Genomic DNA, 72,089 nt, shown 5'->3' with positions numbered 1-72,089 from the left:
TCTTTGACCTTACCCCCAACCCTGTGCTCTCTGAAACATGTGCTGTGTACACTCAGGGTTAAATGGATTGAGGGCAGTGCAAGATGTGCTTTGTTAAAAACAGATGCTTGAAGGCAGCATGCTCGTTAAGAGTCATCACCACTCCCTAATCTCAAGTACCCAGGGACACAAACACTGCGGAAGGCCGCAGGGTCCTATGCCTAGGAAAACCAGAGACCTTTGTTCACTTGTTTATCTGCTGACCTTCCCTCCACTATTGTCCTATGACCCTGCCAAATCCCCCTCTGTGAGAAATACCCAAGTATGATCAATTTAAAAAGAAAAAAAAAAAGAAAAAAAAAAAAAACAATATTTAAACAACAACAAAAAAAGAAAACTGTGGAGGTGCTTGATGTGACTATTACTTTGATTGTAATGAAGCTATAAGTGTTTGAATTTGCCCAAACTCATGAATCATATACATTAAATATGTGGAGTTCTTTGTATATCAATTATACCTTAAAGAAACTGTTTTAATAAAATAAAATATTGAAATTATGAAAATATGTAGTTATTATGAGATAATTTGTTTGAGAACCAAGACTACGTACAGTTTCATTACTTATCAGACCAAAAACAGGCTGCTTTATAGCAACATAACTTTATGATTCATTCCCATTTTTTTCCAGAAAGATAAAACTGGGATCCACTTCTCAACTTCATTGGTTGCTTAAGAAATTAATGAAAATGAATATAGTGTTCAACTAGCTTTCTACTCAGGACAACATATTGTTCATTTGAGTAAATAGTCCCTTCCAAACATAAAAGATGACTCAACTGGGCAAACACGTATGTATAAATTCTTTCTTCGAGACTCTCATCTTGCATCTTGCTGTATCCATCGGTTCTAAACTCTTACATCAAAGACATTAGCCAATCCTTATCATATCTCTGCATTGAAAAGGCTGCCTAAGACCACTACAGCATGAACCCCACAAGACTATAGATATCCATTCCTGACCTCCCGCCTTCTGAGACAGTACTAAGACTCTCGAGGTGGTGCTTTTCCTTCAGTAAGTGATTAATTCATCTTTGATTCATCAGTAAGTTACTCTGGTAGTCTTTGTGGAGCATTGGCAGTGGACATAGGTCAATCAGTTGTGATTTTGCTATACAAATTAAAGAAACTCTGCTTGAGACCTGGATTTCTCTACTGAGGTAGATTCAACATTTTTTTTTTTTTTTTTTTTTTGAGACAGAGTCTTGCTCTGTCGCCCAGGCTGGAGTGCAGTGGCGTGATCTTGGCTCACTGCAAGCTCCCCCTTCCAGGTTCATGCCATTCTCCTGCCTCATCCTTCTGAGTAGCTGGGACTACAGGCGCCCGCCACTACGCCAGGCTAATGTTTTGTATTTTTAGTACAGACGGGGTTTCACCATGTTAGCCAGGATGGTTTCGATCTCCTGACCTCATGATCTTCTCCCCTTGGCCTCAGGAAGTGCTGGGATTACAGGCGTGAGCCACTGCACCCGGCTGATAGATTGGACTTTATCTGTTCTTTTTGCCTATCTTCTAATGGGTGGTATTGTTTTGTATACTGAGTTGATGGATGGAGATAATTTCAGTCTTTACAGTTGCTAAGTGCTTACAATATTAGATATTTTCTAATGGATCTTAAAATTTTCACAGAAAGGAATGGAAAAGTTTAAAGCTGAGATGGAAATTGTAAATGGAAAAAGGTTAAGAACACTTCTGCCATTTGTTGGGCATGTTGTTCCATGAATGAAAGTAATGTGGTCCCTTCCTCACCCCAAGAAAAACTGTGGTTTGGAAATTTCCCCTTTAACCCTTTATGCTTCTAGGCAAAGTACTGTTGGTTTCATTAAGTGGTCCTTTTGAAGATAACTTTTTAAAAATAGATTATTTTCCTTGCTATCTTGAAGCATTTTTTGTAGTTTTATATAGGAGAAGGAGGTAGTTTCTCACTCTGGTTCACCATGAATTTGGCAGGATGACTGTAACAGATATTGATATGGCTTGGCTCTGCCTTCCCACCCGAATCTCATCTCTAATTGTAATCACCAAATGTCAGGGGAGGGACCAGGTGGGAGGTGATTGGATAATGGGGGCTGTTTCCTGCATGCTGTTCTCATTACAGGGAGTGAGTTCTCACAAGAGCTGATGGTTTTAAAGTGTGGCACTTCCTTGTTTTTGCACATACTCCCTCATGCCACCTTGTGAAGAAGGTGACTGCCTCCCCTTCACTTTCCACCATGATTGTAAGTTTCCTGAGGCCTCCTAGCCACGCTTCCTGCTTCCTGTTATGCCTGCAGAGGTGTGAATCAATTGAACCTTTCCTTTATAATCATCCAGTCTCAGGTAGTATTCTTTATAGTGATGTGAGAAGCAGCTATGTATACTGGTATCATTTCATCATATAATGTGATAACATTATAATTTTTAAATATAGACCAATTGAGTAGTTATGCAATTCAGTAAAAATTCCCAAGTTAAAGCGCGCTTATTTTCTTTCAACAGCTACTTTGTCCTTTTAAATGTGTTGTGTCAATGAAGGCAACAGTTTTCAAAAGTATTTAGTTATTTTTCTTACTTTCATCTCTTTTTTTAGGTTGGCTAATGTAGAATTTATGTGATGTCAGATATTGCAAAGCACATTTGCTATTCAATTTTTGAGAAGGATGTGATGTAATATGTAAAATCAAAGCTTCTGAAACCAAACCGATTTACATTTGAATTATAATTCTACCATTCTCTTGCTGAGAAACTATGGGATAGTTCCCTAAACTCTCTAAATGTAAATTTTCCCCTCTAAAAAATGGGAAGAATAGTATCAAACTCATAGGACTGTTTGGTGGATTCAAATTAAATATAAGATTGCTATTCTACATTTACCCAGTGGCTGGCACAGGGCAAGTAACCAATAAATGTCAATTATCATTATTATTATCTCTTCTCTACCCATATAAAAGGTTTTCTATGTCTATAAATGTTGTTGGCTGTTTCAAGACAAATATTAAACTACAAATGAGGATAAACTATCAGACTTTTCCACATTTCTAGATAAAATAGATGAGTATAGAAAGCCAGAATTGAGATATATGTCCCTTTCATGACCCTGACATGTATGAGAAAATGTGATAAAGATAGCAAAGCATTCCTGGGAAGAGTGTGACTGGGGTCACATTTTATAGTGAGGGGAGTTGGAAGTCCCAGAGCTTGGAATAGAGCCTTCACTCAGGAACAGAGATAGTGTTTATCCACCTAAAGTGAGGAAGCCTGATCTCAACTGAAGGAAAAATGCCAAATATAAGAATTGGCCTAAATATTTTTCCAAGTGGTTTATGGTTGCAAAGTCCCTAATTAGAAACTGTTCTTCTCTGGAGAAGAAAAATCTGATATGCTGCTACTTTGTCTTCAATGAGAGATATAAATCTGAAAGTTTTGGAATTTCACCAGGGTGGAAGGAATGCAAGCCAAATCTTAGTGAAGTCTGAGTTTTCAGGAAATCGAGTAAGAGATGTCTGGCTTTCCTGCTTAAAGTATTCTTTTAGGCCCAGACAATATTCAGATCTGGATGATTTATATCAACAGTGAAGATGTCCCGCAGATTGAAACACCTTCTACAATGGTTTAATGAAATTTGAATTTTTTAAGGATGCTCCCTGAAAGAAAGTCTGTGAGATTAAAAGATGATTCCTGATTTTGTGTTATTATGCTGTGAGAATAAAATCCAAGCTATATTCTTGTTATGAAGTTGGCTAAATTTGACTTACTTTCCTCATATCCTTAATCTCTTTCTAGAGAGACAGAGGATAAGCGGGTACTTTGGAATTTGCTTGACAGGTTTTTAAAATGAAAGTTATTTTGGAGAAAAGAAATCTCCAATTATTGTTCAGGAGAGAGTATATCTAAGTTTTTGGCTCTTAGAAAAATGTTTAATCCCTTTATGTATAATATATTCCAATCCCAGGCCAGGGCATTCCTATCTACCCTATTGCAAAAGCAGTGTGAAAGATCAGCACTTGAACTCTGAAAACTCAGTAAAAATACAAGTGGAAGAATTAAAGAATTATACAAAGTACATAACACACTTTAATTAAAGAGTCAGGGGACTAGACCTCAGTTTGCTACTTTATGCTTGTTAATTTTAATGTAATCAGAGAATATTTGTGTTTACGTCATTTTGACCAAATGACCAAAATGTACACAGGTGCTTACACACACAGACCAACACACATGAAAAAGAAATAAAGATGATATAAAAAGGAAGGAAAAAAGAGAGAAAAAAGAAAAAGAAAGACATAATGAGAAAGAATAAGAAATAAAGAAGGAAGTAGATCATGCCTGTATTCCCAGCACTTTGGGAGGCCGAGGCAGGTGGATCACGAGGTCAGGAGATTGAGATAATCATGGCTAACATGGTGAAACCTTGTCGCTATTAAAAATACAAAAAGTTACCAGGTATGGTGGCATGCACCTGTAGTCCCAGATACTCAGGAGGCTGAGGCAGGAGAATCACTTGTACCTGGGAAGTGGAGATTGCAGTAAGCTGAGATCATGCCACTGCACTCCAGCCTGGGTGACAGAGCAAGACTCCATCTCAAAAAAAAAGAAGGAAGAAAGAAAGGAAAGAAAGAAGTGTGGGAGAAAGAATGAGAGGGAGAAAAGGAAAGAGATTAAAAAAAGAAGGAAGAAAAGAAAAAAGAATTTGAACTGCAGTTATATAATACCAAATATTCTGATATTATGTAATTAAAAATAGAATCCAATTTGTTGACATATTAGAGATAAAGAGATGAGAATGTCTATGATCATGATCACTTCTCAATCACAAGTTATAAAAAATCCTAATTATCATTTGCTCATTCGTTTGAAGGATAAAAGTGGTCAGTTCATTCCAGGAAAACAGACATTACTAAAAATTTTGCTCTTCATTTTTGAGGAGCTACCTATAGAGGTGGGGATATGGGGTGGAAACCAATGACTGAATGAGAGTGGGCCTAGGAAGAACTTTCCTTTTCGTGTTAGAGTTGCAGTAAAGGTGTTAACTCAGTGAAGAAAGCAACTTCGTTGGCTTTAAGTCTTAGTATTCTGCTAGAAAAAGATGAAAAAGTGAACTTCTATTTTGGTTAAAAAATGCACATAGGCTGGGGGCGGTGGCTCATGCCTGTAATCCCAGCTCTTTGGGAGGCCGAAGCAGGTAGATCACAAGGTCAGTAGTTTGAGACCAGCCTGGCCAACATGGTGAAACCCTGTCTCTACTAAAAATACAAAAATTAGCTGGGCATGTTGGTGCACACCTGTAGTCCCAGCTACTTGGGAGGCTGAAGCAGGAGGATCACTTGAAACCAGAAGGCAGAGGTTGCAGATCTCACCACTGCACTGCAGCCTGGGCAAAAGAGCAAAACTCCATCTCAAAAAATAAAAATAAAAATAAAAATAAAGAAATAGAAAAAAATGCACATAATGGACTAGATTAGATTATCTTTGAGAATGTATAACAAGATTCTCATTTCAAATGCAAATAAAATCCAGAACTGGAAGTTTTACCAGTAGCAAGCCTTGATAGATCAATCAATTGTCAAGTGCTTTGTCACAAAATTAGAAATAAATGTCAAGATGGAAGAAAGTCAGACTTGCTTAATTGACCCATAAAAGGTGTCTATTAAAATTCTTTCTATTTATGGAGATAATTTGATTATTTTTCCTATGCATACAGAATCTTGGAAAGCAAATTTTCTGAAGATTTTGAAGATAAGAATAATAAAAAACAAAAAATTGAATGGAGGAAGAATATGATAGAGATAATAGAGATATTTAGATCAGCTCTAACTCGTGGATTAATGATCTAGAACAAGAGCTAGAAAGAGGACTAACACATGTAAAAATATTAAATAGCTAAAAAGTTAAGGGTCTCAAAATTAGGCAAAAAACAGAGAAGCCATGATAAAGTTAAGAAATAAGCATATAAATAATTACAATAGTAAGAATAATTAACAAAAAATTAAAATACATGGATACAAAAACACAAAACATCTTAATTTCTTCATTGATTTTTTTTTCCTTCAAAAGAAGAAAGGAAAAACAAAGTTTATGGTGCAGCAGTAGTTTTCAAATTATTTTATTTAATTTTATTTCTGCACTAGGAAATAAGTCACTATTTTCATTTACTTTAGTGGAAATGAAAGCATAAAATGATGATCTGGGCTGTCTGTGGTCACTCAGTCACACAGCACCCTGAATTAAATGAGCATGGCCTGGAAATTGTGCTAACATCAGATGTACATTCTGAAAAACATTTGGTTATTTCCCCTCTTGTTTATAAAATAAATCAAATTGGAAATGTTTAAATGGGAAGAATTAGATGGGCTGATAATGCTAATGCAGGGAATAATGACGAGTGTCTTAGTCCTTTCAACCTGCTATAGCAAAATGCCACAGGCTGGGAAATTTTTAATAAACAGAAATTTATTGCTTACAGTTCTGGAGGCCTGGAGGTCTAAAATCAAGGCATTGGCAGGTCCAGTTTTTGGTGGGGGTACTGTTCCTCATGGATGGCGCATTTTAGCTGCATGCTTACCTTGCATAAAGGGCAAACAAGCCCCCTCAGGCCTCTTTCATAAAGCACTACTCCCATTATCGAGAGCTCTACTTTCATGACAGAATCACCTCCCAAAGGCACTGTCTCTTAATACCAACTCATTGAGGATTAGATTTCAGCATATAAATTTTGAAGTAACAGAAACATTCATACCATAGTAATGAGAAATGTAATAGAATTTTTATTCTGCTCTTACAGGATCCTTGAAGTGTTGCTTCACCAGCCAGAAACCTCTGGGTCTGGTGGCACCTTTGTCCAAGTTTTGCACAGGCCCGCTGGGCACGTTCTGCCCACTAGGGCTGCAGGCTGCACTCAGCTCCTACTACTAGCCTGGATCCCATGCCTGCCAAGAGTGAGCCAGGGGTGTAGCAGCTAGGGGTGTGTGCATGAATGTGGGCTCTAGCCACCGCACATAGGCAGGCATACTGGCTGCCACAGGGTGAGTAGCTCCAGGTGCCAGCATGGGCACTGGATCCCTGCAAGGCTGTGGCTGGACCAGGTGTACCATAAGCAGGTTCCATGGCTGACACTAAGGAATGTGGTATGGTGCCCAGAAGCTTGGTGATGCCAGGAACCACAGAGCCCTAAAGAGGATGTCACAGCCCTGGCTCAGGGAGTTCCTAGGTCTGGGCTCCCCAAAAAGCTGCAGCTCTTCTCCCCTTCTCTCTTCTCTCCTTGTTGCCTGCAATGTGGGATGCAAAAGTGTTTAAGGCCTGTTTGTGTTACAGCTCTTTTAGTGTTGCCATTTGGTGGGTTCTGAGTGCTTGTCCTGCATCCAGGAAGAATGAGGCAAACAGACAAGTGGAGGGTAAGCAAAATGAAGCGGAGGTTTACTGAGCAACAGAACAGCTCAGACGAGACCCACAGTGGGAAGCTCCTCTCTGTAGCCAGGGGGTCTCGATGAGTGTTCAGCTCTCACCAGAGAGGGCAGTTTCCCTTGGCTAGGCAGGTCATTCTGATGAGTGTTCAGCTCTCAGCAGAGAGGGTAGCTCCTTTCTGCTAGGTAGGTCATCTAGACGAGTGTCCAGCTCTCAGCAGAGAGGGGAGCTCCTCTCTGCAGCTTGCAATCTCATTGTCTCCTCAGCTCTCTGCAGAGAGGAGACCTTGGGGTGGGCAGCTCCTCTCTGCAGCTGGTCATCCCAATGTCTCTTTGAGTCTGCCTGAGTCTTGGGCTTTAATGGGTCTCAGAGGGGAAGAAGTGTGTACCAATTGGTCCATGGGCAGCCATAGACAAGCCTGGAAAAAACACCACAAATTCCCACTCCTGTTTGTGGGACTGGCAGCTTCAGACCTTCCTAGCTTGAAGGTGGGGCCTCACCCCCTTTCACCCAGGAGCCTGTCTGCCTCCTGCCACCATTCATGGCACCCAGGCTGTTTGTGCCAAGAGGTGCCTGTAATCCAGCACTGAGCTGCCCTCAGCACCCCCTCAGCCTCCCTCCCGTGCTTGTTGGGACCCAAAGTCAGGAGGGGGTCAAGGCGGGAGGGGCATGGTCTGTAAATGCTTCTCTGAGCATATGAAAAATTGGCAGGGCTGCAACAATGCTCAGGCTTGGCCCTGACTTTGCTCTGAGATCACAGCAGGCTGAGACAGCAGGGAGAAGCCAAGCCGAAGGAGCGGACAACCTCAAGCCTGCCGGGGCAAGAGGTGGCCTTCCCAGGCCCCCTGAGAGTTCAGAAATGTCTGGGTTCACAGTCGCAACTTAGGCAGCTGCAGCCATGCCTGGGAGCTCCTGTCTGTTCCCAGCTCTTCCTGGCTCTGTGGAGCAAAGCACTGCCCCAGGCCCAGCTCCATCTCAGGGTCCCTTCTTGCCCACTCCTCCATGCCCAAACACACTGCTCCCCTGCAGGCAGGCAACTCAGCCTGGCCTTATCACAGCAGTTCCCAGGGTGTCAGGCAAGGTGGAAGTGGTACGGTGACCCCAGCCTACCCTGCAAAAACAAATCCGACACTCCTGGGGCCAGCTTCGTGAGTCCCGGCTGCACCTTTGGCTAGGTGCTTGTGGGTCCCCAGGATGTGGCAAGGGGTGAGGCTGAGACTGTGGTGGAAGATCCGGGCCTGGGAGTGGGTCCTGCCCAGCTATGCAAGGGTAGGGGTGTCACAGTCCACTGCCTGAGAAAAGTTGGGCACAGGGGATCGACCACTGCCACTGCTGCTCCCACAGCCACTCCTGCCACCACAGCTAGTGACCCCCTGCTGCAGCCGGCTGATGGCAGTGGCTGCTCCGGGTGGCCTACTCCTGCCGTCGCTACTGATGACAAAACTGAAGCCTTGAAAATGTATATGATCCATTCAAGACTTCATTAGATATCAGCACTGCAGCCACAAAAAGAAATTATTTTTCCTAAATTTATTTGTTTTAAAACAGTAATAGAAATTTTGTAAAATTATCAAAAGCAGTTATATTGCTTAAGTTACAAAAATAATATCTATTATATTTATTGTATGTCGATTGTAGTCCCACTATGGGAGCTAGGGTGCAGTGAGACATGTAGACAGAATTTACTAAAGGGCCCTTCACTTAAAGGCAATCATTACTTAAACGAAATGACAAAAACACTACACAACAACCTTTGGCATAAAATAGATGTTTAGATTATTTATTGTAAACTACATGTGCTCTTAGAAAATGGAAAATTTAATGGTTAAAGTAATCTGGACTTTGGATTTGAATTAATAGCTGAAGAGGTAGATAGAGGATCAAGGTGTGGTATAGTTATGTTTTGGTTATGTAACCCTGAGAATTCTACCCTATTACCATATACACTTTTGAAATAACACTGAAATGACAATTCTTCATTTAATCTTTTCTAAAGCAGGAAGAATCTATTCTGAGCCCTGTGTCTGCCTAATACTCTAGTATCAGAGGAGTTGCCTCCTGTCTTGGGAAGGGCAAGGCCCTAGTGTCAGATAAGCTGAATTCAGGTTATTTTCTTCTCATGAACTTTGCAGTCAGCACGGTAACTCAGTTTTGTTATATTCCCATTTGTAAAACTGTAAAATTGCCTTGCTAGTAAAATACATGATTATAATACATGCCACATAGTAGAGCTCAAAAATGGACAATTTTAATGCCACATGACCAACAGAATTATCATGTGCAGTGTACTCTGAAATTTAGGAAAGTTATTGAATATATGTAATAGACCTAGATTTTATAGTAAACGTAACATTTAGTCTTAAGTCTAGTACTTCTTTCCATGTCCTAATTTCACAACTTTACCATACCCCAAAGCTCATATGGCAAGCTGAAGCACACCATGTCCTCCGTGAAGAGAAGGAACTTAGAAATCTGCAATAAAATTCAAAGTTGGTGGTGGTTAGACTTCGATGGGAAGTTTTAAACAATGCGGATTTTCTCTGGAGCAAATTATTCAAGTGGGAACTCTGCTAGAATTTATCAGCAATCTTCAGATATTTGACTCATGAATGAAAGACAGTGGGAGAAAATGATTGAGATGTGATCACAAGAAGAAATGGCCTTGGGCTTCCCTTGTCCTGCTCTTTTACCTTTGAGGTGTGGCTTGCTGATTATTTCTGCCCAAGCTGTTCTGTCATAAGGAGCCTAGTGCTCAAAGAAATTGAAGTAGGATCATAAGTACAAACCTAAGCTTTTGCTGGAAACACAACAAAAGGATGTAACCTCTTTAGAAATGTAGAGATCTATGAGTCTGGCTCATTCTAGACATTTTTATCTTGTAGAAAGTAGTGATGGTGGGCAAAGTCTCAGTTTACACCAAATAGGCCTAAGAAGACAGGTGAATATTTTACATGTTAAGAAGATTCCCACACTTGACTGTTCATGTAGTCCAGATGGTGACTACACAGCCCAAGAGACCAGTTAAAAAGCAAGGGGATCACCAACTATAACTCCGTATTCATAATTTTGTATCTCTGTTTACCAAACTATTTTAAAAACTGTAATATCAACATTAAAATCAATAAAATAACCACTTTAAAAAAGTTTAACTATGTATAATTACTAACTTGTTTAAATATTTCAAAAGGTTGTTGCTTTTTGCACCCCTTCTCATACAGAGGTAATGTGGGGTCCATGGCATTCTGAAATACATACATAGATGTATCCTTGCAATCTGTACTGATGTAATGCACACACACACACACACACACACACACATGCGCGCGCGCGCACACACACACACACACACACTCTCTCTCTCTCTCATGGCATCAGCAAGTTATCATTATCAGGCCATTTAGGCCAATATCTGAAATGGAAATAATGTTACATCATTTCCTGATTCTGAATCTCTTCAGAGGTACTATTAGACCTTCCAGTAAATGTGCATGCCAGACCAAAATAGAGACATGCAAAGCCAGTTCATGACTTATTTCCAGTAAGCAGAAATCTTACCTTTTAATTTCTCCAAATCACCGAGGGCAGTGCTCAGTGATACTGTACTGAAGATTTAGAGGAGTTGTCCAACAAGCAGCTACCCACACATGTTTTGAATTTCACAGATAAATAATTCAAAGTTTATCTGCGTACTTTCAAAGTTAACTTACAACCTCTGCCATATTCATGTTTTCATAACACTGCGGGAGTTTCCCAGGGAAGAACATATTTCTTCTCTGTTCCTATCATGAGGCTAGCATAAGTCAAATGAAAAACAAAACATTCAGAACTAAATTTGCGTAACTCGAACATTTATGTCATTCTTTAAGATATACAGTAGGATTATGTGGATTTAACATTATTGAGAATAAACATATATATTAAAATAATATTTAAGATCTTTTCTTCAACTGACTACTCTGCCTTCTTAAAATATGATCCATTTGGTCATGCTTCACACCGTAGAGAGAAAGATACCTCACAGGTCACGTTGTAGGATGTTAACAATTATTTAAATATTATTTTTGATGATACAAAAAAAAAAAGAGCCAAAGAGCCAAGTTTTCAAACTGTTCTCTGAATGTTAAGAATCCTGATTCCAATACCACCCTACTAACGGCTCACTCGTTGATTCTGCCCAAGATAAACGATCATTTTTTTATTCACCAACAAACAAAATATTTACACTATGAAAAACTTCCCTACTTCTGGCATTACTGTTTGTATCAGCTTATATGTGCTTAACTCTCAAACAGCTACATTTAGTTGACCTGCTAACCTAATATAGAGCTTGGCTTTGGAGAGAAATATCTAGAGGGCAGTTAGCTTAAGTTTTCACTTTTTACTACTGTTTGTGCTTTCTGTGGATGCTGTGTAGTATAGCAGGAAGAACACTGTTTTTGACATTAGTGAGAGCTAAGTTTGAATTCTTATACTGTTTAGCACTGACAAACAATTTTTGACTCAGTCTCTTCATCCATAAGATGGGGACAATAGCATCTATCTCCTTATTGAGACTATGAAATGTGATTAAATATGTGGGAGAACATACAGGCAACAGAGTGCTCAGAGACTCAATAATTGATACCTATCATTCTTGTTAAAAACTTTCTCACTGCCTGAAAAGTATATATGCTAACAAAATACATTAAACATTTTATTATTTAGCATTCAATCCTTTAATCTGCGGATTACTGAGTATGAATCGTACTCTTCTCTTATGAAGAACCGAGGTTTGTGTGAGCCAGTAGAATGGAGAACTTGATCTTGTGTGTCTCACTATTTCATCTCATCTATTTTATAGTTCTTCACTTTTGTCTTTCTACAAATGGCTGACAAAGCACAAATTGAGTCTGTTGACAATATCATTGATGTGATGTTTCCCCAGCTATGATAACCTATAACCAGAGAAATTATATCATCCTGAAAATTTCATTTCATTTAATTGGCAGGTGGAACACTTAAGTCATTTGCCACCAACCTTTTTAGAATTTGATAGACATTCGAGGGCACTGAGGTTATCTAACAGAAAAAAGAAACGTCATTCATTTGAATTTTTTTAAACTTAGTCACAGAAAGCCTTGGTTAACAATTATTCTTTTAATATTGTTGACATTTATTATCAACAGCAAATCATTTCTTGAAATTAAATTGGTTTGAATAGAAAAAATAATTTACAAGTTTTACTTTGTAGATATGATTTCTGGCATAACTCTCTAAATCTATTTATAATGTTTTCTCTCTAAAAGCACTTATATTTTTAGTTTTCCCATTCTTTTTTATTATCGTAGAAGATATTGTGGCAATTTCTCAAAGACCTAAAGACAGAAATACTATTCAACATAGTAATCCCATTACTGGGTTATATACCCAAAGGAATATAAGTCATTGTGTTATAAAGACATGTGTATGTATATGTTCATTGCAGCACTATTCACGATAACAAAGACATGGATTCAACCCAAATGCCCATCAATGATGGACTGGATAAAGAAAAGGTGGTACATACATACCATGGAATACTATGCAGCCATAAAAAAGAACAAGATCATGTTCTTTTCAGAGACATAGATGGACCTGCAGACCATTATTCTTAGCAAACTAATGCAGGAACAGAAAACCAAATACTGCATGTTTTCCCTTACAAGTGGGGGCTAAATGATGAGAGAACATGGACACATAGAAGAGAATGGCACACACTAGGGCCTTTTGGACAGTGGAGGGTGCGAGGAGAAAAAGATCAGGAAAAATAACTAATGGATTCTAGGCTTAATATCCAGGCAATGAAATAATCTGCATGGCAAATCCCCATGACACACATTTACCTATACAACAAACCTGCACATCCTGCTCATGTACGCATGAACTTAAAATAAATGTTAAAAAATAAAAAAAGATTATATTGCATAAAAACCATTATCTGAAATAGATAAATAAATCAACAATATTTGAGCTGGTCCTAGGGATTTAAAACCATGAGTCTGGATGAAGAAAGCAAAAACTGTTCTAAATACCCAGGCCTCTGTGCCAGTTTAGCAGCTTAAAAGGAAATCCAGAAATATTTGTAAAGAGCATGTAGCTGGAAGGACATGCTGATCTTGTTTTTTTTTTTGCAAACAAGCCAAGCCCACAGAAAAGTGCTAACATGTTCATATTTCTCAGTTTGGAAGATAAACTATTATGATAACTTTTTCTCACATATTTAGATTTATAAAAAGTTAACTTTTTCTTTAGTAACTGAATCTGGACAGTAAATTAAAAACAAATAAAAAAGAAAAATATAAAATTAAACTCTATACATTTTAAATAGTTTAGATTTTTTTTAAGTTGACTAATTGTAGTCACCCATTCATGTCTTTGCTTTTTATTATATTTATCTATCTCTGTTTTATACATATAATGCATAGATGAATACATGTTAACATGCAGTGTGTGTATATATACACTACATACATTATGTATGTTTGGGTGTGTATATATATGAATATATATATTATGGTTTGTCTATGTCCCCACCCAAATCTCATTTAGAATTGTAATCCCCATGATCTCCATGTGTCCAGGGAGAGACCTAGTGGGAGGTAATTGGATCATGGGAGCAGTTTCCCACATGCTATTGTCATGATAGTGAGTTCTCACAAGATCTGATGCTTTCATAAGGCAGTTTTCCCCGGTCTTGCTAGCTCTCTCTTTCCTCCCACCATGTGAAGAAGGTCTTTGCTTTCCCTTTACCTTCCACCGTGATTGTAAGTTTCCTGAGGCCTCCCCAGAGCCATGTGGAACTGTGAGTCAATTAAACCTCTTTTTTTTTTTTAATAAATTACCCAGTCTCAGACAGTTCTTTATAGCAGTGTGTAAACAGACTAATACAGTAAATTGGTACCAAGGTATAAAGAGACCCAAAAGTGTGAAAGTGACTTTGAAACTGGGTAACGGGCAGAAGTTGGAACAGTTTGAAGGACTCAGAAGACAGAAAAATGTGGGAAAGTTTGGAACTTCCTAGAGACTTGTTGAATGGTTTTGACCAAAATGCTGATGGTGATATAGACAATGAAATCTGGGCTGAAGTGGTGGGAACTGGAGCAAAGATCACTATTGCTATGCTTTAGCAACATGACTGGTGTCATTTTGCCCCAGCCCTAGAGATCTGTGGAAGCTTAAACTTGATGGAGATTATCTGAAATTGGAACTTAGTTTAAAAGGAAGTAGAGCATAAAAGTTTGTAAAATTTGCAGCCTGACAATGAGATAGAAAAGAAAAACTCATTTTCTGGGGATAAATCTAAGCCTGCTGCAGAGGTTTGCATAAGTAAAGAGAAGCCAAATGTTAATCACCATGACAATGGGGAAAATGGCTTTAGGGCATGCCAGAAGTCTTCATGGCAGCCCCTCCCATCACTGTTCCAGAAACCTAGGAGGAAAAAAAATGATTTCATGGACTGGGCCCAGGGTCTTGCTGCTTTGTGCAGTCTCAGGACTTGGTGCCCTGGGTCTCAGCCATGGCTAAAAAGGGCCAAGGTACAGCTCAGGCCATTGATTCAGAGGGTGCAAGCCCCAAGCATTGGCAGCTTCCACATGGTATTGGGCCTGTGAGTGCACAAAAGTCAAGGACTGAGGTTTGGGAGCCTCCACCTAGATTTTAGAAGACATATGGAAACACCTGGATGTCCAGGCAGAAGTCTGCTGCAGGGGCGATACCCTCATGGAGAACCTCTGCTAGGCAGCGCAAAGGGGAAAAGTGGGTTTGGAGCCACCATACAGAGTCCACAATGGAGCACTGCCTAGTGGAGCTGTGGGAAGAGGGCCACCATCCTCCAGACCCCAGAATGGCAGATCCACCGACAGCTTGCACTATGAGCCTGGGAAAGCCACACTCAACAGGTGCAGATCTTCCTAAGGCCATGGGAGCCCAGCCTTTGCATCAGCATGCCCTGGATGTGAGACATAGATTCAAAGGAGATTATATTGGAGCTTTAAGATTTAATGACTGGCCCTCTAGACTTTGGACATGCATGGGGCCTATAGCCCCTTTGTTTTGGCCAATTTCTCCCATTTGGAATGAGAGCATTTATCTAATGCTTGTCCTCACATTGTATCTTGGAAGTAACTGACTTGATTTTGATTTTACAGGCTCCTAGGTGGAAGGGAGTTGCCTTGTCTCGATGAGACTTTTTACCTGGACTTTTAATTTAATGCTGGAGTGAGTTAAGGCTTTAGGGGATTGTTGGGAAGGCATGATTGTGTTTTGAAATGTGAGCACATGAGATATGGGACGGGCCAAGGGTGGAATGATATGCTCTGGCTCTGTGTCCCCACTCGAATCTCATCTTGAATTGTAATCTCCATAATCCCCACGTGTTGAGGGAGGGACCTGGTAGGAGGTTATTGGAACATGGGGGTGGTTTTCTCCATCCTGTTCTCATAATAGTGTGTGAATTCTCATAAGAACTGATGGTTTTATAAGGCCGTTTTCCCTGCTGTTGGTAGCTCTCTCTTTCCTGCTGTCATTTGAAGAAGGTCTTTGCTTCCCCTTCACCTTCCACCATGATTATAAGTTTCCTGAGGCCTCCCCAGCCATGCAGAACAGTGAGTCAATTAAACCCCTTTTCTTTATAAATTGCCCAGTCTCTGGCAGTTCCTTATAGCAGTGTGAAAATGGACTAATGCAATATACATATACTCATATGTATATAAATGTCTGTGTATATATACATACATACATATATGTGTGTGTGTATATATATATACACACATGCATGCACATATAGTATTTGGCCAGCCTACCTCTGTATTAAATTGGCAGAAACTAAGGCTTAAAATAATATATTAAATTCTTCAGTATGCAGAAGCTTCCAATTTCTATCTGAGATATGAAGTCACTAGTAGTCAGGACACTAGATTTCTTTTCTCTGCCAAGAACTTTCAAAAAAATAGTTCTCCCTACACTCATCATAAAAGATTAACATACCTATCATATTAGAAATCTTACTTATAAGTTCTATCATTTTATCTAGATAGTTTAACATGTCTTTGCCAGTTCTAGCTAATTCTATATTTACCTTTGGAGGAGCTAAACTTGGGAAAGAATAAAGATCAGTTTTTGCTTATGTGTGTGAGCACACACACACACATTATCTCAAAAGAAAAGCAAAAACTTTCAATTTTTATACAAAAGGAAATTTTATGAAATTAATTCTGATTCTACCATTGCTTTTTCAAAACTTCTAACCCAACAAAGACCAAAAATCAACCTTTCATTCTTCTCAATATAGTTGGAATAAACTAAATTTAAAATAGATTGGTACATGCTGACTTTCTTCTGACAGTTGAAGAGGCTGAGTTTAAAGTGCACCTGAGTCTACATTGAGAGACTCCTTGAAAATCTTTCCTTCAAAGGCTTCCATGGACTCTTCAGAATGAATTTTGACTATATCTCCTCCTATTTTACTGCACAAACCATGCACTACCTAGCCCTCGCTGAGACATTGTTGACTTGAGTCCAAATTCATGTACTCTAGTCTTTCCAATTTTAACTCTTACTGCTATACACTTCCTTTCACTTATTGAGTCAATTCTTTCTGGGTATCTCATTCAGTTCCCAGGGAAGCATTTATTGGTTACTGTAGCGTGCTATGATCCTTTCATTTTTCTGAACTTTAATAGTACTTGCTGTTAAAGCCATTCTTATCATTTTAATGACAGTCTTCCCACATTGTTTGAAATGTGAAATACTTTGATCTGCTGAGTAACTCTTTCCTCCTAATGTAGCTCTTGATGCATAGTCGACCCCTACTAAGTATTTGTTGAAGGAATAAGGCCTTCGTGACTAAGCTTGCATATTCAATCACCACTGATTCCCCCAGGCAGTCAGTTGCTTATATTTCTCCTTATATAACATTTTAACAGTCAGACACTTATCAAATATTTTTAAAATTTTTTTATATACTAGACACAGGTAAAGCATCGAGGAACAAAAAGTAACACGATAAACCTGCTCTTGCACAATTTAAATTATTTATAGTACAAAAATATAGATAACTTTTTAAAAGCAAGTTCAAAAAGTAAGTTAGTTTTACTCAATGATAATTCTATGAAGATAATAAAATGGGTTATGAGATAGAGTTTTACTGCAAATCATTAGGGGATTACCTTAGCTGAGTTTTTATGAAGGTCTTTCTGAGCAGGTAATATATGAGTGGAATCAGGGATGATAAGTAAGAGCCAGCCATGTGTAAACCTATGAAAAGATAGTGTAGGGAAAGCAAAAAACAGGTGGATTTTCCCTGAGGCAAGAAAATGTTTAACAGATTTGACGCACAGATTGTGAGCAACTGTGGCTAGGCCATAGACCTGGCATAAAGAGGGAGAAAAAAGAGACATCGTGATAGACTCTGTGACATCTTTTGTCCAAGATAAGAATCAAGACCTTATACTGATGACAATGAAAAGCCAATGGAATGTGTTAAGCAAGGGAGTTGCATGGTGTGTTTTATTTTCTGCAGTATCACTACACTCTTATTTGTAGAGTGAGCTGTAGTGGAAGCAAGATTGAGCCCAAGAAATCAATTTAGTGGCTGTCATAGTAATCCTAGCAGAATAATAATGGTGACTCAGAATGAGGTGGTCTTAAGGGGAAGTTGAGTAGTGGTCATATTTATGACACGATTCAGAGCTAAAGTCAGCAGAGTGTGCTGATGGATTGGAATTGAAGGTAGAAAGAGAGAAATCAATATGGGCTCTTTTCACACCTAGTGCCTAATGGTGGCATTAACTGAGATGAAGGAGATTGGGAAGGTACAGAGTTAGGGGGTGAATGAAGGAACTTTTTACATTGCTTTGAAACCACATGACATTGGAATCATTCCACACAATAGGATAAGCTCCTAATGGGCAAGGATTATGCTTAATTCCACCTGGATAAAGGTAGAATGCCACGTGTTTTGAAGACTAAGCTTTGAACTTGTCTTTCAAGTTCTGACACAGATATCAGGTCTTTTGTTATGAAATGTGGATAATATTGGCTACAAAAAAAATTGTCCTTAGAAATTTAGACAACAAGTGTTTGGGAAGCAACAAAGACAGTGCCTGTCCTTTGCAGGTACTTAAAAAATGACTTTTATCTTTCTTTGTTATTTCAGTAACTAGCCTAATATCTTTTATATAACAGGAACTTTTCCATGATATAATTACAGAAATATAGATGCTGACACAAACATTTAATTATAGATAAAGAGTACAGTAGGATGGCATTCACTTTTTTTCTCCTTGTAAGTTTAACACTCAGTACTTTTCTGTGCAAGCGTTGTGCCCAGCACTGGAAAGATGCCACAATGTGTTGGTTTGGAAAAATTAGATGCCTAGAGTAACCCTTATATGTGGTCCAGGAGCCTATTTTCTCAGCCTCACAAATGCCTAATTCTCTTATACCTGTGGATTCACTTTCATTATTCTCCCACTAATAAGTCCCCAGATCAGGAGCAAGAAAAGGAGGATATGATGAAAACTGTGCCCAGATGAACTTGCTGGTGTGCTTTCTGTTTGGAGAGTCCATGCAAGGAAGTAGGATGATGGGATCATTCACCTGATGATTTCAGGAACAACATATATCTTTCTGATCATCTTCCCAAATGCTGTATAGGAACAGAACAAATATCAGTTACACTAGAGCTAAAGGTGATTGGGATTGATTATGAGGACTTAGGAGTCACTAAGCTGAACTGAGAGAGTTGAGTGTTAGCAACAGGGTTGCAGAGATTACTTGAAGCATAAAGGCCAGTGGCCACAACAAAACCAACACCAGCAGCAGCAGTGAAACCACGTCACACCGCATCTTGGATAGAATTGTATCTCAGAAAAGATATTTTCAAATCCTAACTAGGAGTACCTGTGAATGTTACCTTATTTGGAAATAAGGTCTTTGCTGATGTAATCAAGTTAAGAAGAGGTCAGTCCGGGCGCAGTGGCTCACGCCTGTAATCCCCGCACTTTGGGAGGCCGAGGCGGGCAGATCATGAGGTCAAGAGATCGAGACCATCCTGGCCAACATGGTGAAACCCCCGTCTCTACTGAAAATACAAAAATTAGCTGGGCATGGTGGTGCGTGCCTGTAGTCCCAGCTACTCAGGAGGCTGAGGCAGGAGAATCCCTTGCACCTGGAAGGGAGAGGTTGCGGTGAACCGAGATAGCGCCACTGCACCCCAGCCTGGCGGCAGAGTAAGATTCCATCTCAAAAAAAAAAAAAAAAAAAAAAAAGAAGTCATACTGTTCTAGGGTGGCCCAAGTTCAATGACTGATGTCCTTATTAGAAGAGGAAAATTTGGAGATAGAGATAAGAGATATAAAGAAAAGGAAGCCTAGTGAAGACAGAGGCCAAGATTGGAGTGATTAATCTACAATCCAAGACACACCAAGGATTATGGTAACCATCAGAAACTAGGAAGAGACAAGGAAGGATTCAACCCTAGAGATTTCAAAGCATGTGTGGCCTGGCCAAGACCTTGATTTTAGACCCTTAGCCTCCAGAACTGTAAGATAATACTTTTCTGTGTGCTAAGCTACTCAGTCTGTAGTACTTTAACAGCCCTAGGAAACTAATACATATAGGGCTGAAGAAGTGTCACACAGGATAAATCAGGCATTGTCAACATACTTACAATCTATTCATGAACGCATTTAAACAACAGGTGGATAAATGGGTGGATAGACAGATGCATGATATAGATAATACATATAAAATACATTTTAAGGCATTATGGCACCAGTCTATGTTATATATTGTTTTATTGTTCAGGTTAAGTGTACAAGAATGTTACTATGAGAAATTCCTGGGACAAAATAGAGAGGCAGAAACACTGAGAAAGCCATCAGATCACAATGCAGGTCTGACCCCAAGTAAAGAAGAAAAAAAGGGAAGAAAAGAAAGTACCTTAGATAGAACCTTTTTAAATTGTTTTGCAATCTAAAAAAAGTCGAGAAATGTCAATGGGAGTCCTCAAGCCAAAGTCACCTGGAATAATTTGCCATCTTTCAGGAATGCTTCTGTGTTAGTATCTTTCCACATTCAGCATTGGCTGGGAGTAGTCCACGGGAAGGATGACCTCAGCGCAAATGCAGTGATAAATTTCAGACCATAGCACTGAGGACTGTCAGTCAATTACTTTATGGTACTTGGAAAACTGAGGGCTGTGTCCTCATGGTTACTTTAGGTGGAATAATAATATACTGGGAGAAAAAAGCTCTAACATTAACTTTGTAGACCTGTCAGCAATTTTGTTCCCACCATTTGCATGGAATGATTTTTTAGATGTTGTTACCATCCTTAACTTGTCCAAACAGAAGGGGTTGGGATAGTGAAAAGGGGGTCAGGGAGAAAGTGGAAGGTTCAGGTTGTTAGCCAGAGTCTCTTTATGACTTTTTCTTATTTATATCTTTCTTATATAAGATGTATAAAGTACTTTTCATGGAGGGAATTAAGATATTATTGTTGGAAGAAAAAAACATTTTTTAATCTATTTTTTTCAGTGTTGTAGCAGCATTGACACTATTTCAGTGTAACACTCTCTCTCTTGTCCTGTCTAATTCTGGGGAACTCCAATGTGAGTGTTGAAAATGGATTTTCCAGGCCCAATAATGCCATTCTTTCCGCTTTTATTTCTCACAAATTTTGCGTTTCTCTCAGTAGGCATTTACATTATTCTAACATCAGCGTTAATATTGTTTTCTGTGACATCCCTTAGGTGGTCTTATTTCAGGTCAGCAAACATTTCCCAGGGACCTGATATGCACTGGACACTGACCTAGCATGTAATGATTTCCCAGAGAAAATATGTAGCCTCTGGTCTTAAGAAGTTTGCAGATAAGTGGTAGACATTGAAAAGAGCAATTTCAGTGTACTGTGATAGCTCCAGGTTAAAAGTAGTTCCAGGTGTGTTTGAACACAAAGATGAATAGTCAAATAAGCCTGGGCTGGGGAGTGGAGGGCTGGTTACCATGCTAAACTCCCTGATGGCAAAGAGGTTTGCATATCATCTAATTTCCTCAGTCATGGACTTAACCTGATGTGCTGCTTCAGTTTACCCCTCCTCCTTTCTGCCTCCAGCAAGTGGTTTAGGTGTCTGAATTATCATTGATGATTCAGTGCTACAAACTGTTAAAATAAAAAATCATACTTGTTGCTTCATATATGTCTGAAGTAGGCCAGAACATCTAAAAGTTAAGAAATATCCATATGCAAGCAATGTATAAAGTGATTCAAGTCGTAAAACTACTTAATTGTGGAGAAAGCACACAATTAAACCATGGATTAAGCTCCAAAGCTTACTCTTTATATAAATTGTTTGGAATGCACAATACAATTTTACCCATAGAAAGCAAAGCTATATATTACCAGGCTAGTCCATGAAAGTCTAATTAGCTTATAATGTAGCTGGTATATTATATATTTCTCAGGAAAATCATTAAAAATCATATTATTCACCAAAAATTGGAAAGATTGAATATCCAATAATGGTGGCTTAATAAAATAAATTTTGTTTTAGCTAATTAGCTGTATAATAGAATGCTGTAAAGCCACTGATGATTACCCTGCAGAAGAATATTTGAAAACCTTATGAGTTTTCTGATTTAAAATATTAGGCAATACAAAGATATAAAAAGCACAATACAAAAGTTTTTTCTCATTATCCCACCTTCAAGAATCATCCAGTATTAATAGTTTAGCATGCATTCCAGACTTTTAAAATAAAATATTAATATAAATGAAAAAATTGTTAATGACATAGAATTAATAGACACGTAGGTATATTTATTTGTATTTTTTAAACCCATGACATTAATATCAAAAATATTTAGTCCTAGTTTGAAAATGGGTAATTTATATTTTATTTTACATTTTTTCTTTTCTGAATTTATTTTATATGTTTATTTGTGACTTTCTAAAGTTTCAGAATTTTCAAACTCTTTTCCTTCAAGAGTTGGCTTCAGTGTTACTCTCCAGAGTAACTTCACCTGAACAATATTTATGAAAATAACTATTCCTCTCTTTCCATCATTTTTGCCATGGAGATATCCCTCTTAATATGCTTTATCTCATAGCACATATCAACACTTAGCATATTATATACCTGTTTATTTAATGTTGTCTCTCTTGTACTGGAATGTGCATTCTATGCAAGCAGGATTGTATCTATTTTGATTATTGCCTTATTTCCAGCAACCTAGACAAGTGCTTGGAATGTAGAAGGCACATAATAAATATTTCTGAAAGAATTATCGGTTGCAAATGAATGACTATATAATTAGAAAAATGCTATGTTTTCAAACTGTGTGTATATAATAAGCATGCTATTTTAACTCTAGCTATTCAAACAGCAACAAAAAAAATCACAAATGGGATAAAAATATAGTCTTATTGATATTAAACACGGGTCATTAAGGAAAAGAGTATTTAATTAGGAAAACAGAACAATATAGAAAGCTCCCTTTAGATTCTGATGTGGTCTTTTAAAATACTTAAATATTTTCTGGATGGTGGGTACCAACTCTGTTTACTGACTTTTTCAAAGGTATGCCCCCCACTAGGTCATCAGTCTGTTATTAGCACAATTCATATGCATTGTGTTATAGTTATAATTTTATATATTTGGCTCAAAAAATAGAAGGTAAGGTAAGAGTAATTGAAGAGGAGGCAAAAGGAGCAGGGTGTGCTGAGAGACTTTTGAGAAGTTCTTGGACGATATTTGAACGATCTGATGTAACCAAATGAATCATTCAGGATAAACTACACTAAGCTGTGATGATAATACTAATATATTATTGGATTAAATCAACAAAACTTTATTTTTCACTCAAGCTGTGTGCGTCAAAGATTGGAAAGGGCTCTCCTCCACGTTGTCTTTGTCCATTAAAGAGGACCTAAGCCCAAGACTCCCTTCTTTCTCTGGCATAGAAAAAAAAAAGGCCTTTGCCAATGAAAAAGTATGCACTCATTCTTTAAAGTTCTTTTTAGTACGTGACACCTGTCACTTCTATTTATATTCTATTTGCCAATGCCAGGCACATGATCAAGAGTAAATTTCATGAGGTGGGAAAGGCCAATCTACCCTATCCCCAAAACGAGAGCAGTAATCAAATATTTGTGGACAGCCCTAATGACTGCACAGCAGAAGAATGAGAAAGATTTTGTATGTGAGAAATTGCATGCTTTAAAGGAAAAGAAAGAGCTCATTTAGTATCATCACTATTCCTCCATCTGGGTTGGAACTAATAAAACACTTGAATATGCTTCCTCAAATCAAGCAATGATGGAGCTTCCTTATTTACAATACAGCATGAGCTATGGGTCTGAGGAAGAATAGTCAATACATTTGTCATGGTGACATTTAACTTTATATTTGCATATTTTATTTTTACGTGTTTCAGATACATCCTATTCTCAGCTACATACAACAGTATGATGAATAAGTAAATATAATTATAGCTTTAATAGTAATACTATCGGTATCTCTAGCCACAAATTAGAAGCATAATGAGAGCAATATGTCCTATTGATTTCAAGCACTTTACATCTTTAATAACAAGAAATGACAGGGTATCAAAACTTATAATGTGCTATACTTACTGGTAAGTAACTTGAGCTTAAAAGGATTCTGTAGATGAATTTGCTTTCAAACTTCAGTTATTACTATCTTCAAGTAATTTGCCTATTATTAGCTAAATCCAACAATCATTAGTCTAGAAACCGAGGTATAACAGACACTTCTCTGATTTCTGTGATTCTTAGTTGCCAACATTAGCCACTTTATTTCCATCTTTCCCTCTATTATAATGTGCTAATACATTAGTTTGCTCCCTCTGGATGTAAATACAATGCAGCTTTTAACTCTGTTTACGGGATACAGGAACACACATCCTGCCAAAAGATTTCACATTGAGCTACAAATTACTAATCACCAAGTCACTTTTTCCATTTCATTCTTCTCCTTGTGTGGATAGAATTAGTGTGAAGATCCCATTAGCAATGGTGCCATTACAGGCAGAATATTTTTTTAAATAAGAAATCAAACCAAACAATTTCTATAGTGTCCAGGAATAAATGTATATTTAAAAAATCTGTATAGGTTATTTTTATCATGGAAAGTAAATAACATTTAGAAACTTAGTGGGGTTTTTGTGTGGGTGTTTTTCTTCACTTCCATAGCTAAAGAAATATATTAGACATAAAAATACAGAATGGAATCAAAAGTAGATAGTGAATTTATGAGGAGTACAGAAAGAATTTCAAAGAAATGTTCTATTTGCCTCTTTGGTAAATTTAAAGATCACTTCTCCTTTCTATTTTAGGACAAAGAAATTATTTTTAGTTGCATGCCCATTATTATTTTAACTATTTTAAATGTTTAATTGTTTAATTATTTTTGGCTTTTGAGAAAATAAAAAGCATCAAGCAACATAGATTTGCAATGCTTATTTCTCTTTATTTGAAATACGTTTGAAGCAGTGCATTAAGCTTTGTTGACCTGAGGTTTTAAAAGGCTGCAGTACATATTCTTTGTCCAAAAAAAAACAAAACAAAAAAAAAACTTTCCTTAAGAGGTCAACTTGTTTAGCTAGGCATATCTAATTTATCTGTAGAGTGTACAAGTTGGTACAGAGCATGTAACATATCCCCAGTACTTCCCTAGGCACAGCACAAACTGAAATCTCTGCCCTCGTGAAGCTGACATGCAGGCTTGGCAGACAATGTGCGAAATAAACAGTATGAGAGTCAGCTGATAGGAAAAGAAGATGTGCGATCCGTGGCAAGTACAGGGTATTCAGTGGCAATTTTAAAGTAAGGACATCATGGTACAGGGCAATGGAATCATGAGCTGAAAGTGAGGAGGATCTGAGCCATGGGCAAACCAGGGAACAGGCCAGGCAGGACAGAGGAATGGCTAATACGAGACACTGAAGCCCCAGCATAAAGTGTGGGTTCTATTTTCATCGAGAGGGCCTAGTGTGGTTGGGGCAGAGGTGAGAGAAAGACTAGTAAGAGATGAGTGGGATTCTTCCATGTGGACCTGTTTCTTCTAGCATCCCAATAAGCTCTTTTGAAAACTGTGCAGAAAACAAACAAACATGAAATGAATGCCGCATCTTATACCATGAATCCTAATTCCAGAGGTGAACAGTGTGGCACCGTTTACCAGAACTTCGAGGCAGAGCCTTAGTTGCACACACGACTTCCAGGTAATACCTAGGAGTGTTTAAGTATATACAGGTGTCGAGAAGAAGAGAGAATGAGAAGGATAATGATACTTATGGTACACCACGTTTATTCCTTTTATCCATAAAGTAAACTTTTTAAAAGTCATTTTACAAATGAGAACAAAGAAAATTGGAGATTCAGGAACTTTCCTATTTGTGTGCTGGGAACTCTTGAGCTGGGACAGTCACCCTTGTCTTTCTGCCTCTCCACTTTGCCTGATACTTTCCAGCGTATGGTAAAGGCCGTTACCTGTCAGTTTCACATAAGAGACAGTCTGGTATAATGGATGAATTAATTCAAAAGTGAGGAAGGTAAGAAAATACTCTGTCTAGGGTCATCGGCAGTATCAGAATGATGGAATAAATAAAAAATAAAACAGAAAGGAATAGTTAGCAACAAAGAATATATGAAGCTTGAGCTGCTTATTGGAAGAATGGGCAGAGACAAAAAGATAATTATTGCTATAATGCAGTGGCTGAAAATGAGTTGTTATGGGTTTTGAGGAGCACTAGGAAGGGGCAAATAATGTTAGCATTTGTTTGCAAGAGAAATAAAGGTGGTGTGATAGAGATCACAGACGAATGAATTGAAGTTTTCTAGCAAAGAAGAAACTGAGGTCTGGCCTTGAACCTTTGTTACTAACTCAGCCTCACAATGTAAGCACTTAACCTGAACAGGATTGTATGCATTGGCTTCAAATTAATGAAATAATTGTGGTCATTAAGGTATGCAACAGTTAATGTCTTTATAGACTTAAGGTGGTATAAAATGTACACAAAGTGCTAAACAATAGTAGATTTAATTACTTTCCAGATAGACAATTTTAAAAATCTAAAGCAATGTTGGGTTTTTATGGTGCAGTTGCCTTTCCATTCAAGGTTTTGTTTTGTTTTCATTATCCTTGGAGTTTATGAGAATCCCATTAATGGAAAAGAGCTGTTAAAAGCTAGGATGATTTTTTTTTCCAATGCAGTGAAGATCAATTAGCACCTTCTAATTTTGTACAAACAAGGAACAAACAACAGATAGAGCATCACAATTTTATGTTTATTGTATCTGGATTAGCTTTCTAACCAAAACTCTTGTTTTCCATCCAAGTCTCCATTGATGTGCCCAGGGCGATTTTGTCTTCAAGAAAATGGAATCATCCTGTGGTGATCAGCCATGATTATTGGACAAATGTACTTAAAAGGTTTTTTGGGGTTAACTTTTCCAGGTGAGAAGGAAGGGAAAAAGAAAGATTCTAGGGGAATGCATTCTGATGTATTGCTAATTGTCTTCCAATTTATTGGGAGAAAGGAAAATATCAAGGCAATTTAAGAACTATTATTACTATTATTGTTTTACAAAAAGGAAAATGGATAACTCAGTGGAACCTAGGGAACTAGGAACTGGAATTTAATGTACATTTTCAGTAGATGGCTTACTCGAAGACTGTAATCATCTTCAATTTACTAACTTTTCCATGATGCCTTTGATGGATACTATATTGTCTGAGAATGGTCCTCTATGATCCCTCTTTATCGCGACTGATGGACTAAATAAAAATTATATAATTACTGGTCATGGAAATAGAACAATATTATTTTCTTCCTGCCAGGTGAAAAGAAAGTTAATGCACTATTAAACATATCTGTTCAAAGTTATGCTCCTATGAAGAAAATAATTATTTTATCAGCGTATATATTACTTTCATGCAGTATTTTCAGTATCTGCATGGATATTCTGCTACTATAAATTAATTAGGAATGGTGATCCCTTCTTAATGTAAATGCTAATGGCCAACATGATGCTATCTCTCCTAGTTACTTCTTCAAGGAATGAACAGTAAGAACTATAAATATTATTTTTTAAAAAACAAGATAGAAGTATTTTCATATGATGGTGTGATTCCTTTGTCAAGCGTGCCTCCATTTTGTTACATATTTTATATAATTTGTTAGATCACATTTCTGCAATGACGCCAACAAGACTATCATAGTAAGGAAGATATTTGGTACCATGTTTCCAAATTTATTCAGCTATAGTTTATCATTTATTTATATACATGTATTATCTTCAAGTATTTTCTACTACTTCCCTTAAGCTCAGTCACAGGACAAAATATCTGGGAGGAAAATATGTTTCACTCTAAATTGAAGTTAATTGCATTTCTCATACTTTATACCTGCAAAAACCCACAAAGCAACTGGACTCTTACCCTACTGATTATCATAACTATGGGGATTATCAGTGGTTATAAATGACTGAAAAGGTTTGCCAAATTTTACTTAAGCTGAAATTCAAGACACATATTAAATCCTACCCATAAGGACTCATAGCCTCGAGAATGATTTTAATGTGGCCAGCTAAAGCCTTATTTATTTTTTCCTTAAAGGTGATTAGCTGTTAATAAGCCAAGAAATCTCTGCAAACATGTACTACCTCACTCTGTGGATTGGTGCTTTACATTTATTTTGGTTTGTGTGAGTTTGTCCTTGCATTTATAATTTAAAAATTAATATGAATGAAAAGAAACAACAAATGAGAACTATGCTTTGGTAATTAAAAGCATCATCAAAAACAGCCAGGCACTGTAGCTCATGCCTGCAATCCCAGCACTTTGGGAGGCTGAGCCAGGTGGATCACTTGAGGCCAGGAGTCTGAGACCAGCCTGGCCAACATGGTGAAATCCTGTCTCTACTAAAAATACAAAAATTAGCCAGACGTGGTCGTGTGCACCTGTAATTTCAGCTACTCGGGAGGCTGAGGCATTAGAATACTTTATAATTCCAGAACCCGGAAGGTGGAGGTTGCAGTGAGCCAAGATCGTGCCACTGCATTTCAGCCTGGGTGACTGAGTGAGACTCTGTCTCTCAAAAAAATGTTAAAAAAAAAAGGCCATATTAATTCAAAAATAAGACATTTTTACAGCCAGGCGCAGTGGCTCACACTTGTAATCCCAGCACTTTGGGAGGCCGAGGCAGGTGGATCTCGAGGTCAGGAGATTGAGACCATCCTGGTTAATATGGTGAAACCCCATCTCCACTAAAAATACAAAAAATTAGTCAGGCATGGTGGCGGGTGCCTGTAATCCCAGCTTCCTGTGAGTTTGAGGCAGAAGAATCGCTTGAACCTGGGATTGTGCCATTGCACTCCAGCCTGGGTGACAGAGCGAGACTCTGTGTCAAATAAATAAATAAATAAATAAATACGTTTTCCAACTCTTTTCTAGGTTGAAAGATTTGCCTAAATCTTTAAATGTTGCCCTTTTTGGTGATTGGAGAGTTAAGATAGACAGCTAAATGACTTTAGTCCCATTAGGTTATAAAATCACCTCCATTACTCAGAAACTCATTTCTTGCTGCAAGAGACTTATGTTGTTTAATAATAGTAATTACAATAATTATCGTAGCACTTACATTTGCAATTATACAGTGGTGACCATCCCAGTAAATCCTGGAACTCTAGAAAAGGAAATACAACGCATAGTTGGGAATCAGTTTGCCACTGAAATGCAGACGTCAGTACAGTGCAAAAGATGGTAGCTCTCTTTGCTTTCAGGCCTTCCCAGCAATTATTAGTTAGAAGAACGAACTTAATTGAAAGTCAAAATATGAAATATAATTTGTGAGAATTAAATGGAAACTGAAAAAGCCTCAAATGTCTAGTTTTTAAGAAAAAAAATAGATAATATCCAAGAAAACCTATATATTTTTAGCCTTTTACCCAAAGGAAATACTCTTCTATTGTTCATGTTCTGCAGAAAATGTTTTTGATATATACATACAAAGACAATTCATTGACTGGCCATTGTTTGTAGGCATAGGGTAAAGGTACCCGATAGCAATAAATTAAGCACACCCTTAGGATGATCCCGTATGGTAGGTGCTTTTGAATGTATGTTCCAAGCTAGATAATCCAGGAGTAGCCAAGCCAGAGATTTGTTCCTTGTCTATGAGGAACATTTGAGCCCCTAGCCAGTCCTGGGAAACATGGGCTGTAGAGGGAATAGAGAGGCTCTGAGTTTGAGGTTGCATGAAAGTTGCCAGGTGGAGGTCATTAAAGGAAGCTGCTAAGTGAAAATGCTATAGAAACTGCATGTTGTTTGCAAGTGGTTGTGGTTCTCCTGTCCAGCCCACTACCTCTGGAGTCTCTCTCCTGTGTGTAAGCCCCTAATAAAAGCACGTCTTGTTTGCTGACTCTGGGTCTCCTCTTCAGCCTCTTGAATCTGATGTTTCCCCTTTTGAAGTTAACAGGGTTTGGCACAAGATTCAGCTATAGCATCTTTAATCGCAAGATATTAAATCAAATGGGTATGTACATCCCCATAAGCTTTTGGAGTATTTCCTAGGAATCAGGGCAATATTATTTAGAATAAAGAAAGAAAATCCTTTAATTTTATTCTTATAGCCCCTTTTGCTCCAGTAATTTCTAAGACCACGTCATGTTTTCAAGGTTTACTTTGGCTACATTGTGAATATAGGTGGATTGTACATCGAGAGCTTTGCAATTTCAATGAGCCTATAAATGAAATAAAAATAGCTTTATTGTATCACTCAATTCTTCTGTACATGATCTTGTCTGGAATTAGTAGTTTGGAATTTTCTGAAATTATAAATATATAATATTCTAAAATTATATATATCTATATATATATATGGATATATACACACGCTCCAAAACTTCTGACAAAGTTCCTCATTGTTACAAGTTCTCCTTAACAATAGCTTCAAATTATACTTCAAGATAAAAATAATTTAGATGTCTTGGTTTTCTTCTCCCTCCTGTCTGCATTTCCATACCCAAATCTTTCTTATAATGCTACCTCCTCCACACAGAATGAAATGATAATCTTTCCTTTCTGAATCCCATAACACAGGAGCTAGCTATTTCTTTCTTAGAGCATTTAACCAGTGTATGCTCTGTGAAAGCAGAGTTGTTTTTGATTGGCACCATGAGCATTCATCATCCTTGTTACATAGTAGGTGCTCAATAAAATTACTTTGACTTGCACTCAGGTCTTCCTTGTACAAAAACTATTGCACAATCAGGCGTATGTCTTATCTTTAAAACCCGCAATGCCAAATGCTTAGTAAATATTCAGCAAATAATAATGATTATTGTTACCTATACTAAAGATCTATAAACTCATAGAGAATAAAGTTCTATCTTATTCATCATCTTATCTTCTACAGTGCTTTGTGCATACTATAGACAATATTTATTTAGTAAATGAATTCAGCCTGAGAGTTCTGTTCACAGTGCGCTTCTTAAATCCAAGTCTAGAGGTTTATATCCGGTATAGAATACTTGTATTCTATACAATTTATATTTAATTAGGAGTCATATTTCCAGAAGCACTTTGGAAACAAGTGGCAACTATTCCAACAGGCCTATCCAAACACAATAAATTTGAAATACATTTGAAGAGAAAGGAAATAACTCCTTCTCCCCCCCAAAAGAAAAGCTTGTCTATACTGAAGGACTTAATGTTCCTACCAGATAACCAAAAAATGTGCTGAATTCAAGGAAAGAAATTTATGTGTGGCCATCTGAACTTCAAGAAATAATTGCTCTGCTAAGATTTATCTTCGTTACTACTGAGTTAATGGAAGGCTACATTTTCGTGTGCAAAGAATCTTTTTTAAAAATAAAAGCAATTAAAACCTCTTAGGCACACCACCCTTATTTGACAAGAAAGTTGTCCTCGCATATAACCTGTCATAGCCAAGTCTGCAAAGTGCACTCCTGATAAGTTTTTAAATATAATCTTGAAGATTGACAATATTGGCCATATTCTCCCCGTTATGTGTTGTTGAAAGAACAAATGACTTCCCAGGAAGAAAAAAAATTTGAAAAAATTGCTAAAAATATATAGTAGTCATTTTTCACTATAACAGAAGACAACTCAGAAACATGGAGTACAAAAAAAAAAAAAAAGTCAATTTATAGAGATGCTTGCCCATTTACTTCTCTTAAGAATGTCTTCCAGGAACAGAAAGCATGTCCTTGGTGGGTCGAATGAGTTTCATTTAGGTTTTAGATTAGCTGCTGCCCTAAAATCTATCTTGAAGGGCTTGTGTTAAATGACAAGGTTGTGAAATGAAATACAAATTAGGCTTAACTAGGATAGATTGCATTAAAAAAATGTACTCGACTCAACAAGGAAGTTCAACCAAAGTTCAGTGAGTTCATGCTGGTGTGAAGTGGGGTGAGCGGCTGGGCACAGCATCATGTCTGCTGTGGGCGGGACCTCACTAAGACATCTTCTTGCTTCCAAACACAGGTGATGTAACGAGAACATACACAAACATGGGTTTTCCAGCGGTGACCGACAGCTTGTCGGATGCCGTTAATTAGAGCCACAGAGGATAAATCTCACACTCAGTTTTATGACCAGCATGCCCTCTATTGGTTTGCACTAAATACATGTTGACCAATATTTCAAACACAGCGTATATCTGCATCATGAATAGATGTTTCTGATTTAAAAGTCATCATTCATATGCTTGTGAGCAAAAAGATGAATCGAATGGCATCAAAATAGATATTATCTTTTTCAACTATAATACACATTTGAACAATTCATTTACATAATTTAAAAATAAGTTTGAATTCATATCACATATCCTAAGAAAATTATTTTATTTATTTACATTAAGATATTTACAAATTTGAAACACTTTTTAAGTTCCAGATCTATCTGAGAACACAACTGTTTTCTCATGATATAGTCTAGGATCTAAAACAATTTGCTTTGATAAAACATGGTTAACATATATGCTAACTGTTCGAATACTTTGTCTTTTTAATTTAATTCTCTCAAAATGCTATGATGGAGATACCACTATTACCTGTATCTCTGTTCGACAGATGAGAAGGCTGAGGCACAAAAAGAGTTAGTAATTTGCTAGAGAGGCCAGGCTTGTATGGAAGGGAATCAGGATTTAAACACAGGCAATTTGGCTGCAGAGATGAGATCTTAAACCACCATATTGTGACATCCTGCCATCTTATGCTCAACGAAAGAAGAAGGAATTACAAGGGACACACAGTCAGAACACTAGGATGGTCCAAGTTGAGAGATCAAAAGTGGGGATGTACAAAACCGGTTTAAATAACGTTACTGGTTAAAACTGCTAATGGGTACAGGGATTTATTTGGGGATTAATGAAAATGTTCAAAAATTGATTGTGGTGATGGTTGCACAACTCTGTGAATACATTAAAAACCACTGAATATGTGTGTGAGTGTGTGTGTGTGTGTGCATTTAATACATGTAATTTGACTATTTTGATTAATCTCTCAAATTGTTACTGAAAGGCTGTTATCAGACCAGGAAAGACTAATGGATACTGTATAACTTTGTTTAATTGTATTTAAAGATAGTCTAAAATCGCAGTATAGCATTGCGTGAACTGACATGTTCTTCTATACCATAGTTCCCCCACCCCCCTCGTTTGGTAACTTGATTGTCACATGCACTTCATTGTGACTTGGTTATGACTTGTAATGTGATTGCGACATACACACGGTGTATCTTATGTATTTAGAAATCTTCTCTTCTAATTACTCAGAAAGTAATTCTACTGTCTCTTTCTCCTTTTTAAAACATTCTGATTAAAACTGAAAATACATTCAGATATCATTATTTTTGTTTTTTCTTCTTTATCTTCAGACTTGTTCTTTAAACTTCTTTTTTTTTTTTTAATTTGAACTATGGGACAGTCGAGAAGTTAATTTGGGATGGGTCACTTTCTGAAGACCTTTTAAAATAAATTGGATTTCACCTGCTTTTTTTCTTACCTGGAAGTCGACAGAAATGCTACCTTTATCAAAACAAAGCATTCTGTCTTCTATTTGTATTATGAGTATTCACAGTCTAATTTTCCTAAAATTACATCTTCATATGTTAAACAAAATTTTTGTTGCCCTAGGGAAAGATGTATAGGGTAATTTCATCCCACAATGTATTAGACACTTTATAAAGTATTCATTTTTGTTTTATTTTGTTTTACTTAAAACCATATTTTGTGGTATGAATTGTGAGAGAGGGTAAACCAAATGTACTATCTTTCATTTGTATTTACAGTGTGTTATATTCTTTTACACACATAATGAAAGGGTCTTACTGACCCTTATGTTGTAAGCTACATGAAAAATATGCATTAAGATTTTAATTATAAACAGATTTAGTCACCACTGTTTATGTTCTTTTAGTCTGCATTAGCACGGTCATTTAAATAAAACATTTGTTTGTAAATGTGTGTGTTTCACTTGATATAGCTAATTACAAACCTGGCTGGGATTTTTACGATACCTCTTTTAAAGCATAGTTTTTATGTAAATTTGAACATTTCATCTTAAAAATGCCTCGTGTTTGATTTAATATGCTTGAATTAAATATATTCTATCTACTTGAATCTCTCTCTATTTAAAGGAATTTTTCTGAAAAACAGGCATGGCAGTTAACTTCCTGTCTGTGGCTTTCCAAGAATGAATTAAAATGTGCAAAATGATTTGAGATTCACGGTGAAAGGATGCTTTAGAGTGTTAATCCCCCATGAATTCTGCCTCCAGGATTCTGCCTAAATGAGCAGGAAACTTCTGGAATTGAACAAGCATCGTGGGTGGCCATGCTATGGTTAACAGGAAGAGAAGGGAGATTTCAATTAAAGATGTGAGTTAACTCATATAAATACTATTATTTGTGGGTGCTTGTCCATGTGTGTGAGTATAGGCCTGCACGCTGATAGAACAGAGAGACCAAAAGGACTGAAATATAAATTCTCCCATCTGTCAGGAGAAATGCTCTTGGGAGAGGATAGATATTTTCAGGAATTTATTTTGTATCTCTTAACATACTTCAGTGATTTAAAATACCATTGAATTTGGCTATGATCAGGATTTTGGAGACTTGTAGATAAATTAAAGGGCAGCACTCTGTTTTGCTTTACTGTTGAAATTTTATAGCCTAAATTGTTTTTCCATTTCTATTTCCATGTTCTGGGTTTGGGAAGGAATGTAACATGCATTACTTCCTGTGTATTACAATGGGAAAAATTTCCCACATTTTACACACACACAGTTCAAATAGTATTGCTTTAAAGAACAGAATTAGAAATCCTGTCTCTGATGATTACTGCAGAAATTAATCTCTGAATTATTTTCTAGATTTCTTCATTATTCATTTACAATTACAATATTTCTGTGTTGAGGTATACTAGCAAAGTAGCTTTTTAATGTTTTCTTTAGCCATGAATCATGCATACATACACACACACACACACACACACACACACACACACATAAATACATACATCTACAATTAAATGTATAATATTGGATTGCTATTTATAAAATTGTTTAAAAGTAAGTAAATTCCTTCAATTTCTAAAAGCCAGATATTTAAACATTTCCACATATAATTTAAAACTAACAAATATAATCATTCCGCTAGTCTAATTTCATGTGAAATATTATGTATGAAGTGGGGCAAGGTTGTGGAGGGTTGGGGTAGGTAGAAAACACTTTGTAAGGATATTAAAAATTAAGAGCCAAATGACTTTATCATTTGTTTTTTCATATAACTATCATTTGCATGAGGGACTTTAGTTTTGTTTCTTTTAAAATTTTTTGAGATTTGGTGCCCTGGTGTCTTTTCAAATTCTCATAGAACAATTGGAATTAGGCACCTAATTTTTCAACTTCTTAAGGAAAATGATAATGGATTAAGCAGCAGAAAATGCCTGAAGGTTTCACTGATGTAATCTTCCTTGTCTTTTAGAGCACACCTCATTTTTTGTGCTTTATTACTTTTTTCACCATTTTTCATGAATAATGGGGCTGGGCACTGCTGCTGCTTTAGGAATGGGGTTGTATCCCAATCACCATATTAGAGAATTGCCTGGTCCCATAGCAGGTATCCCTACTGATGAAATTCATGAAGATGCCACTCAATGGAATCCCCCAGAGGGAGTTTGTTTAAAAATGACAAGGACAGTATATCTAATGATAGTTTCTTTCTCTTCAGAATGCCACTAACTCTTGAGATGTGTTTGGCATACTGTATACTCTTTCTACCCTTTAACAGCAAACACAATCATGTTTTATTGTTATTTTTATTTTTTAGCATGTACAATATACCAAGAATTCCCTTTGAAGAGACATTGACTTGTAAGGTTTTCTTCCACGTCCTGGGAAAGGCCCCACCGATGAATGCACGTGGCCATGCCTTTACCAAATTTGAGGGCAAGATAGTTTCCCTATGATTGGTCAAGCCCTCACCCACTACCACTCCAGCTCCCCCTCAGTCACACTTCCCCTTAGCCAGGCACCACTGGAGTGGTCACAGGCAATATTAGGATTTGGCAAAAAGGAACTGAGTTGAATATGTGTTTAGTGTGTGTGCATTGGGACGATATTGATTTGGTTCACAGTAACTTCCATGTCTAGTTATTTGGGTCATGTCTATGCTGACTCTCGCTTGTCAGGGCACAAAGGAGTCTGTCCTGTACTGCCTAACACTGCAAGTATGTCCCTAATGGGATAGATGAGTGTTAGAAATATGTGGTATGAGAAGTTGGCTTTTGAAAATTTTTTCATTTATGTGATGTATACAATTTTAGTGGGGAATTTGGTTTTCAACAATGACAAATTAAAACAGAAAATCTTTTCTTTCAAGGATGTATGAAAATTTTCAGCATGTATAAGTGTACAATACATTTTGTTTTTCTTTATTAAGGGAAATGGTACATTTGCGAAAATGCGGTATACCTTTTAAAGAGGAAAGATGTTTTGCAACATTTCAACTAAACAGGAAAGAAATGATAGACCATTTATTTGGACTTGTGTGTTTTATGCCTTCTTTCATCACTTTAAGGTTATTAAAAATTAGGAAATTTTTCTAATAAACTGAATGGAACCTGAAACTTAAGTCATAATTATGTGAGTGGTAAAATTAGTAGACATTTCATTCTAATATTGAGAAGGAAATTAAAAACAAAACTTTTACACTGTACCAAAAGTAGAAATTTGTTATGAATTAGAGATGTATTTCAAATACAAGAAAAAGGCGGATTTTTTATTGTTAATAATCTACTTAATGTAGGAGATATTGTTACACGAATACATAACAGAAAGATTTATTTTTCTGATTTTAACAAAAATATTAGAATTAAAAAAAAACAAGATGAAACTCATAATATGCCAGCACAATAAGAGCAAGCTCTGACAAAAAGCTGGTAATTGTGGATCAGAAAAATCAAAGAAAACTTAGGTTTTGTCAACACACACACTTTAAATTCTTCGAAATCAATGAAACCCTGAAACTGACAACAACATTAACATTTATTATTAGCATGAAGTGTGAAGTTGAAACTTGTCTAAATGATTAATAATAATAATACAATTTTAACAATGCCACCTGAAAAACTGAATTATCTCTCTATTCTCAACATAAACAAAATAGTGAAATTGTCATAAGATGAAGCCACTAAATAAGTATACAATCAAAATGTACACTTAAAAATATCAAGGAAGTATGTCAGATAAAATTAACAAGAAAAGTTGAGTTATTTCAATTTCTGATTCTTCTGGTATTGATCAAATTTTTAAAATTTGTAAGTATTATTTTCTCAAGATAGATAAGCTATATATATACAGATTCTTTTTCAATCAATGTATCTATATAGAGACAAAGTAAAAAATATACATATATATATAGAGTGTGTGTTTTGTACACATATGTATATATAGAGAGAGACAGTTCATATTCACATATATAGACAATTTGTGCCTAATTTTGTTTTAATAGCTTATATTCTTTTTCTTAAAATGAGACTCCAAAATTATACAAACTTCAGGCTCCTCAAAACCTGGTTCGGTCCATGCCAAGGAATCAAATATATTTTTTTAAGTACATGCAACAGAAACTTGGTGGGTTTAATTTAAGAAAAGTCACATTTCTTATTACAGAATCAAAGGAAAAACTGAGCGACTTAGATTGAGGAAGTGGAAGTGCAGATTGTGGACAGAGTCTGGGTTCTAAGAGCATTATCTGAGAAACAGTTCTAGAGGATATCGCCATTGGTTGGCAGGTCCTCTAATCCTCATGCCTGCATCCTTAGTTGAAATTCAGAAGATGAGGAGGAAGATTCTAAGCTAAATAGAATCACATGGATGGAATAACTTGAGTGACAGTTTTGAGAGTGAATTGAAAGCCAGGCAGTTTCACTAGGCAAGCAGATATGCAAGGCAGACAGAAATAAGAGTTGGCTACAATTAGATATTGTACTTAATGTTGGGATGCACGGGGATAGAGAGAGGAAGACAGCTCTGTGCCTTCCAAGAATTTGTACTTTAGTGTAACAGATAGAAGTGTAAGTAGATAATTTGCAAAGTATGTTAGGTGCTAACAGAGCGCTATATCCAGGGAAATTTGGAAGCATAGGATAGAGAAACAAAGCCCGAGATAAGCTTTCTTGGACTTGAAAATGGCTGAGCTAAGTCTTGATTCTGGGTCTAGCTTTATTTTCTTGAGAAAAATAAATGAAAATAAAATTTTAGAATATGAATTTTAAAAAAATTGAAATCAAATACCTCCAACAGTACCCTCTTTAGATACAACTCCTAGAGCAAGTCCCAGAAAAATGAAATAATTGACAGAAAAACATACAGATACTTGTGGCAAAATTTTACTGGAACCCGCTCCTCTTAATATTAGTCCATACTCTGTTCATCGTTTTATACAACAGAGAAAAGGAATTCAAAGAACTTGCCAAATATCAAAGTGAATCAAACAGGAATTTACAGTAGGTCTCATGGAAAGTAAGTAAAATGATCTGGTATTTATAATTTTAATTCAGGAAACATGACTAAGGACATGCATATAGAAAGTTTTAAATCAAAACATAGTAAGTGCAGGTTAAAAAGAGCATGCTATTGGGGAAAACGTAGGCATTTGATAATAAGGAGCCATAAGGTGGAGCCAATGGAATTTTTAAGCTAATTGTCAGTATGTTCAACCATGAGAGCAATGACATATGTCAAATATCATTTAACAGTCTTTAAATCTGCACTTAATAACAAAAGCATAACCCGTTTAGACCTAGATTTCCACCTTTGATTTTTTAAGAATATATAGACAAATATACTTTCTAATGTATATTAACATTCATAATTTACAACATACACATGGATAATATTACTTAAAACTCAAGGCAGTGGATAATAGAAATCCCAGATTTGTATTACAAGAGTAATACTGAGCATGAGGGAAAAGATCAAGGCAAAGAGAAAGTAAGAAGTATGTGGAACAGGCCCTGCACTAAAATGTATTCCCAACGCATTCAATAAATTGTTTATAAACTGATTTATTTCTCCTCCTCCTGCTGCTCCTCCTTCTTCTTCTTCTTCTTATGGCATGCTGACATTTCCCTTTGTAATCCTGGTAAATTTTCCTCATTGTCACTTTTGTGAATATCTTCTTTCACTGCTATGTTACACAATTGAAACATCTTCCTCATTTCATTCCCTGAATTTATTACATTTTTGTAGGATTCCACTCAGATTTTAGGTGTGAATATGTGATTAATGAGGAATGAAACATGGTGATAAGAATATGAGCTTTTGTGCCAGACACAACTGAATTTGAATCTTTCATCACTTGGTAACATGATCACTTTGGGCAAATAAATGAGAAAATGAAACCTCCGATCTTCTTTTGTAATACAGAGGTAATAATAACACCATATCAGTGTGTTATTGAGAGTAGTAAACCAAATAATTAAAGAGCAGAGCTTGCAATAAATCTTATCATCATCATCATTATCATAAACATCACTGATGAAAGCAAAATTTGGACGAATGTCTGTCTTTTATGAAGCAAGTATACATGGTCTATACCACCTCTATACTTTTTCCCAATGATTCATTTGACTTGGCCCATGTTAATTTTCAGAGAATCTTCTACAGTAATTTTCTTTATGTGTGAACCTTTTTTTGTTTTTAATATAAAGCAAAAACAGAGAGAAGCAGAAATAGATAACAGAATAGTTGTGCAAAAATAGAAGATGTATATATTAGCAATTAGCTTAATATATTAACAATTGAGTTTGAGCTTAACTAATCTTATTTTTATTTATTCAGGGTATCTCTTTGTCTCCTTCAAGTACTGTCTACAGAGGGCTAGCAAATTCAAGCCTGCCATTCTTAATGCGAATACAGTAAACAACAATGTCATCTGATGAGAAGGAGGAAGGCGAGGGTGAATTCAGGGGCTGGAGTAAATTGAGTATGTTTTGAAATAGCTTCTCTAGGGAATTAAATAGGAATTCAACCATTAGGGAATAAAAGGATTACAAAGAAAAACTGAGTAGAGAAAGAAGGCATTTTCAATGGATCCAGATAGCCAGCTTACATGACTTTCTCTAACAGCTCAGCAATTCCTGGTTAGACATAAAGAGATAATTTGAGCTTAAAAGGATGCTAACAGATGGAGATTTGAGAGAACCTAGAGTAAAGTTTATCTTATTTGTGCTGTTTGGAGGCTGGGCAGGTCATTGGGCTATTTCTTTTTCATTATATATAACATTTTTTTGTGTGTTTCATGCAGTGTAAAGAGGTTACTGTTTTGCACATGTAATATTTTTTTCTTATACTGAAAACAATATTTAGTTGTTAGGTGTTTAAACATAAATGTAAAAAAATATATTGCCTTCAATTTAATTTACCCAAAATAAAAAGTTAGCAATTGGAGCTTTTTATAGCCATACATTTTATAAATGCATGAAGGAAGAGAAGGAGACTGAGAGAAGTCACTTTATGTATATAAGATAATACAATATGGAGGGATTTATAATCTGATACTTAAAAATTTAATAAATTATAACATGAAAACATTTTCTATACTTTTAATTATCTTTCATAATTTGGAATTTCTATACGGAAGCTACTTTAATTATTGGAATGTAGTTTATTTAATCCTAAAAGGTTAATATGCAGGTTTTATTCTATGTTTTTACCAATAGATTCAAAATTGCAGTGAACATGAATGGATAAGTATACTTATCCATTCATGATAATTTGTTGAGTACATACCCCTAGAAGCAAACTTACTTGATTGAATATATGCCATTTTGCATAGCAGTTTTATATATTGTCAAACTGTCCTCTAGAATAACTATTTTAAACATATATTTTGAATGTGTAAGGCAGTAATTCCAGAAACTTAACAGTAAAAAGTTATGTTTTACTTCCATATATTAAAATTTTAAACAAATAGCAAATATCTATAGCTGTGCCTCTTTTGTCAAGAATTTTTAAACTTTAAAATATTTTAATCATGCAATATCTTAAACATTTATAAGAAATCAAGGAAAATAATAAAACAAACACCAAAGTACCCATCACTGCAATTATATGGATAAAACATTCCCACATTTTTGAAAATAAATTAAACTTTACAAATACATATTACTTTTATATTTACTTTTCTGAATACATTTGAAAATGAGCAGAATTGTCTTTGATTCCAACAATTTCTTCTTTTACCATGACTCACATTTCATTTCTATTTTGTTTCCTTCTTCTTTTGTGATTTCATGAGTTGAAAACATAATTCTTTTAAAATTTTTTTACGTTATTTAAAAAATCCTATTGGCAATAGATTCTATTGGCCAAAATTCTATTGGCAATAGATTCCTTTTATTTTATTAATACACTTTATATTTATACAAGAAATATTACTCTGTCTTCCAATCTAGGACTTCCATATTTAGGTAAGCAATCTTCTATCATTATACATTTCACAAATTTGTAAAATACATATCTATATAAGATTTCTCTTTTCTTCTCTCTGCTTCTCTCTCTTTTCATTTTTTCTTTTGTTCTCAGCCAGAGAATTCATCCTGTCAAAAATTACACACTAAAACTTGCTTTGCAAAATATATGAAAATCTTTACACATTAATAACTACAGGTATAACTTATTTTATTCTTGCCAAGTAATATCACTAAATCTGAATGTACTGTAACTAAGTCCAATATTAGAGGACAATCAGATTTTTTACAATATTTTTGCTATTTAAATTCTGCAATGCATATTTCTGCTCACAGATCATGTATTAGAACAATTTATGTAGCATATATTTTGCAAAATGAAGTTCTATGGCAAAAATACACTCATATTTTAAAAAGTAGACATCATCAGCACCTACACTTATAATATAGCAATTTATATTATAATCAACAATATATGAAAGTGGACATTTGCACACACTCTCATCTGCATTGGATGCTATCATTTATTTTCATAAAAGTTGATGTTTGATTGTTGTTGCTTCATTAAATTAATTCTAAGGCTATTAACTTATTTCTGAATATAACCTTGGCAAGCCTGTAGACGTTTTCTTATACCTATACATATATGTATTTATATGCATATATATGTATGTGTATATATATTTATATATGTAGCAATTATTTTATTTTCATTCCTATCTAAATAGATTTTTTTTTAAATTTCACCTCACCTGGTTTTCTATGTTCTATATTACCCTGGCTCAAACCCTTCATATATTATGATTTATATGCTCTATTACTATTAAGTCTTTACATGAAATTTCTTAGTTTTTAATATAATTTTATGTAAAAATAAATTTAGACTTATAGAAATATTGTAAAAGTAGAAAAGAGGATTCTTATGTAGCCCATAGCCCACATTTATGGTTCTCCTATTAACATTTTACATTAGTACAGTACATTTATCACAATTAATGAACCAATGTTAACACATTATTAACTAAACTCCTTGCCTTATTCAGATTGCCGTAATTTTCAACTAATGTTCTTTTTTCTGTTCCAAGATCCCATCTAGAATACCCCATTATGTTTAGTCATGAGGCCTCCTTAGACTTCTCTCGGCTGTGACAGTTACTTGGACTTTCCTTGCTTTTGATGATCTGGACAGTTTTGAGACATACTGGTTAGGTATTTTGTAGATTGTCTCACAGCTGGTATTTGTGTAATGTTTTCTTCTCATTATAAGATTAGGGTTATAGGTTTGGGGGAGAAAAACTACAAAGGTAAAGTGCCATTCTCATGACAACATAGCAATGGTCTATCAAAGTTATGCATTATCAACATGGCTTATCACTGCTGATGCTAACTATAGTTATCTGGCTGAGGCAGTATTTGTCAGGTTTCCCCACAGTAAGTGACTCTATTTCCCCCTTTCCATACTTAACTCTTTGGATGGAAGGCAATATGCACAATCCACATTTAGGGAGCCGAGAGTTATACTCCAATTCTTTGAGGGAGGAATATCTATGTAAATTATTTAAATTTTTACATTAAGTTTTCTTTTATTTCCTTATTTTATGTATTTATTCAAATGTGTATTCATATCGGCTTTGACCATTGGAAACATTGTCAGCTGGAGCCTGTCCCCATTATTGTGTTTTTTACCACATACTCCTTTTCTGACTCTGTAAGATTCTTCATGGTTATCTTGTATATATCCTGTCAAGGTCCTAAAATAAGCCATTTCTGCAAGAAGCCCTGATTTTTGTTTGTTTGTTTGTTTGCTTATTTTTATAGTGTTAGAAACAAAGTTCTGGGTGCTAGGTATGCACTATGGTTTGAACATATGTGTTTCTCCAAAATTCACATGTTGGAACTTAAACCACAGTATGACAGTGTTAAGAGGTGGAGCCTTTAGGAGGTGTTTTAAATCACAAGATTGTAGCAATTATGTATGGGATTAGTGACCTTTTAAAAGAAGTGTGAGGGAGCTGTTCACTCCTTTTGACTTTCCATCCCTTCTGCCGTGGGAGGGCACAGCAACCAGGCACCATCTTGGAAGCAGAGACCAGGCCCTCACCAGACACCAAACCTGCCAGCATCTTGATCTTGGACCTCTCAGCCTCCAAAGCTGTGAGTGTGATGTTGTGAAATATATTTGGTCTTCATTACCCTTTCCTGGCATGTAACTCCTAAAATCCTTAGAAGCTTCAGAGTCTCAAGTGTCTTTTGTATGCTAATGAGTTGGTGATGGTTGGATGCCCCTACATAGCTTCAGGATGGGGGCTGGTCACCTGAAAGATCAAGGTGTGATTAAAGGGTTGGACTTTCAGCTTCACCACCCACCTCCAGGAACAGGAAAGGGGCTAAAGGTTAAATTGATCACTGATGGCCAATGATGTAATTGATCATGCCTACTTAACAAAGCCTCCATAAAACTCAAAAGAACGAAATTCCGATTCCGGATGGCTGAACATGTGGAGATTCCTAAAGGGTGTCCTGCCTGGGAGAGCATGTTGTCCTGCTTGAGAGAGAAAAGGACACAGATGAAGAGTCACATAGGGTGAAGTATAGAGTGGTTGAGCGCCCCGTCTCTACACTTCACCTTTTGTATCTCTTCATATGTATCCTTTGTAATATACTTTATAATAAACCAATAATCGCAAGTGAGTTTTCCTGGATTCTTTGAACTGCTTTAGCAAATTAATAGAACTAAAGAGGGGTTTGTGGGAACCCCAACTTTAAGATGGTTGTGTTAAAAGTTCCAGAGGATGGGACTTATAGGTGTTGTCTGAAGTCAGGGGGAGTTATGTGGTACTGAGCCCCCAGTGTGTGGAATCTGAGGTTATCTCCAGGTAGATAGCACCCGAATGTAACTGAATTAGAGGGCCCCCACACATTTGGTCACAGAAGTCTTTTTTATTTATTGTTGTGGTGGTGTGAGAGCCAAGAAAAAATAGTTTGAGTTTTTTCCCCATATGGTAAAAAATAAATTTTTACTCTTTATAAATTACCAAGTTTCAGGTATTTTGTTAAGCAGCAAAATTAACTAAGACAGTGTATGGTTGCTACTTGGGTGACATTGCTCCTAGGTCCCCTCAGCTGAAGGATCAAGGGAATATATGTGTGTATACTAATATATGTATACACATATACATATCCATATGTGCCATCATCTATATCTATATCTATATCCAAATCTATATCTATTGCTGTCTATATTAAGCTAAACATGAGTCCATAATGATGAGAGCCAATTGTAATCCCTTACCACATGGATTATTCTACCTTCTTGCCTTGCTTTTCTCTGAAGTCCCACTTCAGCAGTGACAAACCTGGCTTTCACCAATGCTATTCATTTACTTAATTGTTCAGTTCTAGTATGCATGTGTGTTTCAGAATTGTTTACTCTTATTCCTATGGGAAAAATCTTTGTTAACTAGAGTAGTATTAGGCTCAGTTAGATAGTTCTTTTTGCCTTTAGTCTTATAGACTCTGTTCATTTCCAAAGTTACTAAGGTTATGACCTTTTTTCTCCATGGCCTTCAGTGATGTTGTTTTGTACCTTTGTATACAATTTTATTCTTTTGCCACAGATTGCATGTCCTGTGATACTCTAATCTTTTAAATGGTGTGTTTACATTTATACACATTAAGATTTACTCTTTATTCTGTTTGCTTAGCATGTTCTTGTGTTCCCTTTTATTGCTGATAATCTTGTTCTGAAGTCAGCTTTGTCTGAAATTAATATAGCTACATCAACTTTCTTTTTATTTGTGTTGCACTGTATTTCTTTCTGATCCCATTTACTTGTAACCTATCACTTTATATTTAAGGTAGATTTTTTTCAAGACAACATATAGTTGTTTTTCTTTTAATCCTCTCTGTCAATCTCCACTTTTAAATTCATATGTTTGGATCATTCACATTTAAAATGATTAGACATATAGTTTATTAATATCTATAATATTTATAACTATTTTCTATTCATGGCAATTGTTCTTTGTTTCTTTGTCTCTTTTGTTTCTGTGATCTCTTGTTTTATTTTTAATGGAACATTTTGTATGATTTTATGTCCTCTCTTAGTGTATCAGTTGTATCCATTCTAAAAATATTTTTGTTGGTTGTCCTAGAGTTTATAATGTACATTTTATTTTATATTTTATTTATTTATTTTTATTATTTTTTAGATGGAGCCCCACTCTGTTGCCCAGACTGGAGTGCAGTGGCGTGATCTCGGCTCACCGCAACTTCCGCCTCCCGGGTTCAAGTGATTCTCCTGCCTCAGCCTTCCAACTAGCTGGGATTGCAGGTGCCTGCCACCTCTCCCTGCTAATTTTTGTATTTTTAGTAGAGACAAGATTTCACCATGTTGGCCAGGCTGGTCTTGAATTCTTGACCTTGGGTGATCCACCCGTCTCAGCCTCTCAAAGTGTTGGAGTTACAGGCATGAGCCACTGTGCTTGGCTAAAATATACATTTTAGATGATTTATGTTTACCTTCTAATACGACTGTATCCTTTATGTTTAGTACAGATACCTTAGAATATTCTCATCACTTCTCCGCATTTTGGCTAAGATTAAGTGTAACAGAATATTCTCCATTTTCCTCTCCTTGTGACATTGCTAACATTCGTTTCATTTATCAATATGCTACTATTACCCAATACATTGTTACTATTATTGCTTTAAACAAATAATTATACTTTAAAATAAATTAAACATAGTAAAACATATGCTTTATACTTACATCTTTCTTCTTTGATACTCTACCTTTCTTTATGCAGATCCATGTTGATGATCTATACTATTTTTCTTCATCCGGACAAACTTATTTTAACCTTTCATGCAGGATAGGACTGCTGATAATGAATTTCTTCTCTTTATCTGATAAAGTTTTTACTTCCTCATTTTTAAGGAATAATTTTATTGCATAAAAAATTCTAGATTTTTTTCTGTCAACCCTTGAAATATTTCACTCCACTCTCTGCTTCCTTGCAGTTGCTGTAGTTTCTGATGAGAAAGCTACTGTAATCCATATCCTTGTTCCTCTAAAAGTACATTGTTTCTCACTGATGTTTTCAAAGATAATTTTTGTCTGTGGTTTACTGTACTTTGTATACTATATGCTGTGTTATGCTCATTGTTGGTATTTATCTTGTTTGATTTTTCTGAACTTCCTGTATCTGTGATTTGGTGTCTTTCATTCATATGGAAAAGTTTTGGCCATTATTACATGAAATATTCATTCAGGTTTGTTCTCTCTTCTTTTGGTGTTCCGATTATGTATATGTCACACCTTTTGAAATTGCCTCGCTGTTCTTCAGTGCTTTGCTCTGTTTTTGTTTTGTTTTGTGTTTTGTGTGTGTGCGTGTGTGTGTGTGTTTCTCTCTCTCTCTTTGCATTTGTGCTTTGGAAGTCTCTATTGCATTACCTTCAAGCTACTATAGATGTGTTCAGTCTAACAATGATACTGTATAAGGCTTTTTTATTATTTCTGCTACAGCGCTTTTTATTTTTAGAATTTCAATCCTTTCTTAGAGTTTTTGTCTAGATAGATGTTTACATTACCCTTTTCCTAGGTCTGGCAATGTCTTTTCTCTGGAGAGTAGACTTTTGTTATAGAGCAGATTCTAGGTATATTTCACAATAGTTACTCTAACAATCTCCATCTCCCCCAGCCAGAACCAGGGGGATATTTTTCTTGTTTTGTTCATCAGGAGAACCTGGGGGGTTTCTAATGTAAAACCCACCAAAATGTGCCACCCTGTTTGAAGACTGCAGTTCCTAAGAATTTCTCACTCTCACACAAGTTCGTTTTCTGCCTCCAGCACCTCATCAAAACTATAATTTAATTGTTCCTACTAGGTTGTGGCTCCAGTGGCTTCTGCTCCAGCTGAGCAAATCCTCCCTGTGTCTCCCTCTGGATATACTTGTCTTTCCAGATTTCAGGGCAATGATTTTTCCTGTCACCTCAGTTCTCCAGTGAGTCCATGAATAGTTATGGTTATTTTCAGTTTGTCCACATGTTTCTTCTTGTAAAAACAGGCATCATAATTCCCAAGCTCTTTAAAATTCAGAGCGGAAGCAGAAGTCATACTTAAGTTTTAGCACACTTTAGAATACCTTTCTGTCACTTCCTACAGTTAAATAGAATGTATATTTTTTCCCAAAATGAAAATAATCTTAGCATTTTTTTCTAGTTTTAAAATTATTTCTTCTCAGTTCAAATCCATCTTTCTTAACACAGATTCGTGATACTGAAGCTGGACCCTGTAAACATTTCTTCTTTGCTAGCTGGCAAAATTTTAGGCTGCTCGGTAGAGGACACTGAAGGAGTTTATCTTACTGTTTTGAGTGTGCTTCTTCTGGCTTCTATGCCATGAAGGCCAATGGGTGCTTCTTGACCAATGGTGGACATGAAACCCAGTGACCCACACCATCCAACAAATATCACAAACACTCAGCAGGCATCTTTCTACCAAGTATCACCAGCCAGTCTTGCCAGCCTCCAAGAGATTATTTATTCAATGATTTGTGGCAATACCCCAGCATATGGTTTCATAGTCAGTAGTTTCTTTCTGTTGCACCTCAGCAAACTTCATTCCCTGAGCACAGCTGCACCCTTGCCTAGTTGGTAGAACATTCAGCCTTAGGAAATGCTTCTTCAAAGATTGTCTTTCCTTTCAGTAATTCCCCTTGGCCCTAGAAATGGTGGCTATTGCCTACATCTGCTATTCCTATACTCTATAGATTTTTTTAAATTGCACTTGAGGCTTAATCTCTTTTTAATACTTAACATTTCTTTAATGAAAGTACCACTACTCCAATTACTGGTATAGTTTTTATCTCCTGACCCAGTACTTAGTGATTCAGCGTCATTTCACCACGGCATAATTAACATATTGAAATCATATGAAGTTTTAGGTAGTGATCATGATCTTATCCTATATCAACAGCTATAAAAATTTATAAGTTTTTTGAATAAATGTTGTTCTTTAAGTAAGTTTCATTATAATTTCCACAAGTCCCCTTCCTACTATTTTTTTTTCTTGATTTCGAGAATTCTTTGTGGATTTCTTGAAGAAAAACTAGGATTTCTCATGTTGATTTCTCTGGGGAATGTTTTGAGTTGTGGGTATAAATTTTTCATTTATTTGTGTATGCAATTACAGTTCTTTTCAGAAAACTATCAAAATTGCTATGCATATTTTCTAATACATTCTTTTCTACCGTATTATTAGAATTTGGAGATGTAGGAAAGATTCACTTGTGAGCTTATGCCTAAGTTCCTGCTGTAGTTATAAAGCTCTAGTACTTTTTTTAACACTGTATCACACAGATTTTTGCAAATACAACCAGTGAATAGAATCTGCTCTGCCTCCATACACATGATAACACACTACTTATTCTCCTTTTGAAACTCGGGAGGTGGAAGAATTCTTCGAAGAGGAATTCTGTTAAAAAGATGGTGATTAATACATTAAAAAACCCTTTAAAATATTAATTTATTCTGTGTATGTCACAAATTCAGATACATTTAATGCCTACATTGAAGCATGTAATATATGTTAGCTACATTTGTATAGAAGCAGGCACGGCAGAAACTGCTGGTGATCATCCAATATCCATTCTTCCCCTTTTCTCTTTGGTAATAAAATGCCCACATTTTTACTAAGTCTATGGTCACTCAAACAAAACTATTTTCATTCTTTCCTTTCAGGTAATGAGCTATGTGACTAATTTCTGGCCAATGGAATGTGAAGAGAAGGAATGTTTACAAATATTGAATAATGTTCTTAATGGGAAAAGAAGTGATTTTCATTTCTTATCCCCTCCCAACTGTATGGAATACAGATTTGATGGCAGAACCTGGATTTGTACTATTAATAGAGGACATCTGCTAAGTATGGCAAAAAGACAAGCTAGAATCTGGGACCTAGCTTCAGGTCTGGAGGCTTAAGCCTCCTGTTTACAGGGAGATGACTGAAAAAAAAATAGTCTCTCTACTTTAGCCCACTGTTATTTTTGCCATTATTTTAGCAATTGAACCTGTATCTGAAATAATAGAGAAAGCACATTTAAATATAATTTTTATTGTATTTTATTTTTTTGAAACGGAGTTTTACTCTTGTTGCCCAGGCTGGAGCGCAATGGCACCATCACAGCTCACCACAAACTCCACCTCCTGGGTTCAAGCAATTCTCCTGCCTCAGCCTCCTGAGTAGCTGGGATTACAGGCATGTGCCACCATGCCCGGCTAATTTTGTATTTTTAGTAGAGACAGGGTTTCTCCATGTTGGTCAGGCTGGTCTCAAACTCCCGACCTCAAGTGATCCACCTGCCTCAGCCTCCCAAAGTGCTGGGATTACCAGCGTGAGCCACCGCGCTTGGCTTAAATATTATTTAATACATGTTAAAATATATGAGCATTTTAAGAAAGCCATAATTTTCAGCAAACTAACACAGGAACAGAAAAGTGAACACTGCATGTTCTCACTCATAAGTGGGAGCTGAACAATAAGAACACATGGACACAGGGAGCATCACAAACTGGGGCCTGTTGATGTGTGGAGGCAAGGGGAGGGAGAGCATTAGGACAAATACCTAATGCATTCGGGGCTTAAAACCTAGGTGATGGGTTGATAGGTGCAGCAAACCACCATGGCACAAGTATGCCTATGTAACAAACCTGCACATTCTGCACATGTATCCCAGCACTTAAAGCAAAATAAAAATTAAACAATTTTAAAAAAATATATGGACATTTAAATAATTTAAATATGCTATGCAAAAGTGCTTAATATGTTAAATTGGCATAATTTATTAGCATAATAAAAATTATTTTTCACATTTTAAGTATATTTATACTAGATGCAGTGATATATATAATACGCTGTTTCTTTACTTTCCTAAAGTGTCATGATGGCCCCAATGTGACTGCAACTTCTAGGTGTTATGAAACAAAAGGGACAACAACAACAGCAGCAAAGTTTCCTTAATCTGAATAAAACATATTTATATTTAATATGCAATGCTCTATATTTAAGTTTATTTCTGTCTGCTTAGATTATAAGTTTAGTCCTGCGGGTTTTCTCATAGCTCCACTATCAGATGGTAATAGACGTGTGGGGACAGTGCCTTGCATGACCTTCTGGCTTTGGCTGGAGGGAAGAGGACACATGTGATCATCCTTATCTCAACATGTGTGCTGGATGATTTTTGTGCCGATAGAAATGGTCACTTCCTGTCATTGGGCATCCTTATGTTTTCTGTTGTTGATATCTCTGATTCATTAATTTTTAATATTTCTTAGCTCTGTCAGAATCTAGTGGCCTTTTCCTGCTAGTTGGGCTTCCATCAGTCCTCCCTGGTGTTACCAACTCTTCTGATTAACATACATATCCTTCATTCTTGTTCCCGTCCACTCATTCTACAGTATAACAGTGGTAACAGTGTAAAGGCAATGCACTCCTGCGTAGAAGCCTCCATGTTTGGCCTCTCCCCACTTCATACAAAAAATGATTAAAGCTTGGAAGTGAAAATTAGATTTTTCTCTACCTATGTTGTTTTGTTTTCTTTACTCCTCTATTGCCTTTTATTTGACCTCAGGGAAATCCAATATTAGTTTTTCCCAAAATATAACCAAAATTAAAAAAAAAATTTCTGGTCCTCAGAGATTTCCTCAACCTTAATAACCTCCTCCATGATTTGAGAAGTTAAACCACCAGTTTGAAGATAAGTTTTGACTATCTGTATCTTCTAACTCACCTGTTTTCTTTCCTCTGTTTTCTTCTTTCATTCCCTTTCTTTTCCCCACCATTTCTCAGGTTTGAAAATGTGGAGTTTTGTTTTGCTTTGTTTTGTTTTGTTTTTTTCCAATTTCAGTCTTCTAACTAGCAAAGTAGTTGCCGTATTTTTTCAAAGGACAACCTTTGCTTTGAAGTGTTTAATATAAGTTAAAAACACGTGGTTAATCCTTTTTATTTCTTTGATAATGCCTAGATTTTGAGTCCATTGTCTTATTTCTATTTTTCTTAAGCCAAATGGATTAGCGTTGTTCTTTTTCATCTTATTTCTAACATTCCTAATTACTATCTCTCTGAAGGAATATTGCTATTTCAATGCTATAGTCCCATTACATTTTATATGAAGGTAATCTCTATACATATACTAGAGGCCAGAGTTCAATATTTCAGCTGGCTACTAAGCACCATAAGTTATTTTGTCAAAATAAAAAAGGATTTAATAACAGAGTAGAAACATTAAACATCATAGATGGAAAATTTTTAGTTAGGATATATCTAAACCTTCCCATTATCGTGAATTCTTTTTCTTTTTTTTTGATTTGGAGTTTCACTCCGTCACCCAGGCTGGAGTGCAGTGGCACGATCTCGGCTCGTGGCAAGCTCCACCTCCCGGGTTCACGCCACTCTCCTGCCTCAGCCTCCCCAGTATCTGGGACTACAGGCACCCGCCACCACACCTGGCTAATTTTTTGTATTTTTAGTAGAGATAGGGTTTCACCGTGTTAGCCAGGATGGTCTCAATCTCCTGACCTTGTGATCCACCCGCCTCGGCCTCCCAAAGTGCTGAGATTACAGGCGTGAGCCACCGTGCCCAGCCTCATGAGTTCTTTTATTCCTAGACTGGCTCTTCCAGTATTTAATAATGTGCACTTACAAAAGGTCAAAAAAATTATTTTCTTGAGATTTCAGATTGCAGTAATGTTGATAGCTATTAAATGAATAGGTAAACTAATCATTAATCTCTGGAGACTTCCTTGTTAGAGAATAAACTATGAGTGCTGATGATTTTATTTCTTCTATGTATTGAACTTATGTAACTTGGTTAAATGTCTTTTTCTTCCATTAGTTACCAGGATGGGTCCCCACTGCCCTGTAAAATATAACCTTAGATTTGAGATTGTCTCTATATGAAAATCAAATGATTTATACACATCATTAATGTACTGCAACTGAAGAATTACCTTAAAACTTAATAGTTACATATAAAAATATGACATAAGATGATTTCAGCAAACTAATTTAAAAAATTATTTAGTGAAATTTTTAAGTTAAGGTTTTTCTAATATACAATATTTGTTTCTTGCCACACAATGAAAAGGAAAAGATATGGAATAATTTTCTGAGTAATTGTAACTATAAGATTACATTTTTTGTTAGAGGTAATTATGACAATGGGAGCCTCAGATCATAAAATTGCTTTAAAGAAAACATATTGTTTCTACAAATTTTATCTAAAACATATTTGGAGCTTAGAACATTAGCTTTCCACAATAGGCATTGATAATTTTACAGATATAGACCTCTAAGTTAAGAAAATTCAGGAAAGAATAAAAATAAGCTCGAAAAGGAGAAAGTTGAAGATTAAAATTTCATAGTAGTTTCAATAGTAAGAAACCATTTATGATGATTTTTCCAAGCTGGAACTGGTCTGCACTGAACATTGCAGTGATCCACCAAGCATCGGAAATTATGAAGTAGGCGTATATCTTCTCTGAAATTTTACTTATTCAAAGACTTGGGAAGGAGAATTTTTTATTTAATTTTAAACATGTATGAATATGCTATGATGTAAAATGAAAAGTTAATATGCATTAAATCTTTAAAGGAAGATTTCAAGCACACTAGGGCTGTATGATCCTGTCTATATCTCATAAATGCTTCTGTGCTATAAATTTCATTTTTTCTCTCTGCTAGTAATTCTTTATTGGAAAAGATTCAAAAGCAAGGCTTCAAGATTGGAATTAAAATCATAATTATATGAAATAGGAAAAAAAGCATTCCGTTCATTTTAGCAAGAGAAAGATAAAGGCTCTTAGCCTAATTTCGGAACTAACGTTGCTATAGGTATGTTAGATCAACAGTCAAGCAAGACCTGGGTGAGGGTGAATTGGGATCCACAATAAAAACTGGAACCCATAAATAAAAACAGGAACCTGTGTCTGTCTTGCTACATTCAAACTTGATGTGGACAACATTCAAGAAAGCATGACGCTTCCTATCACAGAGTGGTACAAGTTTATGTCAGCATTCTTTTCCCAGAGAAAGATTTGACAGAAACTAGGAAGGGTTTAATTTTGGAGAAAAGCATTTTATTCAGAAGATTCTCAAGTGAAGAAATGACAGGCTTATAGTTAGGATAGGAATGTATTCACTTTGCCTGGGATCCAGGATGGGAGTTTCATCACTGAAAGAAAGTAGGTTACAAAAACCGCAGGTGGGTTTGAGCGGATTCTGGAAAAATGACAATTGCTTGGTCTAGCTCATTTGAACTATAGGCACTCCCTTATGATTAAAGACTAAATTGAAATTTTTGCTTTAGGAAGGATTTCATAAGTAGGTGGTTACTGGAGGTACTCAAATGTAGTTGTTTCAGGGAATAAAGAGCTGGGGGAAGGGAGGGAAAAACTAACAATTCCTGAAAACCAAATAGAAAATAACCAAGGAATGAGGGAAAGAAAGGAGGGAAGATAAGGAAAAAGGAAGGGAAAAATTTCTATCAAAACTTCATCATACAAACACCCTTTCTAAGTTATTTCATCCTTTCAACAAATGTATGAAACAGTGTTTATTACTTATTATTTTACAAATGAATAACTAGAAATGCAGAGAATTAAGTAATTGACTTCCTAAGAGATAGCAAATGTGAGAGCAGAAACTCAAATTCAGATTTATCTCATTTTATTATTAATGTTCACCCTACGATCCTTTCACATGAATCCAAGCAGGTCATTACAAGATGACCCCTCTTGAAAGCTTTTGACTGTGGCAGTTTTTCTAAAACTACTGTGGTTGGCTTCAAAATTCTCTTTAGGTTTAAAGTTGCAGATGGAGAAAAGCTAAGGGTTATCTTTGAACTTGTATTATTGTAAGATTACTGATTTGTAAAATAATAGAAAATATGAATTTTCATACTTATGTTTAAACTACTGCATACCAAAAGTATCTGAGACAGGTCTCAATCAATTTAGAAAGTTTATTTTGCCAATGTTAAGAATGCACTCATTGGCCAGGCGCAGTGGCTCACGCCTGTAATCCCAGCACTTTGGGAGGCCGAGGTGGGCGGATCATGAGGTCAGGAGATCAAGACCATCCTGGCTAACACGGTGAAACCCCGTATCTACTAAAATACAAAAAAATTAGCCAGGCGTGGTGGTGGGCACATGTAGTCCCAGCTATTCGGGAAGCTGAGGCAGGAGAATGGCGTGAACCTGGCAGGTGGAGCTTGCAGTGAGCCGAGATCACGCCACTGCACTCCAGCCTGGGTGACAGAGCGAGACTGTGTCTTTAAAAAAAAAAAAAAAAGAAAAGAAAAGAAACAAATGCACTCATGACAGCCTCAGGAGATCCTGATGACATGTGCCCAAGGTGGTTGGGGCACAGCTTGGTTTCAGACAGTTTAGGGAGACATGAGAGAGACATCAATCAATGCATGTAGATTGGTGAAGTCTAGAAAGGTAGGACAACTCAAAGTGGGGGCTTCCAGGTCATAGGTAGATTTAAAGATTTTCTGATTGGAAATTGGTTGAAAGAGTTATTGTCAGTAGAAAGAAATGTCTGGGTTAGGATGGGGGTTGTGGCGACCAAAGTTGTATCATGCAGATGAAGCCTCCATGTAGCAGGTTTCAGAGAGAACAGATTGTACATGTTTCTTTTCGGACCTAAAGAGCCTGTTCTATCCGTAATTTCAAGAGGGAGGAGGGTATAAAGAGGCATGCCCATCCCCTCCTTCACATCATGGCCTGAATTAATTTTTCATGTTAACTTTAGAATACAATTGCCAAGAGGAGGTGTCCATTCAGATGGTTGGGGGGCTTAAAATTTTGTTTTTGGTTTATACTACATAATTTCTTTTTACTATGGCCTATTAGTGGAACTAGTCTAGTGATTTGTTCTTCCCTTTCTGGTTTCAAATAATTTGCTGTGTTTGTTTTTCTGGTAATTGATAGCATTTCAGGGAGATCCCACTTTTGCCACTTGTGAATATTAGAATTGTATTAATTTGTAGTCATACAACATTCATTTAATCTACACCTCTACATCACGTTCAATTAAAAGTCTTAGTGTTTCACTCATTTAAGTCTCACCTTGTCTTATCTCAGCATCTCAGAGGCCCACAGTGGGGATATGTGTGAGGGATTGAGTCTCAGAGTCTCTTTTTCCCTCTTGTTGCTCCAGCCACCACTGTCTGCTCCTCCCCCACCCCCTTAACCCCAGCAGGCTGTGTTTGCTTTTGCCAAAATTGTGAGAAAAGTTAAAAAGGCTAAATAAATAAATAAATAAATAAATGAAAAGGACCTTCAGTAGGTACTGCAACTTATTGATTACATGTAATGTTTCATGGCAGATGTGAAAATAATGGGTATTTTCCTACAGGAGTCAGGGACATTTTCAATATTCCTCACGTTCCAGGGGGCACTTGCAACTTTGCATGTCAACCTTGGTCAAGCACACAGCTGAAGAGAGCATTTCTGGTTGGCCCTTCTGGCAAGCAGCCACTCTCTATTCAACCAGTTTTATCAAAACTCTCACTTGGTTTGGGAAGGGAGGGAAAAGCTATCCACTCCCTGTCTTATCAACACTCACTCAACACTCTTCCAAATGAGCTTCATTTGCTCTGATAAATCTCTAACCTGAAAATGCAGATGGCAAGTGGGTGTTAAACAAATGATGTCAGAAATGGTTTTGCTCTTTTTCAGTGGGTCCCACAGATGGGTCTAGGTACTCTTTTAAAATGTGCTGGTACCTTAAAGCAACTGGTTTCAGCTCTGGACATTAGCCAAAATACTAAGACAACAGAAAACCCCATTTAACATCCTGATACCTAAGTACTTACCTTTGAGAATATTCAGAGACAATATGCCATAAGAATATACTGCGTTAGAAAGACATGATTTTCCCTGTTGGATAATCACATGTAGATAAGGTAGTTCACCTGACGTAAAACAGACTCGCTTTTTTTGTTTTTCAAAGTAAACAAGTAAGCAGCATGGTAGTCAGTTATTCTGGTAAGCAGGAATTAGGCCAAAACTATAGTGTGCGTGCGCGTATTGTTATACCTCAAAAACGATTTCTAGTACTACTTTCTAAATTGTTTGCAAAGCATTTCCAGGTTGTTTTTGGAAATCTACAGTTGTTATAAAAATACTGGCAGAATTTTAATTATAATAGTGCTACTGGGCACCATTAACCTCTTGCAGATTCATTCATGCTAAAAAAGAAAAAATAAAAAGGTAACTGCCAGGCATCAGTTTTTTAAATAAAGACAGGTGCTGCCAAGTCTCTGCTGGTTTGCCATCAACAAAAGAATCATTCTTTTGAAGCAGCCAGAAAGAAAGGGAAAGAAGTGGAAGATCAGCCAGGTCAATTGCTGAATGTTGTTCAAAAACAAAGGTGGCTTGTCCCAGGCTGCAAGCAGAAAGGCACCATTGACAGCCCAGGGTGGTAGCAGCACTTACTGTTGGTCCCTAACAAGGAGTTTTGCATGTGATTTTTATACTTTTGGCTAAGAAAGGAGGGGGTCTGGTTTTGAGAAGTATGCATACTTATATACACATACATATACTTTCTCCCCTCTCCTTCCTTCTCCAAAGGTGTTGGGTAAAAGTATTTTGCTGAATTTAAGATGCCATCAGGAACTAGAGTTTAAAATATCGGACCTGGCCGCAAGTTAAAGTGAATTGAGATTTTCATTTCTTCCCTTTTGGAAACCCTAATTTTAAGTATCAGTGAAATAATGTCTGTTCTGCTTTCTAGATGCAGTACATATCCAGATTTAAAAATCATTAGGCATCAGATTAGCCCTAAATTTGAAATCACCTTTGCAAAACATATGTAACATTGAGAAAATGACAAAGGTGAAAAGAGATCTGACCAAACCTACTCCATCTTGCTTCTAACCTCTAAGCTGCCCTTGTTCAAACTAACTTTGGAAGGAATTTATAGTTTAACTTTGAAACAAAGGTGATAACAGCTATTTCCCAAAACTAACCTCCTTTTTGCTTGGGGACCAGACTACTGCCTCTGTAAGACTAACAAAGTAGCCAAAAGATTAGAAATTATGGTTTAGGAGTCATGCAACCACAGGCCACAAGATTCCAAACCTCCCCAGTTGCTTTACTATTGTAAAACCTAAGATTTGTGCTCAAGATATTTTTCAGACCCTGCATTCTGATTCACCAGGCGATGCCACCGAGATAGGTAATCTGGCTCAACCAATTCTGTGATCCATCTAGGAACAGAAGACAGCAAGAAGAATCCAGTTTGACTCTTTGTGATTTCCTTTCTGACCCCACTCCCTGGCCCTGTGCCCACCAAATTATCCTTAAAAATCCCCAGTGTCCAAAGTTTTGGGGAGACAGATTTGAATAATGATACTCCAGTCTCTCGTATAGCTGGCTCTGTGTAAATTATACTCTTTCTCTATAGCAATTCCCCTGTCTTGATAAATCAGCTCTATTGGGGCAGCAGGCAAAATTAACCCATTACAAATTTACCTACGACCCAAATGCTTGTCATATTTCTGATTTGATAACCATTTACATGGGAGGAATAAAACATTTACAAAGACAAGAAATTTGCACAAAATGAAAATGTGGCTGCCAATTATTTGGCCTTTTTTAAGTCACTCCCATGAGAGTAAATTGTGGCACCCCAAAGAGGAGGGTAAGGCTAAGTGGTAAATGATGCTACAGGTTATTTTTTTTCTATGAATCCCTTTTATGAAGCCTTTCTTGAACTCTAACCACTACCCTAATGAGATTACCAGGCATGACAGTTCTAGCCACTAGAGAGAGAGAGATGCCACACACACACACACACACACACACACACACACACACACACACACACACAGAGTACTCTGCAAAATACGTGACATGCTTATTCTCTTTTACTTTCCCTCAAATGTCCCCTTCTCTGGGAATCAGGTTGTGCAAATCGGGCTCTTTGTGTAAGCATTCCACCAAGCATGATGTGGCCATGAGTGAAATCTTAGGATGTCTCTTGAAGAGGGACATAGCCTCTGCCTGTTGTAAACATTTCCTGATTATTTACTTCTTGATCAAGTGGAAGAAAAAAGGTAAGAAGTAAGAAGTGTTTTGTACAAAATAAACAATATTGAATCCTAGATATTTAATATGTTGTGCTTTAACATGCTAACTTTAGCAAAAGTTTTGTTTTACAATTTGTAGCTAATCATACCAAACTGTGTTCCTAAATTTATACAGTAAGGAAAAATGTACGAGATGAACTTAATCTGGGATACATTCTTAAATTCAGGACCATCAGATAGTGGAAATGCTTGCCAAATCAAAGTGCTCAAAAGGAAAAATTGCTGATAAAGGTCCAGACAGCCAAATCCACCCTGTCCTTGATGCGAGAAGTCAGCCTAGATTAAATATAATACTTCTAAGCTGATCCTCCCTGGTTGCACCACTAACAACCAGCCTTTCTCTGTGCTTAGCTTTTAAGACTAGAGTCTGGTGCCTGGGGTGTATGTGTATGTGTTGGGGGTGGGGTATTTATGGAAGAAACTGTCTGTAGATCAGAAAGTTCCTCCTGCTTCAAATACTTGCCTTTCGAATCCATTCAAACTATCACCTGTTTGGTGTTGGTTTGGTGCATCTCTCAGACATTTTCTTTCCAATATACCAAGAGGCTCACAGACCACAAACATGAGGCTCCAGACCTGAGTCATTAGACCTCTTTTGATTAGCAGCTTATGGATCCAATCACTGTTCTGAATTAATGTCTCTGTGTTACTATAAATCGCAAATGAACGACTGGATGGCATAAGATTTTCTTTTGTACCATTAGTTGGACTAAGAATAGAGAAGACATTACTATTTATACCTTAAAATAGTCTTAATTATATCTAGGAACATACTCAAGCCTATTTTTTCATTCTGCTATATTCATTTAAAAGATTAGGTAGGATTTGGTTAAATATTAAGTATGTCTTTTTCTAAAATGATGATAAAATAACAATCCCTTAATTTTACATCCTGCTGAATACACTCCTGGAAATTTGTGTGTATGCATCTATATCTGCTAACATTCCCCACAGTCTCCTGAATATTGAATATAACTTCTGCAAAATCTCTTTCCTTCTATCTTCTTCCTATTAACTTGCCATGTACTATATGGAAGCAGAAAAATAGTATCCCTTTTTGCCATCTCAAGGAAGTTCACTGCTAGACCTCTTATCTTCTGACTAGAACTATGAAATTACTAGGAAATAAATCAACTAAAAAATGGTGGAAAACAACTGGGCGTGGTGGCTCACGCCTGTAATCCCAGCACTTTGGGAGGCCGAGAAGGGCAGATCATCTGAGGTCAGGAGTCCAAGAACAGCCTGGCCAACTGAAACCCATCTATACTAAAAACACAAAAATTAGCTGGACATGGTGGCACATACCTGTAATTCCAGCTACTTGGGAGGCTGAGGCAGGAGAATCACTGGAACCCTGAGGTGGAAGTTACAGTGAGCTGAGGTCATACCACTGCACTCCAGCCTGGGCGACAGAGCAAGACTCCATCAAAAATAAATAAATAAATAAATATATATATAAATAAATAAAAGTGGAAAACAAAAGAAGAAAGAAAAATAAAGAAATACAAAAGAATAATAAAACTTTGTTTTGGTAAAACATCGTATTGATCACTCTTTTTTAAAACCTATTTTCAATATAAAATAACTTTTAAATATATAATTCACATGTATAACACATTTGTCAAGAACAGAGAGCTCAGTGGGGGAGGGGAAGGGATGGAATCCTCATTTATTAGTGTCTGGCAAGGTGCTAATTTTTTCATGTACTTCCTTTCCTTGCTATAAACTGGCATATTGTGAGCACATGCGCTTCCGTGAGCCTACATGTTACTATCAGGAGTAACAATTGCCAAGAGACTGTATTGTTAATTGACTTTTCCAGTTAAGTTAGAAATAATCAAAAAACACTTGCTACCAAACATATTGTCTAAATGTATAAGGTGTTTCTTGTACTGTGACAGTCCATTCTAGTGAGCATAGCAATCTGTCTCTATTATGACCATGTCTCTGGAAGTGCCAGTTTCATTCTAAAGATCATTCTTACATGCCCTGCCTGTGCCACAGGTGTAATAGGTGTAGATACTTCATCTGAGTGTACTTGACTCAAGAATTTTAGGACATTTATCTAAGGCCACACAGACAGTAAGAGACATTTTCAAAAGAACCAAGCTCTTCACGGCTCCAGCCCAGGTAGTAAGTCTTTGTCTTGAAAAGGATGATCAGCTCTGCTAAATTTTCTAGAAATAATTTCCAGAAGGAAAAAATATAAATATATCTGAAAATCCCCAGAATCTTTGCACACTTGAGAGGAGATCGTCTTTTCCCTTCTATCTTCTTCCTATTAGTTTGCGATGTGCTATGTGAAGGCTATATTTAACGTATTCCCCTCATACTGTGGGGATCCTCTGTGTTTCTAAGAGCCTCAGTACAATGCCACTGCGGATGGTGCCCAAGTTATCATGATTTGACAACAATTTTTCAACTTTTTGATGGTGCAAAAGTGATACGCATTAAGTAGAAACTATATTTTGGGTACCCATACAACAATTCTGTTTTCCAATTTCAGTACAATATTCAATAAATTGCATGTGCTACTCAACACTTCATTATAAAATAGGCTTTGTATTTCATGATTTTGCCCGATGAGGCTAAGCTATGCTGTTCAGTATGTTAGGCATATTAAATACATTTGGCTTACTCTATTTTCAACTTATGATGGGTTTATTAGAATGTAACCCCATTGTCAGTCTAGGAGCATCTGTATAAAGCAGAGCTGTGTCTGGATATTCATCTGGGTATGCATTTCAAATGCTACGCTGAGCTAAAAAGGATGAGGTCAAAGCTTCTGGAAAATTGTACAGAATGCTCTCAGCATCTCTGGCATTGCCCTGGAATATAACAATTCCAGAAGCTTGAGTGCGCGTGGTTTTGTCTCCTGTCCACCTATTATTGCATACTTGTTGTAAGTGGCAGATTAGCCTACGTATTATGCTGAGAAAATGTACCTCTTCACATCTTACCATTGAGAAAGCCCTCTTCCAGGAGAGTTATATATTTGACATGAAATTATTTTCTTGCCATGTATAGTTGTTGTTGTGCTATCAATGTCATAGAATGCAGAGAATAACTGGAATATCTGCATTTTAAATAAACAGCATTGAACTTAATACTGGAGCGACTGAGCTCTGGGAAGCAAGAGGGGTCAAATTAATGCCATACTTAGCAACATGCTCTTTTATCATGAATATTCCAATAGTGTAAAAATGCACCTGCTTTATCAGTGGTGGAATTTGTACTCATGCTTCAATAGGTAACGGGTCCCCGATTATCATCAACAGGAAACTTCCAAAATGGTCTCCATTTGTGATTTACCCTCCAAGAGATGGAATTCTTTTGAAAGAGACTGGAAAGGGAGGGCGTGTGTATTTTCTCTTTTATCTAACTCCTTTCCTTTGTTTCAGTTTCACATGGCAGGCTGTAGAGATCTTGCCCAGTTCTCATGCCCTGAGGTCATACAGTAAAATGGCACTAGAAACAGGCAGTTCTGTTTCATCACAAGTGACAAAACCACATCCTCTAAGTTTGAAATTAGTGCAGCTGAAAATATGGTGAGAAATGAATCACATCCAGATGACATTTTTCAAGTTCTCCTCAGTCTGGTACAATCTTGTGGTTCTCTCCTTTCTGTTTCCTCTTGAGCATGCTATGGTTTATGAACTTGAGTGGAATCTGCCAGCAGTTCCCCAGGCTAAGGACATAGTGCAAAATTTCCATAGGGTGTGGAGATTTGCTGATTACAGTTTTTCATCACTATGTCAATCAATTCACCATATTTCTTGTTTCTACGATCATATTACAGTTAATCAGCCAGGGACCCTTTTTTTTAAAGATGCAGATGCTAAATAGTATAATGTTCTTAAATGTTTTAAAGTAGCTTTTTACTACTCAACACACCCATACACACAGATACAAGACATCACCTTTTATATATCTTTATAATTACAACATTTATTTTAGAACATTATACCAAGTAGCAACAGTCGATAATGATTCTGATATGTAAAAGCCCAAATAGATTTTGGTAAGTACTGACCTCACATAGAATGTAACTTACATGGTACCTTCTTCACCATCAATAGCTTTGTTTTCAGAATGGCTTGTGGAACAACAAAAACTACAATTCATTTTGCATTTTTCTTAAATGAGTGCCCATGAGCAAATGAGAGATAAAATGCTACCCTTTAAAAATATTCTCTCTTTCCCTTTTTTTTGCCCTCCGTAGAGACGGAGTCTTGCTCTGTCGCCCAGGCTGGAGTGCAGTGGTGCCATCTCGGCTCACTGCAACCTCCTCCTCCCAAGTTCAAGCAATTCTCCTGCCTCAGCCTCCCGAGTAGCTGGGACTACAGGAGCACACAGCCACGCCAGGCTAATTCCCTTTGTATTTTGGTAGAGGCGGGGTTTCCCCATGTTGCCCAGGCTGGTCTCGAACTCCTGAGCTCAGGCAATCTGTCCGCCTCTGCCTCCCAAAGTGCTCGGATTACAGGCGTGAGCCATCGCACCCAGCCAAAAAATATTCTCTCTTTCTTAAATCACATTGTTGTATTTATATCTACGTTTTGAAACTTCTGCATTGGTATAACGATCGTAACTAAAGTCTTAAGTCCCAGAACAAAATAAACACTTTGGTATGATTGCATGATGAGCTTCTATAAATAGTTTCATTCACATTAATTGGGACTTGGAAACTACTGTACATCTGTCTGTTACTATATCACATCAGGCTATAATCTCTGGATTATTATTATTATATTATTATTACAGTAATAATTATTGTTAATTTATAGCTGGAAGTCAAAGTGGGTGCCTACCTCACCAGGGTTACTGTTTAAGCCCAGTGTCTGCAGTTATGGCTAATTCACTGTTTACCTTCCACTGTACAATTCTCTTCATTGGTCTACTCATTTCTGCACTTGCACTCTTATAACCAAAAAAAGAAAAGAAAAAGCTGATTTTCCTCTTTATTCTTTAATGCCTCAAATATTAAAGTTTAGTAACTTTAATGTAATGTGTATATAATGTAAATCTAGATTATCTGGCCTGAGAATTTACTATTCTGTTGATAGCAGCAGGACATTAAATAGTATAAGGTCTAGAGATAGAGATTATTAGAAAAAAATTTTGGTTACCAGGTCAGTTTGCAACTAAATGTAGCTCTCAAAATAAAGTGATAATATTAATTTCAGTTATATGAAAAGATAGGATTTTGATAGTATTAGAGCTGTAAATTCTAAGTATATTTTTGTAATTTTTTTAAGGCCTCTAGAAAAAATGGTTTAGTCAGACTGTCTCTAGAGTTTGAGAGACAAAGTAGTAAATTATTATTAGTAATAAAACAATGTGTTGATAACTAACATCAAAGATTATTTTACTTAGCTCCAATTTAAGGGCCTTTTTAATTCCAGTGATCAGAGTAGTAGTCAGAAAATCTTAAGCAAGAAAAGATCATCTACGGAAACATTATTCTTATAGAAGTATGAAATAAGTTCTAATATATGTATTTCTTTACACATAACGTATCCTCATTAATTCTTACCTCAGCATAGTCTAAAGTAGAGCTACTCAAAACACAATTTGGAGATCTGTTTATTTGTGGAATGTTTGTTACATGTTTCCTCTGAGACAAATGTAGACATTCAGAGTGTTTCAAAAAATGTAGACAAATTCGACATTGCCATGGTATTTAAGTGTATAAAAAGGGAGCTTCCATTTTTATGTCCTTTTTTTTTTTTTTTTACATTTTGCATAGTTGCACAGACTTACTCTAGGGGCTGTGTATATTTCTAGTTGCCATGAATTTTCTATTCTTTTTTTCTTCTCTCTCTCTTTTTTTTTTAATTGAGACAAAGGTCCCAATCTCTTGGCCAGGCTGGTCTTTTAACTCCTGGGCTCAAGCGAACATCCCAACTTCCAAATAGCTGGGACTACAGGCATATCCCACCTTGCTCAGCTCCTTCTTTCTCCCTGTCTTTTTTATTATACACATTTATTTATTTAGTATTTATTCTGAACTCAAAGAACCCAAGATCATACACACTTTAAAGATCTCCAGAGCAACTTAATGTAGTATGTACGTACCATTGTACAAAGTGAAATTTTATACAAGTACATACAGACAAAAGACCCTTCAGCTATTTTCTTACTTTGGAGTGTATTTAAAATTTGAAGGAACACCACTGTTACAATCCTTAGAGAGGAAAGTCACTCCATACTCTCAAGGTATTACACTTTCGGATCCCAGCCTCCAACTATTGATGAGATAGTTGTCTGTTCTGGACCACGCTTTGGGAATACTTGCTGCTCAACACACTCTTAATAGCTAAAATAATGCAACTCAAAATGTCTGATTTCAGAAAGCCAGCCATTCTCCCTAGAAATTAAAAGGCTTCAGAAAAGGTCCTTCCTTGCATTTAGGCAAAGCAAAGTGCTGAGATTACACCTTGTAGAGTCCTATAGAATGAGTAGGCCATGGATCATTTGTCTCAGCAGAAAGAAATGGCAGTGTTTCCTAGTTTTTTTTTCTGATACTCCAAGAGATACACCTCCTTATTCCAGCCAATCAATTAGGATAAACTACTACACGAAAGAGGCTGATATTTTCTCAGCAGGCTTTTAGTAAATATTAGATGTCTAGCGTGTTAGATATCAGGGCTTCAATTGTAGAGATGTATTAGATGATATTTTTGAGTGCACACATAATTGTAAGACACACCTGACAAATCTGAATTTGCTTGTTTTTACGTAAGACTTTGGAATGGTCTTCAGAATTTGCAGTGGAGGTGTTTGCCTAGTTTTGCCCTTGTCTTTCCAAGGAAAAAATAAAATTTAATGGCAACATCATTGTATCCGTTTCAGAAATTTGTTTTTCTCTACAATTGTCTGTATACACTGTTTTAGGACTTCTGTATCCCTACAGGCTCTCAAAAATGGTAGGCAGTTGGTGTACATTTTTACTAGTGTGATGGTCATTGATGCATTTGCTATTATTTGGGTAGTTGTAAATTTTAAACCATGACTAATGATTTGGTACAGGACTGCTGCTCTAGATTTATACAGATATCTTAGAATTTCTTTTTCTCTTTGTCATTTTGGGTTCTGGAGTTGGGCCACTTTCTTCAGCCTATGTGCTGGATGAAGGAGAAAGGTTGCAAAAATCTTGGGCAGTAACAATTTTTTCATCTGTTGCACTAAATCCCTGAACACCATAAATTACTGAGTCCAAGCTTTTGGTTTAATTTTGATATTTTTTTCCTTAGAGACAGGGCCTTGCTCCATCACCCAGGGTGACTCAGCCTCCCAAGTAGTTGGGACAGTAGAGGAGCCTACTACCCTGCCAGGAAAATATTTTATTTTTTGTGGAGACAGGGTCTCACGATGTTGCCCAGGCTGGTTTGGAACTCCTTGCTTCAAGCAATCATCCTGCCGTGGCCTCCCAATGTGCAGGGATCACAGATGATTTTGTTCTAAACATTTCAAATGCACTTGAATAACGGCTGTGAACACACACAAATTATATTTATGGTAAAGTGTTTTTTTAAAAAAAGGCTCAAAGCAGTTATTAATTCTATGATAGTTCTCTTATCTAAGTCCCAGTATCAGTAAAATATACTAAGTTGAATTTAAAAGGCATATTTGACACATCACATAATTAATTTTTATTTTTCCATTTCTATACTTCTCAGTGTAAAGTATTTCACAATGAATGCAATTATGAAGTTTAAATTCTCATAAATTAAAAAAGCAAAGAAAGAAATTTACTACTTTCCATGGTGTTCACACGGTTCATTCATTCATTTGAACTTTCATTCAACAAGTGTTTATTGAAAATATATCAATTGCCAGGTAGTGTTCTAGGCAGTGAGGAAAATGGGGACTAAATTTAATAAAAATATCAGCTTTCATGGAGCTTATTATTTAGTGATTAAAAAGAAGAATTCACTGATAGATTTTTATAATACACTTGCCCTAAGTTTAATACCTCTGATCTTTTTCCCCCCACTTTTAGGTCTGTGGTTAATCACTAGGCTTCACCTCCTAAAGTATTATGCTGTCAGTAAATTTTAATCATTAATTTCTGCAATGTGGTGAAAGAGCTAACAAAACAGGTTCAGGATTTAAGTATAAATAAAATATTTAGCCATCAACGTGGAGCTAAGTCTCAACAATTGATTTATCTATTCAGTCTTCATTACCACTAAAATTGCTTTATATTTAAAAATACCTCTTCCAATAAATGATAAATATTTGAGATGATGGTTATGCTAATTACACTGATCTGACCACACTATACATGTATCCAAACATCACTATGTACCCCATAAATATGTACAATTATTCTGTGTCAATTTAAAATTTTAATTAAAAAATTAAAGGTAAATCTACAAAAATTAAATTTTTTTAATACTGGTGAACACTGAACTTCATTTCCAGGGACAGGCAATTTCTTTATACATAACTTTAAGGTTTTAAAGTTTATGTGTTGCTGTTTTACATATGAAGTCAGGAAGGCAACAAACCTACTAATGATGCCACAAATGGTCACCTACATTATTAATAGTTGGATTGCTTTTAAAGAAGTAAAAACAATAAACATGCACATTTATAAAGTGCAAACCATAGAGAAGGTAACAAAAAATTTTGTAAAAGAATATTTTGTTTTCTCTTACTCAAAGCTAACAATTATTAGTAGGTTATTTTAACTCATTCCACCCCAGAATACAGTAATAAATACATATACCATCACATAAATATTCAGGTATCTACTTATCATGCTTTAAGTTTATTGACACAAGGACATCATATTATACAGATTCTTCTGTGCTTCCCTTTATGTAATTAATACTATGTTTTATCTTCACATCACTATGTGGAACTACTTAATCCCTTATGTTTATTGTTTTCCATCAGGCAAATGTGGCTTTGTTTACTTCTGCTGTCTCCTATTGAGGACACTTTTATTGTTTCTATATGTAAATATTTCTTAATGCAGCAGATAGTTAATTAACGATTTACAGGAACTCAAAGTAACATCTCAAGCTTTTTTTTTTCTTCTTCTTTTTAAGAGACAAGTTCTCACCCTCACTCAGGCTGGAGTGCAGTGCAGTGGTGCAGGCATAGCTTACTACAGTCCTGACCTCATGGGCTTGAACAATCCTCCTGCCCCAGCCTCCAGAGCAGCTGAGACTACAGGTGCATACTACCACATACAGCTAATTTTTCTAATTTTTTTTTTTGTAGAGGCGGTGATATGGTTTGGCTTTGTCCCACACAAATCTCATCTTGAATTGTAGTTCCCATAATCCCCACGTGTTGTGGAAGGAGCCAGGTGGAGATAATTGAATCACAGAGGCAGTTCCTGCCATGCTGTTCTTGTGATAGTGAGTGAGTTCTCATGAGATCTGATGGTTTTATAAGGGGCTTCACCCTTCTCTCAGCACTCACATCTCTTTCTGCCACCATGCGAAGAAAGACATGCTTGCTTCCCCTTCTGCTATGATTTTAAGTTTCCTGATGCCTCTCCAGCCATGCTGAACTGTGAGCCAATTAAACCTCTTTTCTTTATAAATCACCCAGTCTCAGGTATGTCTTTATTAGCAGTGTGAGAAGGGACTAGTAGAGATGCGGGTCTTTTTATGTTGCCCAGGCTGCTTTCACGCTCTTAGCCTCAAATGATTCTCCTGCCTTGGCCTCCCAAAGCACTGGGCCCGACTGTTTTTGATTCAGGTTCAACCACAGCTTGTCAATATGTGCTTTTTCTACAAGACACTTTAGAACATGTCTATTCTATTCTGGAAAATATCCCAGCCTAGCTGCAGAAGAAGGCTGCATCCAAGGGCTGTAAGAACTCATTGACTCTGCCTGTGAGTGTTCAGGTTGGCTTTACAAGGAAAAAAAACATTAAAAACTGTTAATCTGGTAGAACTAATCCTTCCTGCGACCTAGCCTAGCAGTAATACGTAAAGAATCAACTCTCAGTTACCTGTGACAATGAATGATGTACTGTGGAGGACAAAGACTTGGAAAGGAAAAAAAGTATATCTATATCTCTATATCTATATATCTACATCTATGTATCTATGTACATACATATATAAAAATTAAGTTCTAATTATGTATCAAAGAGTGACTTTTGTTTCACTTATATTTGTCCCTCTAAGTGCTAATGATGAGGTTCAAGATAAAAACTGCAAAGTTAAAAAAAAAAAGGGTACTAGAAAGGAATGAGATAAGACACTAAATGAATAATTTACTCTTATCAATGGAAGTAGTTATTTTTAAAAAACCCAAAAGCGGGGTCATTTCTTTGTGATTTATCACCACACATTGTTCTTATACATGGACACTCACAATATAACATATAGGAAAACAGTAAGACTATATTGGAGACTGCAGCTTTTCTCTAAGGATATCCTGACAACTGCAGAGAACTTTTGTTATTTAAGGAAAAGGAAGGACACACTATCAATATTAAGAACCGTGATGCCATTGTAGACGCTGAGATAGAATAGATTGGTTTTGGAGGAAATTTTTGATAAGGGATTTGATTGGAAGGGATTGCATTTGGCTTCTCTGTGTTGATGACAACTGCTTCTGGAAGTCGTGGTTAGCTCTCTTCCCACGACCTCAGTTACCACCACTGCTGAGCTGACAAGAATGGCCATTCCCACTGGAAACTCTTACAGTCACTGGCTGCCAGATATTGCTCCGAAACTACCAGGTGTTCACTGTACAGAGGTCAGGATTAAATACTTGCTTTTTGGTACTCACTGCTGAAGACTAAAGTATTAATATTTCTTCTCTCACTGAAGAATAGTTAGAAATGCAGAGGTTAGCAACACGTAACTACGTAAAGCTTGTTTCAATAATACAATATAGAAGCAATTACCTAGCTTTAAGAATTTTATTTTTATTTATTTTTTAGATTGACCCCCATCTTATTCCAACTACATGGGAAGCCAGTTAATCCTTACTTTTTACTTATATGTTAATGCAGAAAAACAACAATTTCAAATGTGAAAGCTTTATTAGAGGAAATGAAATTATGAATAACACAGCTGTCCCAGTGCTATGTTATGCAACTATTATCTGTTATAAATTGAATCTATGTATAATAGGGGTAATAAAATACAGGAAAGGCAGCTAGGTCAACAAGGGTGCCCTTTAAAAAACCTTGTTTGTCTTACAAAAATGAAAACAGGAAAAGAACAGTAGCTTAATATGCTAATAGAGATCTACTTGTGAATTAAGATTAGAGGTAACTAATTTAAAGAAAATAAGCCAGTTTTTAACTATGAGATAGATTTATAACATAATGACTTTTCATGTTCTGTGAGTGACTTATTTATTGCTTTTTATTCAGAATGAAAGATAGGTTCCAGTTTCTTACACCAATATTACTGAATAATAAACCCTTATATGCTTATTTAGTTGGAAACTCATAGGCATTCTATGAGTTGTGTTTCTTCAGGAATATTCTTAGGGGGTGATCTATCGAGTTTTTTACAAATCATCTCACCTTCTAGTGGTTTAACCAATGAAATAATAATTACTATCGGAGTATAGAATTTTCACCCTGCTGTTGAGTGAGACTATGGAGGCAAGATTTCAGCCCATTGACAAGTACGTGAAAAATAGATTTTTTGTAGATGCATACTATTTGGTTAACCTGATGGCATTCCATGCACTCATTTAGTCCATGTGTGCACACACACACCTGTGTGTGTATGTGTGTGTAGTGAATGGAGAAACTAGAAGGCACATTTTAATCATATTCTAAAGACACTACACAATTGTAATAGGCATTTCCCCTTTGTATCAATAGGAAAGACTAAGAAGAAACAACAATACTAATCCCTTTTTCATAGAATTAATAGTGGAGCAGATACTATGATTAGAAGAGATATTGGTGAAGCAATTGCAATAAATGTTCATATATGCTATAACAGGGAACTTATATATCAGGGGAGTATGTAGGAAGTACCCCTAAACTAGCCTAAGAGTGACCAAAAAATGCTTTCTGAAGAAAGTGATATATGAGTTATTAGACTGTATAATGAAAGTTAATCCCCGAACGTTTCCTCCTCCTTTGAATCCAACCCTTTGTCTTCTCCATGCTTGCAAATATAATTATGCATTAATTTCCTGGGGCTGTTATAACAAAGTACCACAAACTGAGGGGCTCAAGACAACCGAAATTAATTATGTCACAGTTCTGAAAGCTAGAAGTCTGAAGTCAGTGTGGGCAGGACCATGCTTTCCCTGAGGCTTCCAAAGGAGGATCCTCTCTGCCTCTTCTGGCTTCTGGCAGCCCCAGGGGTTTCTCGGCTTGTGGCAGCATAGCTCCAGTTCTCCATATTCACATGCTGTCTTGTCTTCCTTCTGTGTTTATGTATCTCTGTGTCTTCTCATGGTGTTCTATCTGTGTGTCTATGTCCAAATTTCACTATTCTTATTTTATCTTTATGAGGATATCGGTCACACAGGACTAGGGCTCATCCTAATAACCTCAAGTTAACTTTTTTGAATCTCTCAAGACCCTATTTCCAAACAAGATTATGAACACAAGTATTGACAATTAGGACTTCAACATATTTTTACTGGGGATAGAGAACACACAATTCAACCCAAAACATTTATTAACACCTCTTGGCTCCCAAAGCACAAGTCAAACATTGCTCCGATGTTTTATCCCTGGACAGTATGTTACAATTTACTGTATAGAAGTGGCTACATACACAACTTCTAGTGGGGAATTTTCTTATGTACTTTACTTTTTTATCTGCCTCCTTACTTTTTTACCTACTCCAGCACAATGCTTACTTGTTAAATACTGAGCATACAGATTAATAAAGAAGCAAAAGGTATTTTATTTTCTAGAATGATTTTTCAATTGATTTCAAACTTATTAAGAAAAAGAAAAGAGAAAAATTCCCTGCAGTTTATGCACTGTCTCACATTAACTTCTAATTTGTCAGAAAAATACCAAAAGAATAGCAAAACTCCCAAGGAGATAATATGAAATAGCCTAATATATTATCCTGACAACATCCCTACAGGCTGCCAAGAAATATGAAATTCAACAAGAAAAGATGCTCTGCTGCAAAAACTTCACTGTAAGAGCAGGAATGATCACCTTCAGAAACTATACTCAAGACCACTGCAACTGCAGAGGAATTGTATGCAGAAAGACATTATCTCTCAGGCTCAGAGCACAGTGCTTGGTAAAGCTAATTATATTCCATTGGAAGCATTTGAAAAATTTTTAACAATAATGAAAAATCGATATGCTTCTGTAGTCTCTGTTTAATAAGAAAGAAAAGAAATTGTAAAGATTGGCCTGGAGGGTGAAGAATTAAACCTCTAGATGTGTGTTTTCTATATCACTTCAAATTTATGGAATGAAATACATTTCTTCTTATCTTCAAACTGTACTTTTCTTATTTCATTCCTATAGTGTTAACATTAAGAAAAGA

At 36.4% G+C, this 72,089-nt stretch overlaps 1 long non-coding RNA gene across 1 annotated transcript; it reads left to right on the top strand.

Annotated features, from left to right (window-relative positions):
* Positions 1-45,754: 45,754 nt before the first annotated feature.
* Positions 45,755-50,509, top strand: LOC124903402 (uncharacterized). The gene is made up of 2 exons (XR_007064378.1): positions 45,755-45,793; positions 50,400-50,509. It is a non-coding gene; the product is annotated as an uncharacterized LOC124903402 (long non-coding RNA).
* The last annotated feature ends 21,580 nt before the right edge of the window (positions 50,510-72,089 follow it).

Source organism: Homo sapiens, chromosome 14 (genome assembly GCF_000001405.40).
Source record: "Homo sapiens chromosome 14, GRCh38.p14 Primary Assembly".
Classification (NCBI taxonomy): Eukaryota; Metazoa; Chordata; class Mammalia; order Primates; family Hominidae; genus Homo; species Homo sapiens.
The sequence above is the reverse complement of the archived record's forward strand: the minus strand, read 5'-3'. Positions and strand labels throughout refer to the sequence as shown.